The following is a 51,075-nucleotide window of genomic DNA, read 5'->3' as shown; positions in this document are numbered from 1 at the left end:
AGCAGTGTCTCCTGACATCATACCTGGATGCTTGGGCACAGTGCCTGTCCTCTGGCACCCACAGCATCTATGCAGCTTGCTAGGTAGTATCACTTCCTACATTATATGGGAATTCCTTGCTTATATGGAAATGATATGTTTTGGGAGGTTAACTAACATCATACTGAACCAGGCGGACATCCTTTTAAATTCCAGCGCTGCTATTTAATAGCTGGGTGATCTTGGGCTTTTTAATTTATGTAAGTCTCAGAAACAGTATAAAATTAATATCTACTTCATAGCACTATTGTGAAAATTAAATAAGATACATTTAAAATACTTCTATCACTCATAAATACTACACAAGCATATAGTCAATGTGAACTATTTCAGTTGTTTCACTAGATTGTTAGAAAAGGTTGGGACTGTGTTTGTCTTCACTTTTGTACCCCAAGCACCTAGCACAATGTCTAGCCCATTGCTCATAATAATTTCTTTGTTACCTGAACTATGCAACAGAAATAAAGATGCTGATGCTTGAATATTTATACTAACAGAAAAGGAAGCCTTCATTCAACTTCATTAAAATAAATTTAATTTTAAAAAATATATACAGAGTTGTACAATGTAGTCCATGCACCCACCATCCAGCCTAATAAATTAAACAACATTTAGGCTACAGTTTTGTGTTCTTTGAATCGTTATTATGGTTCCACAATTTTTTTAGTAGCTCAGTGTGAGACTTTATTCTCTAAAAAAACAACAAAACACAGAAGTATGAGCCATGCAGCATACATGTGCAAGTTCCTTCCTAAGAGAATGCATTTTAAATTTATTTCTTTTTAAGTTTTTTGAGTATAGTTGACACACAACATTACATTAGTTTCAGGTGAGAACATAGTGATTTGAAAAGTTTATATATTATGCTATGTTCACCACAAGTGTAGTGAGACGGTAGAGACATTACAATATCATTAACTATATTCCTTAGGCTGTGCCTCTTATTGCCATGACTTATTCATTCAATAACTGATACTTGTCTTTCTCTTTTTTTAAAGATTTTATTTATTTATTCATGAGAGACACACACAGAGAGAGGCAGAGACATAGGCAGAGGGAGAAGCAGGCTCATGCAGAAAGCCCAATGTGGGACTCAATCCCAGGACTCCAGGATCACGCCCTGAGCTGAAGGCAGACACTTAAACCACTGAGCCATCCACGCATCCCATATTTGTCTTTCTCAATACAAGGCAATGCATTTTCAGGAGTGAGTTTAAAGCAATGACACTCAACAGTCATTTCTAAGCAGAAACCAGTTCTGCCACCAAAGCCAAATTTGGCAGCTTTGCCACCTGAATATTCAGTCAGCCTAAACTAGAATGCAGCATTCTGGTCGCAACTAACTTGTTTAAAAGGGAGTCTACCAGGGATCCCTGGGTGGCTCAGTGGTTTAGCACCTGCCTTTGGCCCCGAGTGTGATCCTGGAGTCCCAGGCAGGATCAAGTCCTGCGTTGGGCTCCCTGCGTGGAGCCTGCCTTCCTCTCTCTCTCTCTCGCTCTCTCTATCATGAATAAATAAATAAAATCTTAAAAAAAAGGGAGCCTACTAGTTTTAACTTTTCTTTCAGTGTATTTTCCTAATCAGCAGTAGGAATTATTTCACATATTTTGGGACAAAAAATGAAAATGCAGAAAATAAAAATAAAAGGTCACGTTTCTTTATATTTCTTTAATTAGCAGAACTCAACATTTTTCAAGCCTTTTATTTTGTCTGGCAGTCTGACAAATTCAGTTTTCTTCCCTGAATTTCACTGTAATAAAAAACTGTAGTGAAAGAATTATCAGTAGTAAATATTGACTTCAATTTGCTTCCAACTAAGTCAAATGTAAATATATCCTTAAATGTGACCATTGCAAATGAGCTGCCATATAGTTCCTAGTATATTGTGTTTATTTATGACACTAGTCACTTTGAAAACAAAGTGGTACAAATTTTTTTTGAAAACAAAGTGGTACAAATTAACAAAACACTATAGATTCCTATAAGGTGACTAAATTTCATCTGAGATTTAAAATTCTATGCAATCTATGGTAATATAGAGTTTATCCAGTGCATACACCTGTATGAATTTGCACATACTCTTAAAACAATTATGCATTTCAAGTGGTGTGGTCAAAATTTTTTAAATACATAAAACATAGAAATTGGAACTCTAGAGCCAATTCAGTAAATTAACTTTTAGAAGATAGTTTAATGTGATTTTTTTCAATTAGTAAAGTTCCTTTTTTCATAATTTATCATTTAAAAATATACTTACACACTCTGATGACTATAGAGAAATAGTTTGCATTAGTGTTGACAAAGTCAGACACTGTAATTGTAAAAGGCAGTTTGGTTAACTCAACTTTCTATCATCAGTTGTAAGTATTGAGTAAGTCCTGGGACTTGGTTTCTTTTAGTAAACTCCACAGATTGCTTTAGTCCAGTTGTGCATTGCTTCAGGGCTATCAGCCTGCACATAGAAAGTTCAAAACAATGTTACAATTTCAAAGAGAATGTCCCTTATCATTACATTGCTCTGTCTACACTCCTGTACTCCATGATCTTCTTTAAGTGGTATTATCTGGAGAAGTTCCTTTTCCAGTTCAGATTTGAAGTAGCCTATTGTATTTTCATCCAATTGAAAAAAATATCTTCTCTTCCAGTTACTTTATCACCATCCGTTGCTTAACACAATATCCAGATTTGATAACTGCACTATCTGAAGGAGGTTTAGGGGCTAAAGAAGATGGCTTCATGATAATTTCAAATTATTTGTCAATACTTTCACCACGTTCATTTACTTCTTATGAGTTGGAGTGATGATGGATATACCACCAATGCCAGTTTTCTAACATGCTTGCTTCTTCCCATAACTTAGGTTATCAGAGTGACACTGTGAATCTGACTGCTTTGGTACTGTAGGTTTTATAGCTTAGCTCAACACATTTACTTATTCTACTATATCTTGCTGATCATTAATTTGTAAGGAAATACTTCCGCATCCCTGCACTCATGACAAAAGAAGAACTCAGCCTTTGGCCTTAAGTTACTTGCATTGCTAATGTAGATAAGATTAATGGCTCCAATGTATTATGATCCAGAAGATAGGTTATGTGGATTACCCATGTACCATACAAACCAGTCTTCTCTGGACACAGGAAGATGGTGGTAGAGTAGAAGTTTACCTCGTCACATGAACACAACTAGATAGCTATCAAATCATCCTAAATATCCCAGAAATAAACCAGAAAACTGACAGAAAAAACTCTACAACTAAACAGAAAAGAGTTCACATCAAAGAAAAGAGTTCACATCAGGAAGTATGGAGATCTGATTTAGGAGAGAAATATACTGTTGGTGCTACAGGGGGAGTAGCCCTAGCGGAGAAGGGAAAGAGGGGGGAGAAATAAGCACATGAGAGAAGGCACAAAGAGAACATTTCCCCAAAGTCATTGCCTTGCAGAACGAGAAGGGCTGAATTTCATGAGCTCTTAAACCAGCAGGGCTTAAATCCTGGAATTTCAAAGGTCATCGAGTTTGGCTGGGATAGAGGCTGCGGGCACAGTGCTGCTCCCGGAGAGAAGGCAGGAAAACTACACAGGATCAGACAGCACGGAAACAGTAGTCTGAAGAATGCCTGAGGCACACAATGAGATTATTTGCTCCCCTCACAGTGTATCCCTGAAAGGTAGCATTCATGGAGACACCAACACTGGATGCCCAACTTGATTACATCAAGCCCTACCACCCTATGATCTGGTAGTACTACCCTTCTCAGTCATGCATGCCTCAGTCTCAGCACGGTGAGTCTCCTCCCCAGAAGACAAGCACAAACCACTGCCCATACCACATCACCAAACAGAGAGTTCTACAGGGCCTCTATTCTGGTGGAGATAGTGTCAGGTCTCATTTCACAAGTAGACCCGTAGCACATATTAAAAGTCACCGCACTCTGGCCAAGGACCAAACACTGTCTACAATAGGCAAGGACAGCCTCCGCAGATGACTAGCATGAAGGATAGAATAGTCACAACACAACAATAGAGAACACACTGTACACACCAGAGACATTCCCTGAAGTGTGAAATGAGGAAGAAAAGAGAAAAGGGGGGAAGAAAATTTATTTGAAGAAATAATAGCTGAAAACCTCCCTAATCTTGAAGGAAACTGATATCCAGACCAAGGAGGCACAGGAACCCTTATCAAAATCAATAAAAGCAGGCCAACACCAAGACACAATGTAATTAAATTTGCAAAAATAGTGATAAAGAAAAAAATCTTAAAACCAGCAACATAAAAAGAGGTACTTAACTTATAAGGGAAGACGCATAAGGTTAGCTTCAGATCTCTCCACAGAAAGTTGGCAAGACAGAAAAGAGTGGCATAATATATTTAAAGTGCTGAATGGGGAAAATCTGCAGACAAGAACACTCTATCCAGCAGGGCTATCATTAAGAACAGAAGGAGAGATAGAGTTTCCAGACAAACAAAAACTAAAGGAGTTCATGACCACTAAAGCAGCCCTGAAAGAAATATTAAAGGGGACTCTCTGGGTGGGAAGAACAGACCAGAAGTGACAAAGACAAGAAAGGATCAGAGAAATCACTAGAAACTGTAACAGAACCAGTAATAAAATGTCACTAAATACATATCTATTAATAATTACTTTGAAAGAAAATGGACTAAATGCTCTAATAAAAAGATATAGGATATCAGAATGGATAAAAAACAAAACCTGTCTATATGCTGCCTACAAGAGATGCATTTTAGATCTAAAGACATGTGCAGATTGAAAGTGAGGGAATGAGGAAACATCTATCATATTAATGGATATCAAAAGAAAGCTGGAATAGCCATTCTTATATCAGACAAACTAAATTTCAAACCAGAGACTGTAAAAACAGATGAAGAAGGCTACTATGTCATAATAAAGGAGACAAAAAAAAAAGATGTAACAACTGTAAATATTTACGCACCCAACATAGGAACAGCCAAATATATAAAACAATTAATGACAAACACAAAGGAACGAGTGGATAAAATACCATAACAGTAGGGACATTAGCATTCCACTTACATCAAAGGATAGATCATCATAACACAGCATCAACAAGAATACAATGGCTAAGAATGACATACTGGACCAAATTGACCTTTTTTCTTTGTACAATACAAAAATACTTAAAGGTTTAATTCTCTGAATAGCAAGAGTTAATATTTTATTTATTTATTTTAAAGATTTTATTTATTTATTGGAGAGAGAGAGAGAGAGAGAGAAAGGCAGGGACATAGGCAGAGGGAGAAGCAGGCTCCTTGCAGGGAGCCCGATGTGGGACTAGATCCGAGGACTCCAGGATAACGCCCCAGGCCAAAGGCAGAGGCTTAACAGCTGAGCCATCCAGGAGTTCCAAGAGTTAACATTTTATGATTACCCTTTGAGAATAGAGTACTTGGGAGCAATTTTGAAGTTTTCAAAATCCGTACAAAGTTTGTCAAATCCAACATCACTTTCACAGACTGCAAAATGACTTCCTTATAAAAGTAGAGCAGCCAGGATGGGCTCTCTCACTGGGGTGAGGTCTCTCACTGTACTCAGCTAAGTCTGTGTTGGACACAGAGTCCAGGGGCATCCCGCTCCCTCCATGAGCTCGTTGGTACAGTGACACTTTATTACATGTGTTCCCTGAAGAGCCATTTCTAATGTTCCAAATCCGTGCAGTCCCGTAAGGATGGTATGAAACTGTCACTGAATGCCTTCCTCTCAGCCTGAACGAATTCATTGGACTGTATGTGAAATAAAGAACCATCCTCCTGCAAGATGAACTTCTGATTCCCTGTGGCAGTTCCCTGGCAGAGATGCATGATGAGAAGATCCGTTCCTGCGTCCACAGATATGCAGACCTCTGGCTGGTGGGTGTCACAGTGTATTTCATTCTGGGACGTGTATTCAAAAACTGGCTCTGACCTATTCCATGATAGAGGTTAGAAGGACCTGGCGTCCCACGATTTGGTTTTCACTGGGAGGGTTAGAGTCAAAGCAGTAATCTTTCAGTCCTCTGTTCCCAGAGCATCCCAAAGAAGGCAGGCCTGTCATCAGGCACGTGCAATTCTGGGTACACATTCTCCAAGAACACCTGAAATCCTTCCGCTGGAGCTTTGCATGGAGCTGCCTCCTCTCTGTCACATCCCCAAAGGGTTCCACGCGGGCGTGGGGGTTGTGATGGTCGTTAAGCTCTTTAAGTTCATCCATTCACACTTGAGTTGTTCGGCTGCTGCTGGCCACAGCCTTGTTGTGGTAGTAGGGTTGAGTATACTTTGTAAAACACTGACACTTTATGTCTAAAAACACCTGTCCAGACAGCCTCAAGATGACTGCAACTCCTGCAACATGGTAGCAATGTGCTTCTTGAAAGGAAATCTTACCTTTTAAAGCAGTTTCAGGCTTAGAGAATTACTATGAAGAGAGTAAAGACAGTTCCCATATACCCGACAATCACATTCCATATTACGATCATTTAATGCTGATGTGGCACAACTGTAACATTAATGAACTGATATTGATGTGTTATCATTAACCAAAGACTATACTTTATTCAGACTGTCTCAGCTTTTCTCGAATGGCCTTTTCACGTTCCAAGATCCCATCCAGGATACTAACTCCTATTTAGTACTCATACCTTCTTAGGCTTCCGCAGTTGTGACAGTTCTGTCATTTCTGTTGAGTTTCATGCCCCTGACAGTTTGAAATTAATAGAAATACTCCACAGGTCTTTAGCTTACTGTTAGCATGGTATGTCTTTCTTCATCCCTTTACTTTATTTAGCCTCTCGGAATCACTCTCTTAAAAATAGGTGCTTGCAGACAACATACACTGGTGAATTTCTAAAATCCACTCTGACTTTGGATTGCTGTTTATACGCCTTTCCTATTTAAAGTGGATACTGATATACTTGCATCGATGTCAACCATGTTTGTAGCTGTTTTCTATTCATTACAAGAGGCTCACTTTCCTGCCTTCTCTGGTTTTAATTGAGCATGTTTTATTTTTTTTGAGCATGTTTTATATAAAGCCAGGTTTTTTTGCACCTGTTATAGATTATAGGTGTTTAAAAACATTTTAGAGTTTCCCTTAGAGGTTACATATACATTTCAAACTAATGTAGGGCCAGCTTCAGATGACACTATTGACAAACTGAGCAGGTAACGTAACAATACTTCTGCCCTTTTTTTACATGACTGTCATTCTTTTCACTTACTCCTTGCAATACTCACCGGCTATGCTTAAGTCTCATTATTTAAACTTTTTTTTTTTGCCATTTAACAAGAATAAAATAAATTTTATTATTTAAACGAGTTACTTTTCAATCTATTAAGAACATGAAAAATTAACTTTATTTGCCTTTCTGTGTTTCTTCTCTGGTGCACTTCCTTTTTAATGTAAATTTTTTTAAAATCCAAATTTTTTACCTTTATCATTTTTCTTCTTCCTGAATAAAATCTTTTCCATTTTTTTGCAGTATAAATGGTGACAATTTCCTCTATTTTTCTTTGTCTGAGAGAAAAAGTTTTTCTTTACTCTGCCGTTTTTACAGAATATATTTTACTATATATATAATGATCCTAGGATGGTGAATTATTTTTCTTTTGGCACATTAAACTGTCCCCTTATACTCTCTTCTTGCTTGCATGCTCACTCACAGGACTTCATTGTAATTTTCTTGTTCCTCTAGGGGTAATGAAGTTTCCTAGTTGTTGTTCCTGTTGTTCTTGAGAGAGAGAGAGAGAGAGAGAGAGAGAGAGAGAGAGAGAGTCTTGGTCTTCTTTTCTTCAAGATTCCTTCTTTGCCTTTTCTTTAATTCAGATTTATAGTCCATGAGGTAGCCTTTCTGGTTTTAATAGCTTGCTGTCCTGTGAGCTTTCTGGGGATCTGATTCAGTGCCTATCAGTAATTTGGAAATTGCACAGTCATCATTTTTCAGGTTTTTTTTCTGTTCTCTTTTTCTCTTGCTTCCACTTCTGGTACTCAAATTATGTGTATGTCATATATTTTGAAATTGTTCCACAGATATTGTATGTTCTTCTACTCTGCACTTTTTCATCTTTTTTTCTATTTGTGTTTCGCTTTGGGAGGTCCTTGTTGGCCATTCTTCAAGGTCACGGATTCTTTACTTGGGCAGGTCACAACTACTGAGGATCCCGTCAAAGACATTTTTCACAGCTATTGCAGTAGTATGAATTCTGGCATTCCCTATTTGTTCACTTTTACAGTTTCCATCTATCTACCTCCATTACCTATCTATTATTGCATGTTGTCTACTTTTCCCATTAGAAATCTTAACATATTTATCTTAGTTGTTTATCTTCCCTGTCTGATCATTCCAGCTGCTATGTCATATCTGAATTGGATCTATATTGCTTCGACCGTTTGTTCTTTCTGGAACTCAGATGATTCAAATGTTGGCCCTTCAGCTTTAGTCCCATAGCTCCCAAACTCTCTGTTCATGTTTGTTTGCTTGTTGTACCATTTTCCTGAATACTATGTTCTGTTGATCTGTCCTCAAGTTCACTGATTTCATCTTCTGTCATATCTACATTCTACAATGGATCCCAGCCAGCAAGTTTTTTATTTTCCTTATTCTATTTTTTTAAATATTTAATTCCCATTTGGTACGTTTTATAACATTTCTGTGACTTGGCAAAGGTTTGCTATCTTTTTTTCTAATTTCAAAGTAATCCATAATTACTCCTTCAAGAAATTTTATATTGGCTACTTTAAAATCATTGCAAACTAGTCCCCACGTCAGATTCATCTCTATGGTTGTCGGGGATTGCCTTTTCTCATTTAAGTTTTGACTTCACTGGTTCTACACAGGGAGAATGATTTTTTTTTATCTTGACCTGAACATATTGGATATGCCACAAAAAGACTATTGATCCTTTCATAGTAAGTTGCCCTGTTTTAAAGTTTGGCCTGTCTGTTCTGGCCTACTTTGGTGGGCTGTAATTCCATAGTCACTTAGTTTCATGAGCTTTTGCAATGCATTCTGAACCACATTGATATGAGTCCACCTGCTTTTCTGATGGGTGATTGCCAGAGATGCCCGTGGTAGCAGAAGATGCTTCCGTGGGCCATAGGGTGTCATTAGAGGGGGACATGGGATTCAGGATCTAAGGGATCTAAGGGATGTAGAGCATTTCCCCCTTGCCTGTTTTTCAGTCACCCAGTACCACTGGCTTTCCTACTCTGTATCTGCCAGTATACCCTGGGGAGGGAGGCATCTGCCAGGTCACCGGCTGCTGGGTGGAGTATGGAGGCACCCCCAAACTAGTTCACCTCTGGTGCAAATACCAGACCTAGTTGCTTTCTCCCAATGAGTGGAGGAACTGCAGGTGCCTGACCTGGTGTTGTTTAGCAAGGCAGAATGCCACGAGCCACCATAACTAGTTGGAAACTTTCTGTTGACTGCAGTATAGGGAGATGCTGGCCTTGGATCACCTTCCACCATTGAATAGACACCTAGGAGACATGAAGCCTACTGGAGTTCCCTGTGCAGGTGCTGAGGCACACCTGCAGTAATCTTGAGAAGTGTGTGGGGGGGAGGGGGATGGATCAGGCCTCTGAGAAGCAGCTATAGGTGCTGCTTTGGGAAGGTGGATCCTGCTGTCCCCTTCAGTTTTGGGGGCAGAGTGGGTGGACGTGCCCCCCCCCAAGGCGAGGACTAGCTCTTGCAAATGCTGTAGATAGTTCCTCTTGGTGCTTCTATTGTGTGTCCATCTCTCTTTTATGTCACAGTCGAGCTTCCATTTTTCCTGATGTTCACCCATTGAAAGCAGGCTCTGCTTTTGTGTGTGTGTGTCTATGTACTTTAATTGTTTCTACTTTCTTCCTCTGCTTTTCCATGAGAATTGGCATTTCTTTGTTGCACATCACTGGAACTTGAGTCAAGACTAGACAGCGGTAAAAACAAAGGTCAGGGAATCCACCACAGCGTAGATATCCAAATCCTTAGGTTCCTAGCTAGACCACCTTTTCCTTTCCACCGGTTACAGCCTTTTTGTAATGATTGGTGAAATATTTCCAAGGAAATCATTTGAATTTGGAGGGTAGGAGCAGGAAGAAGTGAGTCTATTCTATCATCCCCACTAACCAAAAGTTCTTTTGGTACTTTTATAAGTAGGATTCTCTGCAATGCTCCTAATGTCCTGTCCTTTATTTTTTTTTTAAATTATTTTTTTTTAAATTTTGATTTATTTATGATAGTCACACACACGGAGAGGGAGAGAGAGAGAGAGAGAGAGAGAGAGAGAGAGAGGCAGAAACACAGGCAGAGGGAGAGAGAGAGAGAGAGAGAGAGAGAGAGAGAGGCAGAAACACAGGCAGAGGGAGAAGCAGGGTCCATGCACCGGGAGCCCGACGTGGGATTCGATCCCGGGTCTCCAGGATCGCGCCCTGGGCCAAAGGCAGGCGCCAAACCGCTGCGCCACCCAGGGATCCCTGTCCTGTCCTTTAGACATTCTTTATTAATGCCTGGCTATAATCAAAGAAACAGAAAATCCTTCCCCCCTCTTTCCATCCCTCCATGTTTGCCTTAAAAATGTTAGTTTTATTCACATCAATTTCACTTGATTTGTTAGTTCTATGGAGATTTACTTATCAATAACAGCCCCAATTTGCCTCAGGTTTCCTATTTTATTATTGACTGAGTTCATACCATACCAAATTCCTGAAGGCAGAGAATAAACTCAGAATAAACATCCCTGAATTAGCACTAGCACATGCTTACAATTTTCTGCCTATTGTTTTTATACTTCAATGACAGATTGATTGTAGAAAAAATTGTTAGGTCACACTTTTTTCCTTGATGATTTTGTAGTTTTGCTTTGCCAAAATGTATCATTCAAACCCCAGCATTCTACTGATACCTGGTGGGACAAGCCTCTGATATTAATATTCTTTTGGAATGTAGTTTAGAGCTGGATTTGCATATTTATTTTAGACTTTAAAAAACGACTGGAAATAGACTTAAAAATCATCTTTGGATCATTTCTGCTTCCACCTATGGTCCTGAAGAAAGAGCTTGTTGCAGTCCTATTACCTCACAGAGAAAAACCAAAATCTGGGTAAAGGCAGGGAGAGGGGGAACCAGACCTTGCTTGAAGGCATCAGAGAATGTCTTCTCTGCCCAGCACATCAGGGTACAGGAATCTGGAGAGTAGGGAAGCTGTGCAGGGGAATGCAACAATCTTGTGCTCCTTTTCTCCCTCGGGGAGAAGGCCTGAAGGCCGCACTACCCTGAGTGACAGGGCATCATTCTATTGACAAAGCAGCCACTAAGTGAGAGAAGACAGCAGCTCCTCAGAAAACTCATGGGGCTAGGGAGACAAACCTTGGAGTCCAACTTACAAAGCAGTCGATATTTGAGAAGTCAAGACCTTAAGAAGAAGAAAGGCAGCCAGACGTGATGCCTGCATTGGGTGGTTTTCTCCCTGGAGGCATTTGTCTGTACCAAAGCTGCATAGGGCATGCGACTATGAAGCTGAGCAGGCAGCTGTTAAAAGTCTCAACAGATTTCTCAGCAGTCCCAGGGTATAGGGAAGTAAAAAAGATGAGTGCAGAACTTACCAGCGCCCTCAGGAACACCCCAGTTCCTGGGACCCATGAAGTGCTGCCATCTGGGAGGGGGGAATACCTGAGGTAGTCTAAATCATATAAAGCCCTGAGCACCTGTGAGTCAGCTCAGCCACTGTCTGGATTGATGTCATTGCCTCTACACTGGAGGCTTGCCAGGGAGAAGGTGAAACTTCTATGGAGGGACAAGCATCAACTTTTCCATAAAGAATGCCTGACACTTCATTAAACCACCAGACATATCAAAAACCAGATGAAAAGAAAGAGGAAGAGAAAAACATCCCCAGAATACCCCCAATGGCATACTTATTAGATGTGGGCTGTGAAATCATTATGATTAATATGTTCAAGACTATGGATGACAAAGTTGAGATTTCATCGGAACGCTAGAATTTCAAAATCAATCAAATGGATACACTGAAAAATGGAAAGCTAGAAAATACAATTGCTGACATTACAAATTCTACAGTTGAGTGTAACAGCATATCGGAACCAGCAGAATGGAGGGAGAAGAGAGAGAAAAGTTCAGGGAAAGGGCAAGCAGAAGGCCGACAGGTGCATAGGTTTGTCCGTGGGACCCCAGAGACACAACTCGTGCATAGAAGGAAAAGGACAGGCGATGGTTTAAGCAGCAGCTTTTTACCTATGGCGCCCTTGCTGGATACTGGACACTCTGTCTGGGCTCTGCAATCATTATCCAGAGACAGACTTAGGTATCCCTTCTAGAGGGCTGCCTCTGGCCCTCAAGAGACACTTCTGCCTCCTGATCCAAAGCCCTAAAAGTTTTTTGTTGTTATACAAACATATGTAGAGTGTGAAATGGTCACTTTCATCATTTTAAATGTACAACTTAGTGGCATTAGTTAGGTTCACAGTCTTGTGCAACTGTCACCACTCTTGTCAAACTTGTTACTACTGAAACAGACACTGGGTGCACATTGATCAATAACCCCCTCTCTACTCTTCCCACCTAGTCCGTGGTATCCTCTACCCTACTTTCAACCTCTATAATTTTGCCTCTTTTACACATTCCAAATCTGTAAAAGCCTAAGATATGTGTCTGCTTGTGTCTGGGTTATTTCACTTAGTATAATGTTTTCAAGGTTGACCATCTTGTAGCATGTATCCTAAAGACACTTTAAAGGTTAGAAATAACAAGATTTCCATCTGCTTTTGGGTTGGCAAGAAAGATTTGGAACTGACCTTTGGTATCCCACTGTAGGCACGTGCATAAGTCACTGCACGCCTTTTCAGGCACACCTCCGATAATTTAGGGGTGAATTTAGGCAAAGATCGAGTAAGAGTCCCCTTCCCTGACAACTCTGCCAGCCAAAGATGTATTGTTGGAATAAGTGAGTGAGTGAGCTGTTCGCAATTCTGTGAGACAGAAAAGAATTAAAAGGGTTTTCATCACAGAACCTTCATTCTCTATTCAAGATGAAATAAGGAATTATCGAGACTGGTTTCTGAGGCATCTGATGGTCAGGTTTCTTTTCTTAGTGGATGAATTACTTCAAGATCAGAGCAGAGAAATTGTACGCTCTTTTCTAACTCTTCATCAAAGGAACTCAGCCATCTCCTATGGGAAAGAAAACATTGTTTTTTCCCAGGTTCGGGGTTTGGGACACAACCTGTTCACTGTCTCTCTCACATCAGGTGACTCTTTTCTGATATGCACCCAATATAATTGACAGAGACAGCACCCAGCCACCACACTACTCCTCCTTTCTCATTTGGGTATCTGACAGGGTTTGCTTCATCTATTGCAAGACAGATTTTATAACCAATAGGCAGGCATGGAACCATCAAGAGGATAATAATAGAATTGATAATGGTAAGGCATCCTCCTGTGCCCTCGCTCTTACTCGCCTACAAGGATCTACTGTGAGCAGGTATGTTTCTTACCTTCAGTGCCTTCATTTTCTAGGAAGGGTCGAGTAAGTCTACAATACGTTTTCAGAGAAAAGAGGAAACGTCACATGTCAACAGGTGAGTCTGCAGGATTATGATCTCTCAGTCGAGTTTCTCATGGCATATGAAAACATTGGTAGAAATTTAATGGAATATTTTTAAAACATCCAAAGACTAGGTCCTGAGTTGCTTTAATAAGGGGAATTTCTGGGGATCCCTGGGTGGCTCAGCGGTTTGGCACCTGCCTTTGACCCAGGGCGCGATCCTGGAGTCCCGGGATGGAACCCCGCATCGGGCTCCCGGCATGGAGCCTGCTTCTCCCTCCTCCTGTGTCTCTGCCTCTCTCTCTCTCTCTCTCTCTCTCTCTCTCTTTCTCTCTCTCTGTGTGTGTGTGTGTCTATCATGAATAATAAATAAATAAATAAATAAATAAATAAATAAATAAATAAATCTTTAAAAAAAATAAGGGGAATTTCCCTCTCCCCAGTACTCTTCAGAACAGACTCACACAACAAGAACTCGTCAGTCTACAAATAGCATTGAGCCACATGCATCTACCTAACTAGAAAATAGAGTGTTCGGTTGGCAGGATCCTCATCTCAGGAAACACAAGTCTGAAAGGATGGGCATTAAGGACAGAGGAGAACTGAGTCACAACCCTCTGGCATGGGGTAAAACTCGGTAGGGGGAGCAAAGCTGACATAAAAAAGAACAATTCTTTGCTTTTGTGAATGGCAACCTATTATTGGCATGAAGTAGAGTGTGGGGTGTAAGAGAAAGGCCTTCCAGGAACTTTCTTTCATGTTCCGGCAGGACACCGGCAGGCCTCTGACGTCATGACAGAGGTACGTGGAACCAAATGCACATCAGATGCATTCTTTGTAATTATGGTGGGATGTGCTGGCAACACGACCAGTGTGGCAGCTACCTCTGAGTATGGTAGGATTGCTAAGACTCTAAGACAGTTTCCCTAGTAGCGTGGCAGGCCTCGAACTCTTCCTGTGTCAGGGCATGGCTGAGTTCACATGACCCCACATATCACCTTTGATCAGGCTGTGCAGAATGGGCAGCAGGGATAGTGTGGGATAGTGTATTAGTTTACAAGAGCTGCCACAACAAAATGTCACCTGCTGGGTGGCTTTAGGAACAAAAGTTTATTTTCTCACAGTTCCAGAGTTAGGAGGTTCCAAGATCAAGGTACCCATATGGCTCACGTTCCCCTGAAGCCTCGCTCCTTGCCTTGCACGTGGACACCCTTTTAGATGCCTCTTCACATGTCGTCCTTCTGTGTTCACACACCCCTGTTTTGTTTTGTTTTGTTTTTTGCGTGTGCCCTAATCTCCTCTTCTCAGAAGGACGCCAGTCAGATTGGAGTAGGGGCCACCCTAACAGCTTCATTTTAACCCAATCCCGTATTCAAAAGCCCAATCTTTGGGATGCCTGGGTGGCTCAGAGGTTGAATGTCTGCCTTCGGCTCAGGGCATGATCCCATGTCCCATGTCCCGGGATCGAGTCCCGCATCGGGCTCCCTGTAGGGAGCCTGCTTCTCCCTCTGCCTGTGTCTCTGCCTCTCTCTCTCTGTGTCTCTCATGAATAAATAAATAAAAATCTTTAGAAAACAAAAACAAAAGCCCAATCTTCAAGTACAGTCATATTCTGAGGTCCTGGGGGTAAACATTTTAATATAGGAATTTGGAGGGCACACAACTTAGCCCAAAACAGGCAGGATCAGCGCTGAGACACCCTGTCAGCCCCATTTGTGCCACCATCTTCCATCATCAGAGAAGTGGCCAGAATTAAAAGTGTGTCCCTTCCCCTGTTTATGTTTCCCTTAGTTAATGTAGTAAGTCAGAGGTCGAACGATGATCCAGGATAGAAGGAAAGTAATGTGCCATAGAGGCAATAATCAGAACCCCAAACAAGCCACTCCACCCCTTCTCTAGGAGTCTGTGGTCCCTCATGCATAACAAGGAGATTGATGCTGGTTACCTGTGTCATAGGATTATTGGAAGGACAGAACATGGTGGCAGTTATGAAAGTGCCTGGAAACAGTTTGTGGCTAATCTTCGTGAATTTATCCCCTTCCGTGCATATTCAATCCTTACCATGGAGCGTGTTTTTGATCCTAGGAGCCCTGCCTCTCCTTCTCACTTGGATTTGTTGATCTCTGGCCCAACAGTCTTTCCTACCAATGTCCTATTGTAAGAAAAACTGGTTTTGTTTAAAAATGCATCCTGCTCGATCCCAGTGCAGTCATGGCTATCCCATTCCCCTTTGCCGGGTGATGGTACGTCCAGCCTCCTCTACACCTAATGGTGGTGGCCATGTGACCCAGCTCTGCCCACGGAACTCGATGGGCCATATGTAGGTGTCTTCTGTGGAAGATTCTGTTTCTTGAGAAGAAGGACATATGTGCAGTGGGATGTTAATTCAGTCATCAGAAAGAAGGAAATCCTGCCATTTGTGACAGGGATTTAGAGCTAGAGCCTTCTTCTGATCTAGTCTGCATATTTTGGCAAGTGTGAGGCAGAGGCAGTGTTGCAGTTTTCTCTTGGGAGGCACAGACTGGTTGGCTCTCTCTCTTTTTATAATGCCAGCATGGGGCGCCGGCACCCTTTGAGGCTTAAAATTGAGATATTTTAATTCTATGTACCCTTCTCTTCTTTAGGTATTACATGGAATTCTTCTCTGATGAGCAACTTCCCTCATCCACTCTTTGGGAACCAGCGTTCCACTTCATATGCCAAACATAGGATGATTGTTTCATTATTTGCCTCTGCTCACCCAATTTCAAAATAATGAATTTACATCCCAGCATTTAATAATGGTGACTATGAGGTCTTTGTTTCTTTAGAGTCACTATGGACTCAATGTTTAATCACAGTTGATGTGTTTAGGTCCATCTTAGTTATTATTCTTGCTGACACTCAGTTTGTCCCTAAGTGATGCAGACTCCATCTGAATCTGCCTACACAGGGGCAAGCACACAGCAAGTGCTTAGTAAATGTGTGCTGAAAGTATGTCAAACAACTGAGTGAGGTGTATTGATAGCATACTTGATTGTTTTGTCATAACATTACAGTACTGTGTCTGCCCCCTCCAGCAGATGTTTGAAGCTGACATGACCCCTTTGCTCTCTTTGGTGTTTTTCGAGTAGTGCTACCGTAGGATCAGAAAATTGATCACTCACTCTTCTTCATTGGAAATTTCTACTTTGACGGGGGCGTGGTCAGGGACAAGTGACCTCAACTCATGGATCTGATTATCTTTTGGCTTCCAAAATTCATTTCCTCACATGGCCATTAAGCCTCACTCACACTGTTTTCTCCGTGCTCACCTGTGCCATCATCTGCTATTGCTGTAATTCCCAGAACCTTGCAGAGCCCAGATTTCTTCTTTCCCTAACACAGCTCCTCCTTATTACCGTCCCAGCACTCCTATGGAAGTAGTTTGTCAGCAAATCAACAAATGTCTTTATTCTGCTTCTTCATCTCAGTGGCTTTTCCAGTTATGGCTGTGCATGTTGAAGGCTGTTTGACCTTGGTCACGTCAAAGGCCCTTTGGTGACCAGCCTCCGTTTCCTCAAACTTCAACTTTCCAATTTCTAACATGGGGCTAAGAGCTAGCTTGTTCTCCTGTGTCTGTGTGAAATGAGTTCCACAGAAGATTGCTAGAACATTATAAATCATACAACGTCTGGTTGTGTGAATTTTTGGTACCCACAATTACTTGAATACAGGCTGCTTATAAGAAGTGTTGGATTAAATGTGGGGGAATTAGACAACACCTTCAACCTATCCCAATACTCTTAGAGACGGCAGTAATACTTACACATGAATCACTGGATTATAGCCAGGATTCAGTTGGCCATCGTGTTAGCATATAGGGATCCTTTTTTCTCCTTTTTTTAAATAAATTAATTTTTATTGGTGTTCAATTTACCAACATACAGAATAACACCCAGTGCTCATCCCGTCAAGTGTCCCCCTCCGTGCCGGTCACCCATTCACCCCCACCCCCCGCCCTCCTCCCCCTCCACCACCCCTAGTTCGTTTCCCAGAGTTAGGAGTCTTTATGTTCTGTGTCCTTTCTGATATTTCCCACACATTTCTTCTCCCCCTTTTTCTCCTTTTAACCCCCAGATTTGACTACCTTCTGGTAGGGCTACTCCAGCAGTTGGCTATTGGGCAACTCAGATCTAGCTGAGTTTAATTACCCATAATTTATTATTTGTTTTTTATTGATATAATTGACATTTTTCTGTTTTTATTGCAATATAATTGACATTATTTTGCATAACCTTAAGGTGGGCATATTTCCTTGAGCATGTTTTATTTTATATTTATGTATATTTATGTATATATATACGCACTCATAGATTCTTGATTAGTGTTAACTAATATCACCATGATGTCCCATAATTATATTTACTATATGTATGCTTCCTTGAATTTTACTGCAGCATTTTGGTACTCATCAAATTGAACAATGTTGAGTATAAATAATCTCTGTGTTTGGAGTTTTTCATATTCCCCTTAATTGTGTGCAAGTTTTTCTAAATGTAACATGTTTACCTCATCAGCTTTGGTTTTGTACTTCTGTTCATTGGATGAATAACTTCTCAGAGTGTATGGTGTGGACAGTGCAGGCAATTGGGAATGCCTTAGAATGGAAATACATTTTTCCCCATTTACTTTAAAATTAGGCTATTTTCTCTGTGCATACCCCCAGGCTTGGCTATCAGGCACTTCAATGATGATTGATGTTGCTTTGCCACATTTTACTATAGTAGTAGTGTTTGAGGAATAATGAAGCTGCTAAAGTGTCCTGTAATTTCAGACTCTGTGGTTCTTTGTACCTGCCATGCATCCTTGCACCTAGCACCCCAGTGTGACCATGTGAATATGGATTCATCTCCACATATCTAAGGAAACTGAGGCACAGATTGGTTAAAGAAATTTAACAGAGTAAATAGTTTGAAATGCCAGGCCTTGAATTTGAACCTCAACTTTTTTTCACACTTCTACTAGTCAGTGTTCAGTTGCTGTTAATAGAAAACACTCTATGTTAATAGCACAGGGATTAATTGGGGAGTTAGAGGCTTTTAAATATTGTCTTTCTAGGGCCTGGAGATTTTGGTCTATTCGTGGAGTCTCAGAACGATGATTACATACATCATAATTGGCCCCCAATATGAGTTGTCATTGTTGCCACAGTTAAGGAGTGTGGAAATCAGTATATTTTCAGTGAAACTTTTGGCTTTAGGCATAGTGCTTTTAGTTGCCTACCTGGAGGCAGGAAAGTCTACCAGAGTTGTTATCCTAGGGAAGATAGGATGCATACCTCCAAATCAAACCTGCCTTACTCCACAACTCTCTACATTTAAATTGGCTTTAAAGTAAATCTGATCACTGTTCATCAGATTGACAGAAGGTAAAATGTATTGGGAACCGTGGTAGCAAAAACTATAGGAAATGGAGACTTAAACTTTGCATTAGTATAGAGAGGTAAAATTTTTAACAGAAATCAAAGATATCCTGAGAGAACCAATATAAGGCATCCAACACAGTCTTCTTAACCCTGTGTTCATTAGCCCCTTGATATTTTCCTGTTCTCCTTTTAGCCCATCTCATACTACTATTCCTCATTCCTGGATGAAACTTAAAATTTAGCTTGTGTTCTAGGCTGCTCAATGATGCTAGATGTATATTGGGGGAAAAGGAAAATCTCCAAACCTGGAGTACTGTATTATGTTTTTCATTCTAAACTGCTTTTGTTTAATTAGAATTCTTAAAACAATAATTCTACTACTCCCAAGTCAGCCACCTCACCTATACTCCAAAAATCTATTGTATATCTTGCCCCATTCCTCATTTTTCTTATTACAATCTTCCCTCAGAATCTCCACAGGGTTATCTCTTACTTCAGGAAGAAAACATTAGTCCTAATAAAAGAATGCAACTGAATTATCCTTTCCTTTTTAAATTTATCCATATTTCCATTGTCTTCATTTTTTTTTCTTTATTTATGATACACGCACAGAGAGAGAGAGAGAGAGAGAGAGAGAGAGAGAGAGAGAGAGGCAGAGACACAGCAGAGGGAGAAGCAGGCTCCATGCACCGGGAGCCCGGCGTGGGATTCGATCCCGGGTCTCCAGGATCGCGCCCTGGGCCAAAGGCAGGCGCCAAACTGCTGCGCCACCCAGGGATCCCCTCCATTGTCTTCAGATGATCCTAAGACTTTATCCACTTCCTCCATTTGTGATTTATACCCATCAAATCTTCTGATTCCTTTCTTAATATATAATAGATGCTACAAGCCAGTATGGCCTTAGAATCTTTTTTTTCCCCTTAGAATCTTTTTGTCCATATCTGAACACCACTATTAATAAAGTTCACTAGTAAAGAGTGGACTCACTATTTACTAGCTTAAATAGTGGACTCACTATTTACTAGCTATGTAACCTTGAATAATTCACTCAGCCTCTCTAAACATTCATTTTTTATCTGTAATAGAGAGTGATTTAAGATTATCTTCTTCACAGAGTGGTAGGAAAAAATGAAATGAGAGAATCCATAGAAAATAATTGAAATATGACCTGCCACTAAAAAACACTCAACAAAAGTGAGTGATCATCTAGTTATACTAGATGTAGTTTAACTGTAATGTACTGGATGAGAACATGGAGAGCTTATGAAAAAAATCTGTTTAATCATATTGGTGTTGATAGTACTGAGGTTACTATATGTATAAATGGGGTAAGTCAAATGAGTATTTTATTTTTTAATTTTATTATCCCTGTTATCTTTGACAACCAGTATTCTTGGTTTAATAGAAATGTGTAGGGCAGCCCAGGTGGCTCAGCGGTTTAACGCAGCCTTCAACCCAGGGCCTGATCCTGGAGACCCGGGATCGAGTCCCACATCAGGCTCCCTGCATGGAGCCTGCTTCTCCCTCTCCCTCTGCCTGTGTCTCTGTCTCTGTCTCTCTCTCTCTCGCTCGCTCTCTCTCATGAATAAATAAATAAACAAAATCTTTAAAAAAGAAATGTGTGGGATCCCTGGGTGGCGCAGCGGTTTGGCGCCTGCCTTTGGCCCAGGGTGCGATCCTGGAGACCCGGGATCGAATCCCACGTCGGGCTCCCGGTGCATGGAGCCTGCTTCTCCCTCTGCCTGTGTCTCTGCCTCTCTCTCTCTCTCTGTGTGACTATCATAAATAAATTTAAAAAAATTAAAAAAAAAGAAATGTGTAAAATAGGTCTGATATACATTGTCATACAAGATAATAAACTAATTAGTATATTAAGAAAGATTGTTTAAAACACATCAAGTATATGTAAATCCAATAATTCATAATTATTCTTTTGAAATATCCTTATTTATCCTCTGTGAAGGATTATAGGCACTCAAATTATTTTGAAAACTCTCAAAGAGAAATAATCACTTCCCTGTGTTTCCTTTACAATTTATACCTCAAAGTAACACAATTGTTGAAGGAAGATGGTTTTAAAGCTATATTCCAGTTAATAAGAAATGACAGAAGTGTATGATCACAATTTTGCAATCCCTAATGATGTAATGTTTCTACACAATCATCATTAATTTCTTTTTTTGTTTTTTTTTTAAGATTTTATTTATTCACGAGAGACACACAGAGAGAGAGAGAGAGGCAGAGACACAGGCAGAGGGAGATGTAGGCTCCATGCAGGGAGCCCGACGTGGGACTTGATCCCGGGTCTCCAGGATCACGCACTGGGCTGAAGGCGGCGCTAAACTGCTGAGCCACCAGGGCTGCCCTCATCATTAATTTCTGCTAAGTGTAAAATGAGTCACAAACTGATCTTATATGCCTCTTTGCTAAAATGCTAAAAACTGCACCTATAGTGCAAGCTCATAGATCCAGTTATTGATATACAGGAAATAGAGAAAAAATATTCTAAACTATATTATAAAGATACAATCAACAAACTCAAGAATGTAGAAAACTCTATAAGTCTCAACATCCATTTTCTTCAATGAATAAATGACATGAAAAAAGGGAGTATAGGTTGGGAACCTGTAGATTGAAACTTAAAAGAGGTATCAAAAAAGCTGGGTAAAATTGAACTGTAGTGTTTGAGTATACATTAGTGTGATAAAACTATACAGGAAATAATGAATAAATCATAAATGTCAGGATAGTGGTTACACTTATGGAGAGAGGGAGTGGGTTGTGACTGGACAGGGTACTGAAAAGCCTTATGGGTTGGCCAGAAAATTTCTTATCATTGGTTTGTGTGGTGGCTACAAGTATGTTTCCCTTCTAAATCAATAAACAATAATTTTGTGTTATGCAATTTTCTATATTTGTGCTATATTTCACAAAAAAATAAGGAGAAACAATTAGGCAATGGCCAGATACTGTCTGCACTTAAAACAATAACAACAACAAAAGAATACTCCACAAGAAACCTTTGGTGAAGACAATTATCTCACTTATTGATGAACTCTTTCAAAGTTCTAGGCAGATAAACTTGAGACATTCACCCTATCACACAAACCAAATAAATTTTGTCCAAGATTAGTTTCCATGAATAAACCCTTGTTAATGTTTCTCTCTCTTGGATGGACCTGCCTCCCACTGAGCCCCAAGAATGATGACTTGTGAAGCTATCGTCTCACTATTTCTCATTTCTTCTTTAAGGTTTTAGAGGTGAATCATCCTCTGTTCTCTGATAGAGATATTACTAAGTAGTAGTCATGTTAACATTCTCATGATCAGTGCAATTGACCCAGGTGAAGGAAACATCCCAGGTCTGTCCTGCTTCCTTGCTAGTCCTAACCTTATGTAAACACAACTGCCTAAACCTTGCTTGACAAGTTCTCCCAGACATTTTATTAAGTCTATCATAGGTGTACAGAATGCCCAAGGAAGGCTCTAGCACATGTATATTGTCCAAGGGTCTCTGCACATTTAACCTCTCAGTTCTTCCAATTCATTGTGAATAAGTGTGCACACTCTATGTGACAACAAATAATTAAGCCATTACCAGAGGCAAAAAGAATGAAGGGTTTGATATTTAATGGCTTGGGAACAACACAGAACTAGTAAAATAGTGGCAGGCACAGGCCAAACCATCAAGGGTCCAAGTCTGTTAGACATAGGACATTTTTTTCTACTCCTAAAGTCTGGAGAACAAAATGGTTAAGTTATAAATCAGTCACCAGTTTTTAAAGTATTTGAACCTGTTGGATTTATTTAATATCCAACTGTATGATCTTATCTTGTACTAGCAAACTGTATTTTCCCAAGATTTTTTTTTTTACTTCAGTTCTATCTTTTAGATACAGACTAGCTCTTCTAGGCTTTGGCTCAAATGTTATAAACTCTGTCTGAGGGTGAGATTCTATTGATTAGTGTCTATGGACTTTGTTCATCTCAGAGGTCTTAATTAGTTCAATTAGGCTGATATCCATAGCCCCCTGTTATTACCACTAACTGAGGAAGGTTCCAACATGATACTGATTTGTTCTTAGACAAATCCAGTACCAGCAACATAGGCAGTGAGTAGGGTTCCAAGCCTTCAAGATGTGGCAAGAAAGCCTATGGGCCCAGGGTGTACTCTGGAGAGGTGGAGAGGTGCTTGTGAGTGAGGCAGGTATGCTCAGAATACAGTTGGTTAGAATACAAGTGATTTGAGTCCAGGGCTTGCCTGTGTGAACCATCACAGCATTCTAGGGTAGCCATTGCTCAGGCAACTGCAGAAAAGCTCTAAGTTGGTCAGCTTCGCTGGAACGAGGTTTTCCTTTGGCATTCCTTCCACACACACAGCCACAGTGCTTCACGTGAAAACAAGTTATGACCCCACCCTTACACCACAGAAGCCATCACAGCAAGATGGTTGTGGGGGTCCTCTGGAAGATGGAAAATCAAAAAGTTTCTGGGTTTCGAATTGAATGGTCTTAAGTCTCATTTCCTGGGTTCAGCTGCATCTTCATGTATTTCACGAGTGCTTCTCTACTAATTTCTTCCTTTGGTTGCTGGGTTTCTGGATAGTTAACCCATCTCCTGCCTCCATTTTTGTTCAATAGCAATTCTCACTTTTTTACTTGGATCTTGGGGTGGAATTGTAAATCAGGTGTGCCAGTCTAGGCCTGATCATTACATTGTCAAATTGCTCTCCCAAATCGTGTGAACAAAAATGAATGGAAAATTTCGTTCTACAAATCCTACTTTTATACTTGGCCCATGGCTAAGCACTAAGGAGGCCCAGCGTACGGATGGCAGCGAGGGGTCAATCCACGCCCCGCGTTGGGTCGGCGGTGGAGGAGTCGGAAGTGGTTGGGGTTTGGGGGAGGAGATCCGCTCACACACAGGAGGAGAGGGTTTATCCGCCATATCTGCTGCTGCTGCCGCAGTTGCGAATGCAGTGTTGGGAATTAGCTGCCGCGGCGCTGCCACTAAGGTTCGTGTAGCTCCCCCTTGGCCCTTCAATCTAGCAGCCTTACCCCCCTGCGGCGTAGCGCGCTCTTTCTGGCGTGTTAACCCCGCTCCCTCCCCGCCGCCCATCAGGTCCTCAGACCATGGATCCCGGCAGCAGCAGCAGCGACTCGGCGCCCGACTGCTGGGACCAGGTGGACATGGAAGCCCCGGGTTCGGCCCCGAGCGGAGACCGAGCTTCCTCGGCGGTGGCCGAGGCACAGCGGGAGCGTCTCAGCTCGGCCTTCAGCCGTCAGCTCAACGTCAACGCCAAACCCTTCGTGCCTAACGTACACGCCGCGGAGTTCGTGCCGTCCTTTCTGCGGGGCCCGGCTCAGCCGCAGACCCCCCCGGCCGACATCACCACCATCGATGAAACCTGCACCGACGCAGGCGACCCTCAAGGTAAAAGGCTGGGACGGGGGGCACCTGTGGAACATTCCAAAGAGGAACAGTTAGTGTTGCGTGAAGGTTCCAATTCAGCCGTTACCATGGAACTTTCAGAACCTGTTGTAGAAAATGGAGAGGTGGAGATGATCCTAGAAGAGTCATGGGAGCACGATAAAGAAGTAAGTGAAGCTGAACCGGGGGGTAGTTCCTTGGGAGATTCGGGTCCCCCAGAAGAAAGTGGCCAGGAAATGATGGAGAAAGAGGAAATGAGAAAATCTAAATCTGTGGTGGTGCCCTCAGGTGCTCCTAAAAAAGAACACGTAAATGTGGTATTCATTGGGCATGTAGATGCTGGAAAGTCAACCATTGGAGGACAAATAATGTTTTTGACAGGAATGGTTGACAAAAGGACACTTGAGAAATATGAGAGAGAAGCTAAAGAAAAAAACAGAGAAACTTGGTATTTGTCCTGGGCCTTAGATACAAACCAGGAAGAACGAGACAAGGGTAAAACAGTAGAAGTGGGTCGTGCCTATTTTGAAACAGAAAAGAAACATTTCACCATTTTAGATGCTCCTGGCCACAAGAGTTTTGTCCCAAATATGATCGGTGGTGCTTCTCAAGCTGATCTGGCTGTACTGGTGATCTCTGCCAGGAAAGGAGAATTTGAAACTGGATTTGAGAAAGGTGGACAGACAAGAGAACATGCGATGTTGGCAAAAACAGCAGGGGTAAAACATTTAGTAGTGCTTATTAATAAGATGGATGACCCCACAGTTAATTGGAGCAGCGAGAGATATGAAGAATGTAAAGAAAAACTGGTGCCCTTTTTGAAAAAAGTTGGCTTTAGTCCCAAAAAGGACATCCACTTTATGCCCTGCTCAGGGCTTACTGGGGCAAATATTAAAGAGCAATCTGATTTTTGCCCATGGTACACTGGATTACCATTTATTCCGTATTTGGATAATATGCCAAACTTCAACAGATCAATTGATGGACCAATTAGGCTGCCAATTGTGGATAAGTACAAGGATATGGGCACTGTGGTCCTGGGAAAGCTGGAATCAGGATCCATTTTTAAGGGCCAGCAGCTTGTGATGATGCCGAACAAGCACAATGTGGAAGTTCTTGGAATTCTTTCTGATGATGCTGAAACTGATTATGTAGCCCCAGGAGAAAACCTTAAAATCAGACTGAAGGGAATTGAAGAAGAGGAGATTCTTCCAGGTTTCATACTGTGCGACCCTAATAATCTGTGCCATTCTGGACGCACGTTTGATGTTCAGATAGTGATTATTGAACACAAGTCCATCATCTGTCCGGGCTATAATGCGGTGCTGCACATTCATACTTGTATTGAGGAAGTTGAGATAACGGCCTTAATCTCCTTAGTAGACAAAAAGTCAGGAGAGAAAAGTAAGACACGGCCCCGCTTTGTGAAACAAGATCAAGTGTGTATTGCCCGTTTAAGGACAGCAGGAACTATCTGCCTTGAAACGTTCAAAGATTTTCCTCAGATGGGTCGTTTTACTTTAAGAGATGAGGGTAAGACCATTGCCATTGGAAAAGTTCTGAAACTGGTCCCAGAGAAAGACTAAGCAGTTTTCTTGATGGCCCTGCACAATACTGTGAGGATTGACTACAAAAGTTCACCACCTTCTCTTACTGCCCATTGACAGACTTCTCTTCATATTTTGCAGAGAAAATTCACAGCAAAAATCCATGTTTTGTCAGCTTTCTCATGTTGAGATTTCAGTTATGTCACTGTTGAATTTACCCACGACTTTCCTCTTCCTATGCCATTTTGCTTCCTTGGACAGAACCAGTAATAGCTTTGTAAGTGATGTGGGTGTAATTGTCTTTAACAATGAAAAATTAATATATTTTTTAATTTTTCATTTTCCCCTAGGATAGAGGACCCTTGTTCCACGCAGATCAATCAGAGTGTGTTGGTGTGTGTGTACATGTTAAAAAGACAACTAACATGTCAATAAAATATTCCATTTGAAACTCTTATCAGTATCCGAAATGCTTCTGAATATTTTTTAAAATTTGTACATAATAGTTCTCAATTAGCTTTTCTACTTAAGTAATTGATACATGTCATTTCTCAGGCTTTTAAAGACTGTCCTCCACTCACTGTTTTAAACGAGGCATTTACAAACAGTGCACAGGTTTGTGTTAAAGGAAAATTTTTCGTTTGGAAAAAAATCTTTTGGAGGGCTCTTCCCAATGAGCTTTTTTTCTCTGTCCAATTCAAATCAATAAAGGAGCTCCTCTGTTTCCCCACTTGTGATCTGAAGGAGAAAGCATTGCCCAGTTACGAATATACCTGGGTATTCAGACCATATGTTGACTAAACTCCTCCATACCCCATCGTCTAGACTCGTGATGTGGGGGACAACACAACAAGGGGCATGATTGTTGAGAAGATAAATGCTTGCAATAAGGCTGTAAGCCATTTACTGAAAAGTGAGGGTTAGTGTGGGCCCTGACTGGGAAATGAGCCCATCCCACCCTTGTATTCTTCAGTGCTTGGGGTTAGTAGGAAAGGCAGAAGGTCATTTTTCCAATCAGATCGCAACCCACTTTTGAGTCAGAGATAAGAGACTTGTTCTCTAAACAGTGTATTGAGGAAAACCCACAACTCTCCATCCTGAGGTGGCTGCTTTTATTGCCAGGACAGTGGCTTTATAACCTGCATAACTATCAACAGCTGCAAGAACTTGCAGTCTTGGTAAGTGCTTAGTGACCCAGTGTAAACACCTGCCTAGTGGTAGACGGGCAGTTCCTCACATTCATGGACTGCTTGAACAGGGATGGAGACTGACTGCCAGACAACCTGGGCCCGTGTTTAGACAAAGACAGTGTCCCCTTCTCTGTGGTCCCTTGGTGGGTGTACCCATGTACCTCCAGGCTACCAGCAATAGCCACAGGTCTTCTCAGAGCATCAATAGCATGGTTCTGTGAATCAACCACCAGAGATCTTCAGGGGTACCCACATGGGAAACAAGAATTTGTGTTTTGTTCTTTGTCAGCTCACCTAATCCACATGGATACACCTCATATTTTCTTGGACCCCATCCTTTAATAATAGAATGTCAGTGGCAGGGGTACCTGGGTGGCTCAGTGGTTGAGCACCTGCCTTTGGCTCAGGTTGTGATCCTAGGGTCCTGGGATCAAGCCCTGCATCAGCTCCCTGCAGGGAGCCTGCTTCTCCCTCTGCCTATGTCTCTGTCTCTCCCTCTGTGTCTCTCATGAATAAATAAATAACATCTTTTTACAAATTTAAAAACTTAATAAAAAAGAAAATCAGATTTCAAATATTTATTTAAAAATATTTATTTCAACTCAAGATCCAGTTTACTCTCATGCATTATAATTTGGTAATATGCCTATTATGTCACTTTCAATCTATAGGTTGCTCCTTTCTCTCCTTTGTTTTTCTTGCAATTTATTCATTGAAGAATTTGGATCCTTTAATCTCTAGAGTTTCATAGATTTTGCTGACGTCCTCCCTTTGTCATTGTTTAACATATCCATATATCTCCTGAATTACCTGTATATTGGCTGTTAGAGACAGAGCCTTTATTAGATCCAAGTTTTTTTTCTTCTAGCAAGAATACCTCACAGATAGTGCTATGTATTTCCATCTGGAGACACATAATGTCTGGCTGTCTCTTTTTTTATGATGTTAGCAGACACTGATGATTATCACCTAGATCTAATATTTCATTGCAGATTGTAGCATGAAGATATTTTATTTATCCTTCTCATTTATTAGCTAGAATAAAGATTCTCTAAAGAGAATCTTGATGAATTTGATGAAATCTAAAGAGAATTTGATGACACAGTAGATGTACAAATGGAAGGATTATTATTTGATTTTTCCCTTCTATTTATGTTTTAAATTATGAATTTATTCCCTAGTACCTTTAAAGGTTATCACAGAGTACATTTTCAGAATCACTATGAATACAATATTTAAATCCACTTAATATGTTTAAATCTATTTAATTACGTTCTTACAGATGCTCAAATTGTTGCATTTTTAGGCATCTAGGCTCTTCAGATTAGCTCTTAAATCCTTTTTACACAATCACAATAGTCATTCCTCTGGTACATTAAGTTGTTCTAGGCTCACCTTATACATTTCCTAAAATTAGCTAATTCATCACATAATCTTGATGTATTTTTGAGTGGAAAATGCTGGTATAGAGCAAAATTATGTTGCTTGGCTGCATGTTACTGGATTCATCACAGTTTCTAGTGCTTTGTAGGGAACAGAGCTAAGAAATATGTATTTTTGAAGTAAACTATGAGTTTATACTGAGACTTCTCATTCAAATTAATGGCTTCAGGGTATTGACCTGTCATCAATGTATCCTTTCTCTGAAGACACAGTGCTGACTCCCAAGGACACCAACAAAATTATTCTTTACTGTTATCCCACAATTCACAACCAACAGTGTAAAAAAAAAAGAACATGCCAACAATATCAATAAAAATACTGATTCTGAAAACAGTTTAAAATTTTCATCTGACTCTTGATTCTCAGGTTGTATCCCACTAGGAATTTATAGGACAAATGATTATATTTTACTATTCAAAATAGTTTCTGTGTTGTAATGCAACCAACTTCGTTCACGATAAAGTCCATTAGATTCATTCTGCTTTATATTGCTTTTATCTTATTTAGTTAGATTTTATAAATATGTAAAAGATTTACATAATGCGAAAGTCAAACCTACTAAAGAATGTATTTTAGAAAAGTCCAGCTTGTTTTCTTTTCCCTTTCAGTCTATACCTCCCATCCCATTTGTACATTTTTTTTAGTTTTTTGATTATAATTCTACATGTATTCACACTCATCATGTGTTATATGTGATAATGTACTATACAGCTTTCCCCATCTTAATTTTTTTTCACTCATCAATATATCCTGGAGAGTTTTCCAAATCAATATGTAGAAATAGTCAATCAATTATTTTATTTTATTTTTCAAGTCCTCTATTCATGGATATTTAATTATGTCAGTTTTTGTTATAACCTATGTTGCTACAATCAACAGTAATTTCATATTTTTCCCAATGTTTCTTTGATTTTGAGAATTGGGATTAATGGGACAACAGGTATATGCTAAATATTGCTGAATTCCCCTCCATAAAAATTTTACCATTTTGCAAGGAGTCTGTCTTTTTAGAAAATGTCCCAGGTGATTCTGAGGTTCCGGATGGGTTGAGAATCACTTGCTTAAGTCGTTTTAGTTGTTTTTTATTCTCATGGTTTTATTTTGTTGTTGTTGTTGTTATTATTATTATTATTATTATTATTACTGGAGCTAAATGCATAACAGTTGAATGAACAATTCATCATTGAGATGTTCCTACTAGATTTGATACTAGGAGAGATCAGGAACTGTGCTGATTATATCTCTGTATGCTTAGTAGCTTGCACACGGACAAGAACAAAGCAGGTGCTTATTAAATATGTGTTGGGTGTTAAATGAGGTAGTGAAGTATAGTGACATCATATTTGATTGCTTCCATATAAAAACATATTACGGTGCCTGCCTCTACATCAGATGTTTCATTCTCTGAAGGCACGGAGTGTATATTATTCATACATCATGTAGCAAACACTTATTTAGAGTGTACCATGTGACCGGCAGTGTTCTGGGTAGTGTAGATAGAATAGGAAACAAAACAGGTAAATGTCTGTGCCCCTATAGAGTTTATATTTTAGTGGGGAGGGAGATATTAAACAAAATAAGAACTGAATATGAGCAGAGGAGTACTAAGTGTGAAGAAGAAAATTACAGCAGTGTAACAATGAGACTGACAGGGATTTTTGCTGCGGTTAGACCTGCCTGTACCTTTTAGGCAGAAACCTGAATTAAGTGAAAGATGGCTCATCAGAGAGGGCATTTTTGAATATTTATTAACTAAATGAATGCTTATGATTGCCAAGAGAATTTTATGTCTCTGGCTGTGTAGACATAAACACCCCAGATCAAAACACCCCCTATTCCTGTGTGCTAAGCTCCTCTTTTCATCCCTCTAAGGTGGCCCACAAAGTCTGCCTGGGAGAAACTGAACCTCATTCTACCTAATCAATAAGGTAGATCTTCTGTATATATATCAAACTTTACAACTAGATAATAGAAAAATACCATCTGAAGCATACAAGGAGATTCATAAAATTTTACTATATATGCCAGATCACAAAGATAGGATTATCAAATTCAATAAAGTAGAAATAACACAACCAGCATTCTTTTATCATAACACAATGAAGATGATTTTTTAAAAAGTCTTTCTAACAGAAAATCTTAAAACTCTATTAAAGGCAGCAGAGTTGTACAACAGAAGCATGCTGGGCCCATAAAACTATTAAAAGCTCTTGAATAAAAAGGAATATACAAACCAAAGTTTCAGCATTGAAAAAAAAATGGTAATGGAAACCCTACATATTATGAGGGACATAGTTAAACAGTTATAGAGGAAATTTAATATTTGTATCAATAAAATTTTAAAATGAAATTAATTGAATTTTCAACTCCTGAAGTTAGGCAAAAAACAAAGTAAACCAAAAGAAAACACAAGACTAGTTAATGTAATAAATAAATGGGTAGAAAACACAGATACACAAAATAAGAAATTAAGAGGAACAAAACATTGAGACAGAAAAATTTAAAAATTATAACAAAATAATTATTTGCACAATAAATTGAAAACCTAAATGATAAGTATGATTTCCTAGGAAAAAATAATTTGTCAAAAATAACTCCAGTTGAGATGGAGATCTTAAATAAACCAATTTCCATAGAAGAAATAAGGAGACTTATTAAAGAACTGCCTCACAGAAATGCATCAGGTCTTAAAATTTTCACAGAAGAATTTTACTAAAATCTTAATCACCAAATAACCACAATGCTACATAAGTCATTAATTCTAATGCTACACAATATATTCTAAACATAGAAAAGTAATAGAAATTCAAATTATTTGTATGAAATGAAAATAGCATTGATACCAAAATCTGATATAGTATAGTAAGTTATAGAACAATTTCGATTATGAATATTGATGCAAATCTCTTAGATGTAATCAGTAGACAGATTCTAACACCACATTGAGAACATAATGTACCAAAGGGCCACCTGGGTGGCTGTTGGTTGGATGTCTGACTCTTGATTAGGACTCAGGTCATGATCTCAGGGTTGTCTGATCCAGCCCCAGGTGGGCTATGTGCTCAGTGGGGAGTCTGCTTTTCTCTCTCTCTCCCTCAGCCCCTCCCCCTGCTTGTGTGCTTTCCCTCTCAAATAAATAAATTTTTTTTAAAAAAGAAAAGAATATACTATTGAGCAAATGGGTTTTACCGTAGTCAACCAGGGTTATTCAAAATGTAGGAAATATGTTAATATAATTCACCTTATGATAGCCTAAGGAGAAAAATCATATAAAAATCTCAGAAATTCTGAAAAAGAATCCAATACAATCCAACACTTATTCCAAAAAAGTCAAAACAAAACAAAATAAAAATTTTATTTATTTATTTAATTTATTTTTTAAGATTTTATTTATTTATGAGAGAGAGACAGAGATATAGGAAGAGAGAGAAGCAGGATCCATGCAGGGAGCCCGATGTGGGACTCAGTCCCAGGTCTCCAGGATCACGCCCTGGGCCAAAGGCAAGCACCCAACCACTCAGCCACCCAGGGGTCCCCCAAAATAAAAATTTTAAAACTCAACAAAATAGGAAATTACAGGTACTTTCTATGTATAAATATATATACATATATATTATAGAGTATATATTTGTGTGTGTAGAGATCTAGATCCACAAACACACACACAAAGAAGTGTCTATTTTATATCAATACTACGTAAATGCTAAAATTCATAATGGGAAACAGAAGAGAACTTCCTGCCAACGTCAAGAACAAGGAAAAAGTTATGTTTTTTTTTTTTAATTTACTCATGAGAGACACACACACACACAGAGAGAGGCAGAGACACAGGCAGAGGGAGAAGCAGGCTCCATGCCGGGAGCCTGATGTGGGACTGGATCCTCGGTCTCCAGGATCAGGCCCTGGGCTAAAGGGGGCGCTAAACCGCTGAGCCACCGGGGCTGCCCAGTTATCATGTTTTTTAAAAAATATTTCAGCTTTCACTATTCAAACTTGCAGTGGAGCTATTACCCAACACAATTTAGAACGAACTAAAAAAATTAAAATAGGAAAACCAATTATAGGCATATGAATTACGAAAGGAATTGAAACTCCAGATTATGATATTGGGACAAGTCAAAAAATGTAGTGATAAAATTACACAAATAATAAAAGATTTGGTAAATTTAGAGGGATATAAATTAATATACAAAAATCAATGACTTTTTATGCATATAAACAATAACCAGAAACAAGATATAATGGAAGACAAAAACCTCAATTATAATAGCAACAAATAACATTCATAGGAATAAACTTGACAAGAAATGTGGAAAAGCCATATGAGGAAAAGTTTAGACTCCTGAAAGCTATAAAAAGTAGAAAAAAATATATTTTGCTTTTGAATGGGAAGGCTCAACATCACTAAAATATAATTAGTGTCAAAATTTAATGCATTCTCAATATAAATACACCAGGAAGCTGTTGCTGTTTCCTAGAGAAAGACGAGTTTTTTCTAAAATTTCTCTGGAGAAAAAAATAAACAAGCAAGAATAGCTACAACACACAATGAACAAAAGTAACAATGAAGGGAGACTAAAAAAAAGACAAGCAAAGAGAAATTGAATGATCAACTGAGAGAAAATATTTTCCCCCAAATATATAAAAAGATAAAGAACTAATATTGCAAATAAGTGTAATTTTTAAAGTCAAGTAAAAAAGACCATAATCCATTACAAAAATGACCCAAAAACCCAATCCAGAACAAATAGTTTAGAAAAAAAAATACAAATGGCCCTTAAATATATGAAAAGATGTCAAATCCACTGATAGTAACAGGAATGTAAATTAAAACTATTTTGAAAAACCATTTCTCACCTACCAGGTTTTCTGTTCTCTGTTCCTATCTGTTATGATTCATGCACAATTATCTCATGCATATATTATTTTGGGTTTATTATACATTGAATACCAAGCTGGTGCTAATCAAGCTACCTTTAAAGATAAGGAGTAGAGCTTGGTAGATAGCAAATGCTCAATAAGCACTAGTTAATTTTATTTCAATTCATTAAAATCATGAATAATATATGAACTGAATGCTCCTCCATCACTTCAGAAAGCAATTGCTGTGCTTTATCCAGTATTTCACATTGCACAAATGATTTATATACGCACATACCTGCTTACAATACTAAAAATTACAAAAGCAATCATGTCCAATTATGGCCCCAAATTACTTATACAGTAGTGAATGTCATTGGAAAAATAATTCTGTTGACTCTTTTCTCACTCCATACTGACAAAGGAGATGGTGCTGGAGGTTGAGGAAAATCTGCCTTTGGTGTGTCATGTCTGAACAAGACTGGGTCAAGTGCATGGTTACCATGGCAACAACACAATCAGGCTGCATCATCTCCCATAGCAACAGCATTGAGGGGGCCTAATGTCTGAGTAAAAGCTTTCTCTCCTCCTCAGGCCCGGTTTGAATCCACATCTATAGATACACTCTGGGGTGCTAGTTACAAGGGATACAGAGAGGCCAAAAAGAGCCACAGAAGCAAGAGTTATAAGGCATTTCAGCAGCTTCATCCTTTTTCAGAAAAAACTGCCCACTACTATTAGAATAAGGTAGAAGAGATTACTTTCAGTCATAGGTGAAACGCCTAACAGCCAAACATGGGAATGGAAAAAGGCAAAATTTTAGGTTAAACAGAAAAAAAAAGTATCTCCAGTCTAAGGCACCCCCCATTACCTACAACTTCCAAAACACACTCAGAAGTTGTTTATCAAATTTTTCCAAAATTAGGAAGGATAGAACTACAAAACTGAAGTTTACTATAATATTCTTAATGTCAAATTTGCACACAAGACAAGGAATAAGAAAAATTCCAAAATCTAAGATAAACGAACCCACACTCAATAGTTTTCTATCAGTATCCAAATGCTACTAAAAAAATAGGTGAAGCAACCTCAACTAGAACGGAATTGCCCAATAGCCAACTGCTGGAGTAGCCCTCCCAGAAGGTAGTCAAATCTGGGGGTTAAAAGGAGAAAAAAGGATCCCTATATGCTAACACGATGGCCAACTGAATCCTGGCTATAATCCAGTGATTCATGTGTAAGTATTACTGCCATCTCTAAGAGTATTGGGATAGGTTGAAGGTGTTGTCTAATTCCCCCACATTTAATCCAACACTTCTTATATGCAGCCTGTATTCAAGTAATTGTGGGTACCAAAAATTCACACAACCAGACGTTGTATGATTTATAATGTTCTAGCAATCTTCTGTGGAACTCATTTCACACAGACACAGGAGAGCAAGCTAGCTCTTAGCCCCATGTTAGAAATTGGAAAGTTGAAGTTTGAGGAAACGGAGGCTGGTCACCAAAGGGCCTTTGACGTGACCAAGGTCAAACACTCAGCCTTCAACATGCACAGCCATAACTGGAAAAGCCACTGAGATGAAGAAGCAGAATAAAGACATTTGTTGATTTGCTGACAAACTACTTCCATAGGAGTGCTGGGACGGTAATAAGGAGGAGCTGTGTTAGGGAAAGAAGAAATCTGGGCTCTGCAAGGTTCTGGGAATTACAGCAATAGCAGATGATGGCACAGGTGAGCACGGAGAAAACAGTGTGAGTGAGGCTTAATGGCCATGTGAGGAAATGAATTTTGGAAGCCAAAAGATAATCAGATCCATGAGTTGAGGTCACTTGTCCCTGACCACGCCCCCGTCAAAGTAGAAATTTCCAATGAAGAAGAGTGAGTGATCAATTTTCTGATCCTACGGTAGCACTACTCGAAAAACACCAAAGAGAGCAAAGGGGTCATGTCAGCTTCAAACATCTGCTGGAGGGGGCAGACACAGTACTGTAATGTTATGACAAAACAATCAAGTATGCTATCAATACACCTCACTCAGTTGTTTGACATACTTTCAGCACACATTTACTAAGCACTTGCTGTGTGCTTGCCCCTGTGTAGGCAGATTCAGATGGAGTCTGCATCACTTAGGGACAAACTGAGTGTCAGCAAGAATAATAACTAAGATGGACCTAAACACATCAACTGTGATTAAACATTGAGTCCATAGTGACTCTAAAGAAACAAAGACCTCATAGTCACCATTATTAAATGCTGGGATGTAAATTCATTATTTTGAAATTGGGTGAGCAGAGGCAAATAATGAAACAATCATCCTATGTTTGGCATATGAAGTGGAACGCTGGTTCCCAAAGAGTGGATGAGGGAAGTTGCTCATCAGAGAAGAATTCCATGTAATACCTAAAGAAGAGAAGGGTACATAGAATTAAAATATCTCAATTTTAAGCCTCAAAGGGTGCCGGCGCCCCATGCTGGCATTATAAAAAGAGAGAGAGCCAACCAGTCTGTGCCTCCCAAGAGAAAACTGCAACACTGCCTCTGCCTCACACTTGCCAAAATATGCAGACTAGATCAGAAGAAGGCTCTAGCTCTAAATCCCTGTCACAAATGGCAGGATTTCCTTCTTTCTGATGACTGAATTAACATCCCACTGCACATATGTCCTTCTTCTCAAGAAACAGAATCTTCCACAGAAGACACCTACATATGGCCCATCGAGTTCCGTGGGCAGAGCTGGGTCACATGGCCACCACCATTAGGTGTAGAGGAGGCTGGACGTACCATCACCCGGCAAAGGGGAATGGGATAGCCATGACTGCACTGGGATCGAGCAGGATGCATTTTTAAACAAAACCAGTTTTTCTTACAATAGGACATTGGTAGGAAAGACTGTTGGGCCAGAGATCAACAAATCCAAGTGAGAAGGAGAGGCAGGGCTCCTAGGATCAAAAACACGCTCCATGGTAAGGATTGAATATGCACGGAAGGGGATAAATTCACGAAGATTAGCCACAAACTGTTTCCAGGCACTTTCATAACTGCCACCATGTTCTGTCCTTCCAATAATCCTATGACACAGGTAACCAGCATCAATCTCCTTGTTATGCATGAGGGACCACAGACTCCTAGAGAAGGGGTGGAGTGGCTTGTTTGGGGTTCTGATTATTGCCTCTATGGCACATTACTTTCCTTCTATCCTGGATCATCGTTCGACCTCTGACTTACTACATTAACTAAGGGAAACATAAACAGGGGAAGGGACACACTTTTAATTCTGGCCACTTCTCTGATGATGGAAGATGGTGGCACAAATGGGGCTGACAGGGTGTCTCAGCGCTGATCCTGCCTGTTTTGGGCTAAGTTGTGTGCCCTCCAAATTCCTATATTAAAATGTTTACCCCCAGGACCTCAGAATATGACTGTACTTGAAGATTGGGCTTTTGTTTTTGTTTTCTAAAGATTTTTATTTATTTATTCATGAGAGACACAGAGAGAGAGAGGCAGAGACACAGGCAGAGGGAGAAGCAGGCTCCCTACAGGGAGCCCGATGCGGGACTCGATCCCGGGACATGGGACATGGGATCATGCCCTGAGCCGAAGGCAGACACTCAACCTCTGAGCCACCCAGGCATCCCAAAGATTGGGCTTTTGAATACGGGATTGGGTTAAAATGAAGCTGTTAGGGTGGCCCCTACTCCAATCTGACTGGCGTCCTTCTGAGAAGAGGAGATTAGGGCACACGCAAAAAACAAAACAAAACAAAACAGGGGTGTGTGAACACAGAAGGACGACATGTGAAGAGGCATCTAAAAGGGTGTCCACGTGCAAGGCAAGGAGCGAGGCTTCAGGGGAACGTGAGCCATATGGGTACCTTGATCTTGGAACCTCCTAACTCTGGAACTGTGAGAAAATAAACTTTTGTTCCTAAAGCCACCCAGCAGGTGACATTTTGTTGTGGCAGCTCTTGTAAACTAATACACTATCCCACACTATCCCTGCTGCCCATTCTGCACAGCCTGATCAAAGGTGATATGTGGGGTCATGTGAACTCAGCCATGCCCTGACACAGGAAGAGTTCGAGGCCTGCCACGCTACTAGGGAAACTGTCTTAGAGTCTTAGCAATCCTACCATACTCAGAGGTAGCTGCCACACTGGTCGTGTTGCCAGCACATCCCACCATAATTACAAAGAATGCATCTGATGTGCATTTGGTTCCACGTGCCTCTGTCATGACGTCAGAGGCCTGCCGGTGTCCTGCCGGAACATGAAAGAAAGTTCCTGGAAGGCCTTTCTCTTACACCCCACACTCTACTTCATGCCAATAATAGGTTGCCATTCACAAAAGCAAAGAATTGTTCTTTTTTATGTCAGCTTTGCTCCCCCTACCGAGTTTTACCCCATGCCAGAGGGTTGTGACTCAGTTCTCCTCTGTCCTTAATGCCCATCCTTTCAGACTTGTGTTTCCTGAGATGAGGATCCTGACAACCGAACACTCTATTTTCTAGTTAGGTAGATGCATGTGGCTCAATGCTATTTGTAGACTGACGAGTTCTTGTTGTGTGAGTCTGTTCTGAAGAGTACTGGGGAGAGGGAAATTCCCCTTATTTTTTTTAAAGATTTATTTATTTATTTATTTATTTATTTATTTATTATTCATGATAGACACACACACACACACAGAGAGAAAGAGAGAGAGAGAGAGAGAGAGAGAGAGAGAGAGAGGCAGAGACACAGGAGGAGGGAGAAGCAGGCTCCATGCCGGGAGCCCGATGCGGGGTTCCATCCCGGGACTCCAGGATCGCGCCCTGGGTCAAAGGCAGGTGCCAAACCGCTGAGCCACCCAGGGATCCCCAGAAATTCCCCTTATTAAAGCAACTCAGGACCTAGTCTTTGGATGTTTTAAAAATATTCCATTAAATTTCTACCAATGTTTTCATATGCCATGAGAAACTCGACTGAGAGATCATAATCCTGCAGACTCACCTGTTGACATGTGACGTTTCCTCTTTTCTCTGAAAACGTATTGTAGACTTACTCGACCCTTCCTAGAAAATGAAGGCACTGAAGGTAAGAAACATACCTGCTCACAGTAGATCCTTGTAGGCGAGTAAGAGCGAGGGCACAGGAGGATGCCTTACCATTATCAATTCTATTATTATCCTCTTGATGGTTCCATGCCTGCCTATTGGTTATAAAATCTGTCTTGCAATAGATGAAGCAAACCCTGTCAGATACCCAAATGAGAAAGGAGGAGTAGTGTGGTGGCTGGGTGCTGTCTCTGTCAATTATATTGGGTGCATATCAGAAAAGAGTCACCTGATGTGAGAGAGACAGTGAACAGGTTGTGTCCCAAACCCCGAACCTGGGAAAAAACAATGTTTTCTTTCCCATAGGAGATGGCTGAGTTCCTTTGATGAAGAGTTAGAAAAGAGCGTACAATTTCTCTGCTCTGATCTTGAAGTAATTCATCCACTAAGAAAAGAAACCTGACCATCAGATGCCTCAGAAACCAGTCTCGATAATTCCTTATTTCATCTTGAATAGAGAATGAAGGTTCTGTGATGAAAACCCTTTTAATTCTTTTCTGTCTCACAGAATTGCGAACAGCTCACTCACTCACTTATTCCAACAATACATCTTTGGCTGGCAGAGTTGTCAGGGAAGGGGACTCTTACTCGATCTTTGCCTAAATTCACCCCTAAATTATCGGAGGTGTGCCTGAAAAGGCGTGCAGTGACTTATGCACGTGCCTACAGTGGGATACCAAAGGTCAGTTCCAAATCTTTCTTGCCAACCCAAAAGCAGATGGAAATCTTGTTATTTCTAACCTTTAAAGTGTCTTTAGGATACATGCTACAAGATGGTCAACCTTGAAAACATTATACTAAGTGAAATAACCCAGACACAAGCAGACACATATCTTAGGCTTTTACAGATTTGGAATGTGTAAAAGAGGCAAAATTATAGAGGTTGAAAGTAGGGTAGAGGATACCACGGACTAGGTGGGAAGAGTAGAGAGGGGGTTATTGATCAATGTGCACCCAGTGTCTGTTTCAGTAGTAACAAGTTTGACAAGAGTGGTGACAGTTGCACAAGACTGTGAACCTAACTAATGCCACTAAGTTGTACATTTAAAATGATGAAAGTGACCATTTCACACTCTACATATGTTTGTATAACAACAAAAAACTTTTAGGGCTTTGGATCAGGAGGCAGAAGTGTCTCTTGAGGGCCAGAGGCAGCCCTCTAGAAGGGATACCTAAGTCTGTCTCTGGATAATGATTGCAGAGCCCAGACAGAGTGTCCAGTATCCAGCAAGGGCGCCATAGGTAAAAAGCTGCTGCTTAAACCATCGCCTGTCCTTTTCCTTCTATGCACGAGTTGTGTCTCTGGGGTCCCACGGACAAACCTATGCACCTGTCGGCCTTCTGCTTGCCCTTTCCCTGAACTTTTCTCTCTCTTCTCCCTCCATTCTGCTGGTTCCGATATGCTGTTACACTCAACTGTAGAATTTGTAATGTCAGCAATTGTATTTTCTAGCTTTCCATTTTTCAGTGTATCCATTTGATTGATTTTGAAATTCTAGCGTTCCGATGAAATCTCAACTTTGTCATCCATAGTCTTGAACATATTAATCATAATGATTTCACAGCCCACATCTAATAAGTATGCCATTGGGGGTATTCTGGGGATGTTTTTCTCTTCCTCTTTCTTTTCATCTGGTTTTTGATATGTCTGGTGGTTTAATGAAGTGTCAGGCATTCTTTATGGAAAAGTTGATGCTTGTCCCTCCATAGAAGTTTCACCTTCTCCCTGGCAAGCCTCCAGTGTAGAGGCAATGACATCAATCCAGACAGTGGCTGAGCTGACTCACAGGTGCTCAGGGCTTTATATGATTTAGACTACCTCAGGTATTCCCCCCTCCCAGATGGCAGCACTTCATGGGTCCCAGGAACTGGGGTGTTCCTGAGGGCGCTGGTAAGTTCTGCACTCATCTTTTTTACTTCCCTATACCCTGGGACTGCTGAGAAATCTGTTGAGACTTTTAACAGCTGCCTGCTCAGCTTCATAGTCGCATGCCCTATGCAGCTTTGGTACAGACAAATGCCTCCAGGGAGAAAACCACCCAATGCAGGCATCACGTCTGGCTGCCTTTCTTCTTCTTAAGGTCTTGACTTCTCAAATATCGACTGCTTTGTAAGTTGGACTCCAAGGTTTGTCTCCCTAGCCCCATGAGTTTTCTGAGGAGCTGCTGTCTTCTCTCACTTAGTGGCTGCTTTGTCAATAGAATGATGCCCTGTCACTCAGGGTAGTGCGGCCTTCAGGCCTTCTCCCCGAGGGAGAAAAGGAGCACAAGATTGTTGCATTCCCCTGCACAGCTTCCCTACTCTCCAGATTCCTGTACCCTGATGTGCTGGGCAGAGAAGACATTCTCTGATGCCTTCAAGCAAGGTCTGGTTCCCCCTCTCCCTGCCTTTACCCAGATTTTGGTTTTTCTCTGTGAGGTAATAGGACTGCAACAAGCTCTTTCTTCAGGACCATAGGTGGAAGCAGAAATGATCCAAAGATGATTTTTAAGTCTATTTCCAGTCGTTTTTTAAAGTCTAAAATAAATATGCAAATCCAGCTCTAAACTACATTCCAAAAGAATATTAATATCAGAGGCTTGTCCCACCAGGTATCAGTAGAATGCTGGGGTTTGAATGATACATTTTGGCAAAGCAAAACTACAAAATCATCAAGGAAAAAAGTGTGACCTAACAATTTTTTCTACAATCAATCTGTCATTGAAGTATAAAAACAATAGGCAGAAAATTGTAAGCATGTGCTAGTGCTAATTCAGGGATGTTTATTCTGAGTTTATTCTCTGCCTTCAGGAATTTGGTATGGTATGAACTCAGTCAATAATAAAATAGGAAACCTGAGGCAAATTGGGGCTGTTATTGATAAGTAAATCTCCATAGAACTAACAAATCAAGTGAAATTGATGTGAATAAAACTAACATTTTTAAGGCAAACATGGAGGGATGGAAAGAGGGGGGAAGGATTTTCTGTTTCTTTGATTATAGCCAGGCATTAATAAAGAATGTCTAAAGGACAGGACAGGGATCCCTGGGTGGCGCAGCGGTTTGGCGCCTGCCTTTGGCCCAGGGCGCGATCCTGGAGACCCGGGATCGAATCCCACGTCGGGCTCCCGGTGCATGGACCCTGCTTCTCCCTCTGCCTGTGTTTCTGCCTCTCTCTCTCTCTCTCTCTCTCTCTCTCTCTCCCTCTGCCTGTGTTTCTGCCTCTCTCTCTCTCTCTCTCTCTCTCTCTCTCTCTCTCCCTCTCCGTGTGTGTGACTATCATAAATAAATCAAAATTTAAAAAAAAATAATTTAAAAAAAAAATAAAGGACAGGACATTAGGAGCATTGCAGAGAATCCTACTTATAAAAGTACCAAAAGAACTTTTGGTTAGTGGGGATGATAGAATAGACTCACTTCTTCCTGCTCCTACCCTCCAAATTCAAATGATTTCCTTGGAAATATTTCACCAATCATTACAAAAAGGCTGTAACCGGTGGAAAGGAAAAGGTGGTCTAGCTAGGAACCTAAGGATTTGGATATCTACGCTGTGGTGGATTCCCTGACCTTTGTTTTTACCGCTGTCTAGTCTTGACTCAAGTTCCAGTGATGTGCAACAAAGAAATGCCAATTCTCATGGAAAAGCAGAGGAAGAAAGTAGAAACAATTAAAGTACATAGACACACACACACAAAAGCAGAGCCTGCTTTCAATGGGTGAACATCAGGAAAAATGGAAGCTCGACTGTGACATAAAAGAGAGATGGACACACAATAGAAGCACCAAGAGGAACTATCTACAGCATTTGCAAGAGCTAGTCCTCGCCTTGGGGGGGGGCACGTCCACCCACTCTGCCCCCAAAACTGAAGGGGACAGCAGGATCCACCTTCCCAAAGCAGCACCTATAGCTGCTTCTCAGAGGCCTGATCCATCCCCTTCCCCCCCACACACTTCTCAAGATTACTGCAGGTGTGCCTCAGCACCTGCACAGGGAACTCCAGTAGGCTTCATGTCTCCTAGGTGTCTATTCAATGGTGGAAGGTGATCCAAGGCCAGCATCTCCCTATACTGCAGTCAACAGAAAGTTTCCAACTAGTTATGGTGGCTCGTGGCATTCTGCCTTGCTAAACAACACCAGGTCAGGCACCTGCAGTTCCTCCACTCATTGGGAGAAAGCAACTAGGTCTGGTATTTGCACCAGAGGTGAACTAGTTTGGGGGTGCCTCCATACTCCACCCAGCAGCCGGTGACCTGGCAGATGCCTCCCTCCCCAGGGTATACTGGCAGATACAGAGTAGGAAAGCCAGTGGTACTGGGTGACTGAAAAACAGGCAAGGGGGAAATGCTCTACATCCCTTAGATCCCTTAGATCCTGAATCCCATGTCCCCCTCTAATGACACCCTATGGCCCACGGAAGCATCTTCTGCTACCACGGGCATCTCTGGCAATCACCCATCAGAAAAGCAGGTGGACTCATATCAATGTGGTTCAGAATGCATTGCAAAAGCTCATGAAACTAAGTGACTATGGAATTACAGCCCACCAAAGTAGGCCAGAACAGACAGGCCAAACTTTAAAACAGGGCAACTTACTATGAAAGGATCAATAGTCTTTTTGTGGCATATCCAATATGTTCAGGTCAAGATAAAAAAAAATCATTCTCCCTGTGTAGAACCAGTGAAGTCAAAACTTAAATGAGAAAAGGCAATCCCCGACAACCATAGAGATGAATCTGACGTGGGGACTAGTTTGCAATGATTTTAAAGTAGCCAATATAAAATTTCTTGAAGGAGTAATTATGGATTACTTTGAAGTTAGAAAAAAAGATAGCAAACCTTTGCCAAGTCACAGAAATGTTATAAAACGTACCAAATGGGAATTAAATATTTAAAAAAATAGAATAAGGAAAATAAAAAACTTGCTGGCTGGGATCCATTGTAGAATGTAGATATGACAGAAGATGAAATCAGTGAACTTGAGGACAGATCAACAGAACATAGTATTCAGGAAAATGGTACAACAAGCAAACAAACATGAACAGAGAGTTTGGGAGCTATGGGACTAAAGCTGAAGGGCCAACATTTGAATCATCTGAGTTCCAGAAAGAACAAACGGTCGAAGCAATATAGATCCAATTCAGATATGACATAGCAGCTGGAATGATCAGACAGGGAAGATAAACAACTAAGATAAATATGTTAAGATTTCTAATGGGAAAAGTAGACAACATGCAATAATAGATAGGTAATGGAGGTAGATAGATGGAAACTGTAAAAGTGAACAAATAGGGAATGCCAGAATTCATACTACTGCAATAGCTGTGAAAAATGTCTTTGACGGGATCCTCAGTAGTTGTGACCTGCCCAAGTAAAGAATCCGTGACCTTGAAGAATGGCCAACAAGGACCTCCCAAAGCGAAACACAAATAGAAAAAAAGATGAAAAAGTGCAGAGTAGAAGAACATACAATATCTGTGGAACAATTTCAAAATATATGACATACACATAATTTGAGTACCAGAAGTGGAAGCAAGAGAAAAAGAGAACAGAAAAAAAACCTGAAAAATGATGACTGTGCAATTTCCAAATTACTGATAGGCACTGAATCAGATCCCCAGAAAGCTCACAGGACAGCAAGCTATTAAAACCAGAAAGGCTACCTCATGGACTATAAATCTGAATTAAAGAAAAGGCAAAGAAGGAATCTTGAAGAAAAGAAGACCAAGACTCTCTCTCTCTCTCTCTCTCTCTCTCTCTCTCTCTCTCTCTCTCTCAAGAACAACAGGAACAACAACTAGGAAACTTCATTACCCCTAGAGGAACAAGAAAATTACAATGAAGTCCTGTGAGTGAGCATGCAAGCAAGAAGAGAGTATAAGGGGACAGTTTAATGTGCCAAAAGAAAAATAATTCACCATCCTAGGATCATTATATATATAGTAAAATATATTCTGTAAAAACGGCAGAGTAAAGAAAAACTTTTTCTCTCAGACAAAGAAAAATAGAGGAAATTGTCACCATTTATACTGCAAAAAAATGGAAAAGATTTTATTCAGGAAGAAGAAAAATGATAAAGGTAAAAAATTTGGATTTTAAAAAAATTTACATTAAAAAGGAAGTGCACCAGAGAAGAAACACAGAAAGGCAAATAAAGTTAATTTTTCATGTTCTTAATAGATTGAAAAGTAACTCGTTTAAATAATAAAATTTATTTTATTCTTGTTAAATGGCAAAAAAAAAAAGTTTAAATAATGAGACTTAAGCATAGCCGGTGAGTATTGCAAGGAGTAAGTGAAAAGAATGACAGTCATGTAAAAAAAGGGCAGAAGTATTGTTAAGTTACCTGCTCAGTTTGTCAATAGTGTCATCTGAAGCTGGCCCTACATTAGTTTGAAATGTATATGTAACCTCTAAGGGAAACTCTAAAATGTTTTTAAACACCTATAATCTATAACAGGTGCAAAAAAACCTGGCTTTATATAAAACATGCTCAAAAAAAATAAAACATGCTCAATTAAAACCAGAGAAGGCAGGAAAGTGAGCCTCTTGTAATGAATAGAAAACAGCTACAAACATGGTTGACATCGATGCAAGTATATCAGTATCCACTTTAAATAGGAAAGGCGTATAAACAGCAATCCAAAGTCAGAGTGGATTTTAGAAATTCACCAGTGTATGTTGTCTGCAAGCACCTATTTTTAAGAGAGTGATTCCGAGAGGCTAAATAAAGTAAAGGGATGAAGAAAGACATACCATGCTAACAGTAAGCTAAAGACCTGTGGAGTATTTCTATTAATTTCAAACTGTCAGGGGCATGAAACTCAACAGAAATGACAGAACTGTCACAACTGCGGAAGCCTAAGAAGGTATGAGTACTAAATAGGAGTTAGTATCCTGGATGGGATCTTGGAACGTGAAAAGGCCATTCGAGAAAAGCTGAGACAGTCTGAATAAAGTATAGTCTTTGGTTAATGATAACACATCAATATCAGTTCATTAATGTTACAGTTGTGCCACATCAGCATTAAATGATCGTAATATGGAATGTGATTGTCGGGTATATGGGAACTGTCTTTACTCTCTTCATAGTAATTCTCTAAGCCTGAAACTGCTTTAAAAGGTAAGATTTCCTTTCAAGAAGCACATTGCTACCATGTTGCAGGAGTTGCAGTCATCTTGAGGCTGTCTGGACAGGTGTTTTTAGACATAAAGTGTCAGTGTTTTACAAAGTATACTCAACCCTACTACCACAACAAGGCTGTGGCCAGCAGCAGCCGAACAACTCAAGTGTGGATGGATGAACTTAAAGAGCTTAACGACCATCACAACCCCCACGCCCGCGTGGAACCCTTTGGGGATGTGACAGAGAGGAGGCAGCTCCATGCAAAGCTCCAGCGGAAGGATTTCAGGTGTTCTTGGAGAATGTGTACCCAGAATTGCACGTGCCTGATGACAGGCCTGCCTTCTTTGGGATGCTCTGGGAACAGAGGACTGAAAGATTACTGCTTTGACTCTAACCCTCCCAGTGAAAACCAAATCGTGGGACGCCAGGTCCTTCTAACCTCTATCATGGAATAGGTCAGAGCCAGTTTTTGAATACACGTCCCAGAATGAAATACACTGTGACACCCACCAGCCAGAGGTCTGCATATCTGTGGACGCAGGAACGGATCTTCTCATCATGCATCTCTGCCAGGGAACTGCCACAGGGAATCAGAAGTTCATCTTGCAGGAGGATGGTTCTTTATTTCACATACAGTCCAATGAATTCGTTCAGGCTGAGAGGAAGGCATTCAGTGACAGTTTCATACCATCCTTACGGGACTGCACGGATTTGGAACATTAGAAATGGCTCTTCAGGGAACACATGTAATAAAGTGTCACTGTACCAACGAGCTCATGGAGGGAGCGGGATGCCCCTGGACTCTGTGTCCAACACAGACTTAGCTGAGTACAGTGAGAGACCTCACCCCAGTGAGAGAGCCCATCCTGGCTGCTCTACTTTTATAAGGAAGTCATTTTGCAGTCTGTGAAAGTGATGTTGGATTTGACAAACTTTGTACGGATTTTGAAAACTTCAAAATTGCTCCCAAGTACTCTATTCTCAAAGGGTAATCATAAAATGTTAACTCTTGCTATTCAGAGAATTAAAACTTTTAAGTATTTTTCTGTCAAGGTAAAAAAAAGATATAATCATAAAACAGTGTTTGAACAGTTTCCAAAATTGAGTAGGGAAAATCCCTAACCCAACAACCATATAACTACAGATTCAGAAGAGTGAGTGACCTCCAAATAGGGAAACCCCAACATAATCCTTGTCAACCCACAACATGTTTGAATTACAGAAACTCAAGTCAAAGAAATAAACAAGAGATGAAGCACAGAGACATGACACAGAAATTTATAGTGGACAGCCAATTCTATTTGGTACTAGATTTTATTCTCAAATTGTGGTGGGCAGAAGGATGTGACATGCTAGTTTTTCAAGTTCTTTTTTTCAGATATTGTAGTGTACAGTGGTGAATTAATATTCATATACATAGTGATAAGATTATCACTATCAAATCAGTTATCATATACATCACCTCACATAATTATCATCTTTTTGTGCTGTGAGGAAATTAATATCTACTCTCCTAATAAATTTCCTGTATACAGTACACTATTATTAGGTATAGAATTCCGGAACTTGTTCATCTTATAACTGAACATTTGTGCCCTTTGAGCAATATTTTTCTTTTTTTTGAGCAATATTTTTCAAGTTCTAAAGAAAGGAACTGATGATTCTAGAATTTCCATCTAGAGATACTATCCTGCTTGAATCAAGAGAAATAAGTGCGTACTCAGAATAAGGAAATGCACAATAATTTGTCATTTGTAGATGTACCCTTATACAATGGCTTGAAGAAGCTCTCTTCCCCACTCTCGTCCCCCACCAAAAAAAAAAAGAAAGAATAACCAAAGAAAAAGTGGTGGTTCAGAAAAGAGAAAAGAAAATGGGTTTGATAAAACAAGGCATAAATAAGGTACACTATCCTTTTTTTCTGGAGGTTGTTAAATTGTGTGTGATGGTTGAAGCAAAAATTAGAATATCTGTTTTGTTTCTTAGTGCATGCAAAGGAATTATTTAAAATTTCAAAGTTAGAAAGGTGAATGGAGCTAAATGGAAGTAAGGTTTCTAAGTATATACAAAACTATAAAACATAATACTTGTAAATAGGGGTTATACATTTATCTACATTATAATACTTAGAGCAACTGCTAAATTAAGATACAAAGTGATATACTCAAAAACATTCTAAAGGAATCAAAATGGAACTCTCAGACATACTCAAGTAACCCGAGGAGAGCAAAAAATGAAACTCAAGGAGAAAAAGAGGGAGCAACAAAATCCAAAAACTGAAATGGTAGCCTGAAGCCATTATGTACGAATATTTACTTTAAATATAAATTATCTAGTACACAATCAAAGATAGAGATGGGCAGCACTGATGAAAGAAAAGTGACCCAAATATATTCAGTCTATAGGAAATGCATTTTTTTTTACAAGAGAACAAATCTACACCTTTATTTATTTACTTTTCAGTAAGTTTAAATCCTTGAGGGGTACAGCATCACACGGATTCTGTGGCCAATGGCTTTTGCAGGAAGGTTGCTTTAGAATTTGGCATGAACCATGCCATTGTTTCCATGAGCACAAGTTACTTTTCCCCAGATTACTCTGGTTTTGTTTGGTTTGTCATAGGAGTTACTGTGTTGTTCTTTGCTTTGTACACATAAGCACATCGCTTGCCTAGATAGAATTCAGTTTCATCTCGAACATAAACACCTTCAGTCTTAAGTAGAGCTGTGTGCTCCCTCTGGTTCCGGAGACCCCATTTATAGCTGGCAAAAATGGCCTTGGACCAAGAGCCTTCCAGACATATTCGTCACTTTAGGAGTCTTGTTCCCAGCAGGCCTCCACAAACTCCAAGACGGTGGAAAAAGAGCAGGAAATGCATTTTAAACACAGCTACACATATTAAAAGTAAATTGATGGAAAAATAGATCATGCTAACACTAATTATTTAAACAGGAGCACCTTTTTCAGTATTAAAGAATGTATACTTCAAAGCCATAAAATTACTAGGCACACATGGCATGGTACATGATGGCATAAGTATTTATCCAGCAAGAAGTCATAGCTATCCTAAACATGTATGTAGTCAGAAGCAAACTACTAAATATGTGAAACAAAAACCTGACAGAGCTGAAAGGAGTAATAGACAAATTCATAGTTATAGTTGGGAAATTCAACACTACTGTCAGGAATTCATAACAATATTTTCTCATTGGATTACAAAGCAAAATCAACTGCATGCTGAATTTCCAAGGCAGATCTATGTCGAATAATTTGCAAATGTTGAGGGATCAACACTCAAAAAGATAGATTATACCAAGTATTGCCATTTGTATTATTGTTACAAGATATTCACCACCACACCCTGAAGTGACTTTCCATAGTGGGAGTATTATACATCCCTGATGAACTCATGTATGTCCATGTGACTAAGCCTGGTCTATGGCACATATAATTCAAACAGAATGTCTTTTGTGTGTGTGTGTGGGGGGGAATATATATTTATTGTTTTAAATTTTTTAACATACAGTGTTTTATTAGTTTCAGGGGTACAACACAGTGATTCAAGAATTCTGTACATCACCTGGTGATCATCATGATATTTCACTTCTTAATCCCCATTACCTATTTCACCTGTCCTCCCATCCCTTCTTTTCTGGTAACCATCAGTTTATTCTCTATAATTAAAAGACTGGGGTGCCTGGGTGGCTCAGTCGGTTAAGTGTCTGACTCTTGATTTTTGGCTCAGGTCAGGATCTTACGGTTGTGAGATTTAGCCCTGCATCAGGCTCCACTCTGGGCATGGAGTCTGCTTAAGATTCTCTCCCTCTCCTTCTGTCCCTCCCTCCACACTCACACACACTCTGGATAAAAATAATAATAAGAGACTGTTTCTTGATTTGTCTCTCTCTCTCTCTCCCTCTCTTTTCCCCCCTTTATTCATTTTGTTTCCTAAGTCCCACATATAAGTGAAATCATATGGTATGTGTCTTTCTCTGATTGACTTATTTTGCTTAACATTATACTTTCATATATATATACTATTTTCTTTACTCATTCATCTATCCATGAACACTTGAACTGCCTTTATAATTTGGCTATTGTAAATATTGCTGCTATAAACATAGGGGTGCATGCATCACTTTGGATTAGTGTCTTTTTATTCTTTGGGTAAATGCTCAGTAGTGTGATTGCTGGATTGTAGGGTAGTTCTATTTTTAAGTTTTTCAGGATTCTCCTTGCTGTCTTCCAGGGTGACTGCATCAGTTAGCATTCCCAACAGCAGTACAAGATGGTTTCCCTTTCTTCATATCCCTGCCAACACCTGTTTTTTCCTGTGTTGTTGATTTTACCCATTCTGACAGGTGTGAGGTGATATCTCATTGTAGTTTTGATTTGCGTCTCCCAAATGCTACGTCATGGTGAGCCTCTGTTCATGTGTCTGTTGGCCATGTGTATGTCTTCTTTGGAGAAATGTCTGTTCATATCTTCTGCCCATTTTTTAAAGATTAATTTTTTTATTTATTTGAGAGAGAGAAAGCGTACACACATGCATGAGCAGAGGGAGGGGAAGAGGGAGAGAATCTTCAAGCAGATACACTGAGTGTGGAGTTCTACATGGGCTCAATTCTAGGACCCATTAGGTCATGACCTGAGAGAAACCAAGAGTCAGACGCTCAACTGATTGAGACACACAGGTGCCCCTGCCCATTTTAAATTGGATTATTTGTGGTTTTGTGTGTTGTTTTATAACTTCTTTATATATTTTGGATACTAACCTTTTATCAGATATCATTTGCGAATATCTTCATGTATTCTGTAAGGTTGCTTTTAGTTTTGTTGATTCCTTCACTGTGCAGAAGGTTTTAATTTTGATGAAGTTTCAATAGTTTATTTTTTCCCTTGCTTCAGGAGATATATTTAGAAAGAACTTGCTATGGCCAGTGTCAACGTGGGCACTGCCTGTGTTCTCCTCTAGGATTTTGATGGTTTCAGGTCACATATTTAGGTCTTTCATCCATTTTGAGTTTATTTTTGTGCATGGTGTAAGAAAGTGGTCCGGTTTTCCTAGCACCACTTGTTGAAGAGATTGTCCTTTTTCCCATTGGATATTCTTTCTGCTCTGACGAAGATTAATTGACCATATAGTTGTGGGTTTATTTCTGGATTTTCTTGGTGGCAACATTTTTGCCAGCAGGGAGGGTAAGACAGAAAAATAGGAAAAATAGAAAGATCTCACAGGGAGCTTTTGGCAGTCATGCTGGTCAGTGTTGTACATCACTTAGTTCCACTTTTCCTTGACCAGGACTCAATCCACTAGCCACAGTTACCTGCTGCAGGACTGGGAAACTCCAGGAGGAAAAGGAAATGAGTTTGGAGAACAGCTAGTCAGTCCCTGCTATTGGCGTGACAAATATGTTCAC

At 40.1% G+C, this 51,075-nt stretch overlaps 1 protein-coding gene and 2 pseudogenes across 2 annotated transcripts; 1 reads left to right on the top strand and 2 right to left on the bottom strand.

Annotated features, from left to right (window-relative positions):
* Nucleotides 1-2,434: 2,434 nt before the first annotated feature.
* On the bottom strand, nucleotides 2,435-24,109 carry LOC129517919 (pleckstrin homology domain-containing family A member 1-like; annotated as a pseudogene).
* GSPT2 (G1 to S phase transition 2) lies at nucleotides 23,897-26,423 on the top strand. Of its 2 annotated transcripts, XM_055338186.1 has the most exons (3): nucleotides 23,897-24,005; nucleotides 24,113-24,424; nucleotides 24,524-26,423. In XM_055338186.1, exons 2-3 carry the CDS (start codon nucleotides 24,124-24,126, stop codon nucleotides 26,005-26,007), a joined length of 1,785 nt encoding a protein of 594 aa, XP_055194161.1. In that variant the 5' UTR covers nucleotides 23,897-24,005; nucleotides 24,113-24,123; the 3' UTR covers nucleotides 26,008-26,423. The 2 variants fall into 2 exon arrangements, with proteins under 2 accessions (XP_055194161.1, XP_055194160.1); XM_055338185.1 differs by having other exon boundaries at nucleotides 24,113-26,423.
* A 21,700-nt stretch (nucleotides 26,424-48,123) lies between these two features.
* LOC129517917 (60S ribosomal protein L35a-like) overlaps nucleotides 48,124-51,075 on the bottom strand; it is a 4,692-nt pseudogene continuing 1,740 nt past the window's right edge.

The sequence above is a fragment of the Nyctereutes procyonoides genome, unplaced genomic scaffold (genome assembly GCF_905146905.1).
Source record: "Nyctereutes procyonoides isolate TBG_1078 unplaced genomic scaffold, NYPRO_anot_genome, whole genome shotgun sequence".
NCBI classification, from domain to species: domain Eukaryota; kingdom Metazoa; phylum Chordata; class Mammalia; order Carnivora; family Canidae; genus Nyctereutes; species Nyctereutes procyonoides.
Note: the sequence above shows the minus strand (reverse complement) of the source record. Positions and strands in the feature narration are given on the sequence as shown.

Bases quoted from the DNA above. Each gene is read 5' to 3' on its own strand.
- GSPT2 (XM_055338185.1), top strand. From the start codon at position 24,124: ATGGATCCCGGCAGCAGCAGCAGCGACTCGGCGCCCGACTGCTGGGAC.